Genomic DNA, 72,089 nt, shown 5'->3' on the forward strand with positions numbered 1-72,089 from the left:
AAAAGCCTATGCGCTCTGATCTCCTCTGGCCAGGGGAAATCAAGAGGTAATGCCTAAGCCTGGGACATCATGCACCCCAAAAATCTAAGGGGTGCATGGCTAGGGGTTGGTCTGGATTTCATTTTTCAGACACCTAAAACCTTTTACCAGCAATCTAGAGCTACAATCATTTTGCTTAATTCTATGTAAAAAATACATGTATTTTTCTTCATGTCTAAGTATATCTATTGAGCTGTTTGTATCCTCCTGACTGGTGTATATTTTTTTAAAGAAACAAAAATGTTTCTCTGCATCTCTGTTAAAATCTGGGTAAAAGATTGAAAGTAATGTGTGTCTTATTCAGTACATTTAGTAATTGCTACCAATCTGGATATGAGGTTTGTCCCCCCTTTGCTGCTAGAACAGCCTTCACTCTTCTGGAAAGGCTTTCCACTAGACGTTGGAACATTGCTGCGGGGACTTGCTTCCATTCAGTCACAAGAGCATTAGTGAGGTCGGGCACCAATATGGGGAGATTATGCCTGGCTCGCAGTCAGTGTTCCAATTCATCCCAAAGGTGTTCGATGAGGTTGAGGTCAGGGCTATGTGCAGGCCAGTCGAGCTCTTCCACACCGATCTCAACAAACCATTTCTGTATTGACCTTGCTTTGTGCATGGGGTCATTGGGTGGCAGCGTAGCCTAGTGGTTAGAGCCTTGGACTAGTAACCGAAAGCTTGCAAGATCGAATCCCCTGAACAAGGCAGTTAACCCACTGTTTCTAGGCCATCATTGAAAATAAGAATTTGTTGACTGACTTGCCTGGTAAAATAAAAAATTGTCATGAAACAGGAAAGGGCCTTCCCCAAACTGTTGCCACAAAGTTGGAAGCACAGAATTGTCTAATATGTCATTGTATACTGTAGATTTCCCTTCACTGGAACTAAGGGGCCTAGCCCAAACCACAAAAAACAGCCCCAGACCATTATTCCTCCTCCACAAAATGTTACAGTTGGCACTATGCATTCAGGCAGGTACCATTCTCCTGGCATCTGCCAAACCCAGATTTGTCTGTCGGACTGCCAGTCCAATGGTGGTGAGCTTAACATCACTCCAGCTAATGCTTGGCATTATGCATGGTGATAGCTTGTGTGCGGCTGCTCGGCCTTGGAAACCCATTTCATGAAGCTCCCGACAAACAGTTATTGTGCCGACTGTGAGCCCGTTCTGTGAGCTTGTGTGGCCTACCACTTTGCCGTTGTTGCACCTAGATGTTTCCACTTTACAATACAGTTGACCGGGACAGCTCTAGCAGGGCAGAAATTTGACGAACTGACTTGTTGGAAAGATGGTTCCACGTTAAAAGTCACTGAACTTTTCAGTGAGGTCATTCTACTGCCAATGTTTGTCTATGGAGATTGCATGGCTGTGTGCTCGATTGTATACACCTGTTAGCAGCTGTTGTGGCTGAAATAACTGAATCCACTAATTTAAAGGGGTATCCACATATGTTTGTATATTTGAGGTTGGGAGATTGGGGAATCTATCTGGGCTAGCTGAAGCCAACTTCATAAAATTGCTAGGTGACTAGTAGAGTTAGAGATACACTACAAAAACGCTAACTCACTTAGCTGGCATGCCTGCTGGCAATATGCAGAAAAATAAACATGTTTGAATTTTTTCAGGGTTAGTTGTCATCTCAAGAGGCGCTTAGATATGCAGAAAAATATACATATAGTTTTGTTTACATTGAATTAAGTATAATTATTAAAAATGCAAAATTCTTCCCCCCTCTGCCATCCTGTCATACTTTGTGCTTCCTCCATGTTTGGGGTACATGGCATCCCTTGACTAAATCCTGCCATCTGTCATCACAACAGAACACAACACAAACAGAATGCTCCTCCTAAAGTTTAAGAGAGTCATACAGCAGATGGCGCAAGAAGACAACGCGTCCTCGCCACTCCGAAGAGGGAGAGAGAGAGGGGCACGAGTTTTCCAGTCAGCCAAATTTTTCTCAGAACTGCAGTCACGCACCCTTGCTTCTCGACTCCCCAGCGCGAGCTGCTATGCATCTGCAGCAGCCACTCCCTATTCTCCCTTTTGGCCGAAACCCGGGAGTGCCTTAGGCACAGCTGTATGCGCGAGGAGGCAGGCATGCCCAGAAGCCGGCTCTGCTGAAGAGACCGCGCGCAGACGACTTTGAGAAAGGCGGGAATATAGGAGAATACCGCTCTTTTCGGAGAGCTTCAAAATGGGCGTGTGAGTAATAGAACAAACATGAATTTGGTATAATTATATGGACGTTAGATAAAGAGTGTATATTTTGGTCCATGTGTGAAGTTGGGATTGGTTGGACTGTGCACTGAATTCGTAGGTTACTGACCGTTGTAGGATAGATACTTTTATCCTCCCATTGGAGTAGTCTAGTACAAGGATGGAAAAGGCGACGCAGCCCCAGCTGATGGTCAATAGCGCAGAGAGTCCGACGGAGGAGCTCTCAAAGATAAGCGATGAGGAGCTGCTCAAGTGGAGCAAAGAGGAGTTGGTGCGGCGGCTACGGAGGGCAGAAGCAGTGAAGATGGGCTTTATGCTTGACCACGGGAATTTGATCCGGGAGGTGAACCGGCGGCTCCAGCAGCACCTGACCGAGATCCGGGGTTTGAAGGTGAGGCAGGTGTGATAATGCCGGGCGCGCACTGCTCTATGGATGTCTAACGGTCTCATGTTGTGTAGACTTTGTAGGCATGTTTCCAAATCAATCATGCGTTAAAAAACGCTGTAGCCTATAGTGTTACCTCTGCAAACTCCTTGAAAATAATGAAGGTAGGTGGTTCGAAGGTAGCAAGTAGCCTATATCATAATCCAACCCAAAGATCCACTTGTTGCCTTTATGCTTTTCCTATTACAGATGGAACTGCTGAGGATATTTAAACACAACCAAAAAGTACATTTAGGAAGGCCTATGATTTGTTTCAAAATCACAGTAAATCATCAATTAAATACATCACCATCACACGCACACACATGCTCCCCCTCAATACACAATTGCGTGCTCAACATTATTTATCAGAAATCCCATATGATAAATTATATAACACCTGTGTGTGTGTGTGTGTGTGTGTGTGTGTGTGTGTGTGTGTGTGTGTGTGTCCAGGATGTGAACCAGAAGCTGCAGGAGGATAACCAGGAGCTGCGGGACCTGTGCTGTTTCCTTGATGACGACCGTCAGAAGGGCAAGCGTGTGTCTCGGGAGTGGCAGCGTCTGGGTCGCTACAGCGCCGGCCTCATGAGGAAAGAGGTGGCCCTCTACCTGCAGAAACTCAAGGAGCTGGAGCAGCGCCAGGGAGAAGTGATCAGAGAGAACCTGGAGCTCAAAGAGCTGTGTATTCTACTGGACGAGGAGAGAGGGGGAGGAGCAGGGCAGAGTGCAGGGTGCAGAAGCTCCATCGACAGCCAGAGTAGTCTGTCTCAAACTGGGGGGGCTACACTGGGCTTGCTTCGAGACGTGGGGGATGGGAGCAGCACCTCGAGTGCGGGAAGCACGGATAGCCCCGACCACCCCCACCGCAAGCCCCCTCACCAGGGCTCCAGCCTGAGCTCCAACCCTGGCTCCAACCATGACAAACCAGAAGGCCCGGGCCCCGAATCTACAGGCCGCCGCCACAGCTCCACCCCGGACTACCACACCTTCCCCCAGGCCTGCAGGCCCCGCGGGGGGTCCCTCACCAGCCCTGATCCCAGGGGCCTCCGGGGGCCCTGCAGCCCAGAGAAACACGGCATATTCCCTAACCGACTGGCGGCTGAGGCCCACTCCAAACCCAACAGTGCTGGCATGCTGGCCCAGAAACCGCTTTTGGGGTCTGGGCAAGGGATAGGGCCAAACCAAGGTTCAGGCCAGTCAAGTCCTGACCTCTCACAGAGACACAGGGTTAATGCGATCGGGGTTGGGGCTGGATGTTGGACCCCTGAGCCCAAACAGGCACTGACGGGGACGCCAGAGCACCTGAGGAAGGGTCGGGTGATTGTGGGGAGCCCTGAAGTGTTACGACACCACAACCACAGCCCCAGTTCAGAGCACTGGAAGGGGAGGTACGGCAGCAGCCTCCCAGCAGGCAGGGAGTGGGGACAGATGAGGACCACTGGAGATGAGTTGTCCCCTCACCACGGCAGCATCTACAGTGGCATGAACGGTGAGTTTTTATCCAGAATAGTAATAATGCTTTATTTTTTTTTATACAGGACAATATGTAGCTGAGGTGGTTCAAGGAACTATGTTTGTGTGATGAGTCTTGAGACATTAACCCCATCTGAGACATAATACTCATGCCTAGGTTTTAGCTCAGTGTGCTTACACAGTCTTTTGGTGTGGCTATGTGGGTTAGCAGGATCAGTCACCGTGGAATCTAAGCTTGGGCGATATACAGTTTATACTATATACCGGGGTATTTTGAAATACTGACGGTATGATTTTTTTATATCGTAAAAAAAACTTGCGTGGGTGCGTGCTACGCCACTGCTTATAACTTTAAGTTAAGTTTAACTATAAGAAATTTCAAATCTGTCAATTAAATTATATCCACCTCAGGGCTCCAGCTATGCATTTGGTTTGCTAACTTGCTAGCTAAGTGGCTAGATTTCAAGATCAAGCTTGGTTCCATTCAGCCACAAGAGCTAGTGAGGTCGGGCACTGATGTTGGCCGATTAGGCCTGGCTCGCAGTTGGCGTTCCAATTCATCCCAAAGGTGTTCAATTGGTTTGAGTTTAAGGCTCTGTGCAGGCCATTTCTGTATGGACCCCACTTTTTGCACGGGAACATTGTCATGCTGAAATAGGAAAGGGCCTTCCCCAAACTATTGCAACACAAAGTTGGAAGCAGAGAATCGTCTAGAATGTCATTGTATGCTGTAGTGTTAAGATTTCCCTTCACTGGAACTAAGGGACCTAGCCCGAACCATGAAAAACAGCCCCAGAACATTATTCCTCCTCCACCAAACTTTGGCACAACAGTTGGCACTATGCATTCAGGCAGGCAGCGTTCTCCTGGCATCTGCCAAACACAGATTCATCTGTCGGACTGGCAAATGATGAAGCGTGATTTATCGCTCCAAAGAATGCGTTTACACTGCTCCAGAGTCCAATGGCGACAAGCTTTACATGACTCCAACCGACTCTTGGCTTTGCGCATTGTGATCTTAGGCTTGTGCGCGGCTGCTCGGCCATGGAAACCCATTTCATGAAGCTCCCGGGAAACATTTATTGTGCTGATGTTGCTTCCAAAGGCAGTTTGGAACTCGGAAGTGTGTGTTGAAACAGAGGACAGACGATTTTTCCACGCTACGCTTTTAAGCACTCGGCGGTCCCATTCTGTGAGCTTGTGTGGCCTACCACTTCATGGCTGAGCTGTTGTTGCTCCTTGACTTTTCCACGCCACAATAACAGCACTTACAGTTGACCGGCACAGCTCTAACAGGGCAGAAATTTGAAGGACTGACTTGTTGGAAAGGTGGCATCCTATGACGGTGCCACTTTGAAAGTCACTGAGCTCTTCAGTAAGGCCATTCTACTGCCAATGTTTGTCTATGGAGATTACATAGCGTTGTGCTCGATTTTATACACCTATCAGCAAGGGGTGTGGCGGAAATTGCTGAATCGCCGAATTTGAAGGGCTGTCCACATACTTTTGTATATATAGTGTAGTTTGTACTTAAAATGTTTTATTTGCGCCCCTTGTGTGCATTTTCAGTAATACCGTATACCCCGGTATGATACAGAAACAGTACCATCGCTAGTGGTATCACCAATGTGGTTCAGCAGTAGTTACAGTGTTAGCAAATCAGCAGTGATGTCACCGCTCTGTGGGATTCTCTCTCTGTGGAGTTGTGGTGGAGTTTGTGCGTGCATGGGTGTGTGTTCGTGTGTGTATGAGTGATTGGGGGAGGGCATATGATGTAACACTCCCCAGGGTGTCTTAAGTCAACACAGGTAACACAGTCTTGTGCGTTCAGGGCTGTGAGTCAGGCAACACACATGCACACAGCCTGCAGTTGTGCCACTAAGCACAGCAGGGTCCTGCCTCCTTGGTTAATTTTTATTATTATTATTATCAGCATCTTTTATTTATTTTTACCCACTGTTCCAGGGGCATTTGTGTGTGTGTCTAAGAGTTCAGGGAGTTATTTTGCAGGACTGTGTGTCCTGGATAAACAGAGAGAGAGAGGGAGTAGGGCTGTCCACTTAGTTAAATAAGAGGCTTTTATTTTACATTTAAATAACATTACATCAAACAGATTTAATAATAATAATAATAATAACCTAGACAAATGTTCCTCTTTTCATAGTAAAAGCCTAATTTATATGTACAAATATTGTGAGGATCGATGCTGGAGACGAGAAGTACGTGAGTGAACAGGGAGTGAACATTTAATGAAACATGAAACAGAACAGGAACAGCGTCTGGACAGGGAAAAAATAACGACATCAATGCTGACACAGGGAACCAACTGAGGAGCACACAGATATAGAGGGGGTAATCAACAAAGTCATGGAGTCCAGGTGAGTCCAATATTGCGCAGCTGTGCGTAATGATGGTGACAGGTGAGCGGGCTGGGGCGTGGGAGCCCGGCAGACCGGCTGGGGCGTGGTAGCCCGGCTGACTGACTGGGGTGTGGTAGCCCGGCTGACCGGCTCGGGCATGGGAGCCAGGCTGACCGGTTGAGGCGTGGGAGCCCGGCTGACTGGTTGAGGCGTGGGAACTGATGAACCGGTTGAGGCGTGGGAGCCTGATGGGCCGGTTGAAGCATGATGTGGGGTGGCCGTCTGCCGAGCCAACCAGGGCAAAAAGACCTCTCGAGCCAGCTAGGGCGTGGAATCCCGACGAGCTAGCTGAGGCAGCCCTGGTTCCATCGGCGACGGCACCCGGACGCTACCTCACCAACCGAAACAAAAACCCCAAACTCCTTGATGCTTCCTTTAGTGGTGTCAGCATTCTGTGAGGATCGACGCTGGAGACGAGAAGCAGGTACAGGGAATGAACATTTAATGAAACAAGGACATGAAGCAGAACAGGAACAGCGTCTGGACAGGGGAAAAATAATGACATCAATGCTGACACAGGGAACAAACTGGGGAGCAGACAGATATGGAGGGGGTAATCAACAAAGTAATGAAATCCAGGTGAGTCCAATATTGCGCAGCTGTGCGTAATGATGGTGACAGGTGTGCTTAATGAAAGGTAGCCTGGCATCCTCGAGCGCCTGAGATGGGGAGTGGAAGCAGGCATTATGCATGTTTTGGGGATAAATTATGTGATTGTGTCTTTCCTTTTAAGAATGAATGTGCACATGTTTAAATGTGTGTGAGACAGAGAGAGAAAGCAACAGAGAGAGAGAGACTGAGTAAGTGTGTGTGCGTGCGTGCAGCCCAGAGTTGGTAAAGATTACTGTAGAGTGCTGAGTGGATGCTGTTTGTAAGGCCACAGGGTTTGAGTCCTGGAGGTGAGCAGTTAGCCTGACACTGCACTTATCACCACAGAACTACACTCTCATTTACACACTACTGTCTACTCAGTAGGAAAGACACTACAATATACAGTGGGGCAAAAAAGTATTTAGTCAGCCACAAATTGTACAAGTTCTCCCACTTAAAAAGATGAGAGAGGCCTGTAATTTTCATCATAGGTACACTTCAACTATGACAGACAAAATGAGAAAAAAAATCCAGAAAATCACATTGCAGGATTTTTAATGAATTTATTTGCAAATTATGGTGGAAAATAAGTATTTGGTCAATAACAAAAGTTTCTCTCAATACTTTGTTATATACCCTTTGTTGGCAATGACAGAGGTCAAACGTTTTCTGTAAGTTTTCACAAGGTTTTCACACACTGTTGCTGGTATTTTGGCCCATTCCTCCATGCAGATCTCCTCTAGAGCAGTGATGTTTTGGGGCTGTTGCTGGGCAACACAGACTTTCAACTCCCTCCAAAGATTTTCTATTGGGTTGAGATCTGGAGACTGGCTAGGTCACTCCAGTACCTTGAAATGCTTCTTACAAAGCCACTCCTTCGTTGCCCGGGCCGTGTGTTTGGGATCATTGTCATGCTGAAAGACCCAGCCACGTTTCATCTTCAATGCTCTTGCTGATGGAAGGAGGTTTTCACTCAAAATCTCACGATACATGGCCCCATTCATTCTTTCCTTTACACAGATCAGTCGTCCTGGTCCCTTTGCATAAAAACAGCCAAAAGCATGCTGTTTTCCACCCCCATGCTTCACAGTAGGTATGGTGTTCTTTGGTTGCAACTCAGCATTCTTTGTCCTCCAAACACGACGAGTTGATTTTTTACCAAATAGTTATATTTTGGTTTCATCTGACCATATGACATTCTCCCAATCTTCTTCTGGATCATCCAAATGCTCTCTAGCAAACCTCAGATGGGCCTGGACATGTACTGGCTTAAGCAGGGGGACACGTCTGGGACTGCAGGATTTGAGTCCCTGGCGGCGTAGTGTGTTACTGATGGTAGGCTTTGTTACTTTGGTCCCAGCTCTCTGCAGGTCATTCACTAGGTCCCCCGTGTGGTTCTGGGATTTTTGCTCACCGTTCTTGTGATAATTTTGACCCCACGGGGTGAGATCTTGCGTGGAGCCCCAGATCGAGGGAGATTATCAGTGGTCTTGTATGTCTTCCATTTCCTAATAATTGCTCCCACAGTTGATTTCTTCAAACCAAGCTGCTTACCTATTGCAGATTCAGTCTTCCCAGCCTGGTGCAGGTCTATAATTTTGTTTCTGGTGTCCTTTGACAGCTCTTTGGTCTTGGCCATAGTGGAGTTTGGAGTGTAACTGTTTGAGGTTGTGGACAGGTGTCTTTTATACTGATAACAAGTTCAAACAGGTGCCATTAATACAGGTAACGAATGAGTGGAGGACAGGGGAGCCTCTTAAGAGTCTATGGGGGCGCTATTTCATTATTGGATAAAAAAGCGCAATATTTTGTCACGAAAAGATGCTCGACTATGCATATAATTGACAGCTTTGGAAAGAAAACAGTCTGACGTTTCCAAAACTGCAAAGATATTATCTGTGAGTGCCACAGAACTCATGCTACAGGCGAAACCAAGATGAAACTTTAAACAGGAAATGAGCAGAATTTCTGAAGCTCTGTTTTCTATTGTCTCCTTATATGGCTGTGAATGCACCACGAGCGAGCCTGCCCTTTCTGTCGTTTCTTAAAGATGTCTGCAGCATTGTGACGTATTTGTAGGCATATAATTGGAAGATTGGCCATAATAGACTACATTTTCCAGGGGTCCGCCCGGTGTCCTTTGTCTAAATTGGTGCGTAATCTTCAGGTGCGGGCATTTTCTCCTGGGATTCAGAACAGAAAGCACACTTCCACGAACGATATATCATCGAAGAGATATGTGAAAAACACCTTGAGGATTGGTTCTAAACAACGTTTGCCATGTTTCAGTCGATATTATGGAGTTAATTTGGAAAAAAGTTCGGCGTTTTGATGACTGGATTTTCGTTTTTTTTTTGGTAGCCAAATGTGACGCACCAAACGGAACGATTTCTCCTAAACAAATAATCTTTCAGGAAAAACTGAACATTTGCTATCTAACAGAGTCTCCTCATTGAAAACATCTGAAGTTCTTCAAAGGTAAATTATTTTATTTGAATGCTTTTCTGGTTTTTGTGAAAATGTTGCCTGATGAATGCTAATGCTAACGCTAAATGCTACGCTAGCTAGCTACTGTTACACAAATGATTGTTTTCCTATGGTTGAGAAGCATATTTTGAAAATCTGAGATGACAGTGTTGTTAACAAAAGGCTAAGCTTGAGAGCTAGCATATTTATTTCATTTCATTAGCGATTTTCATGAATAGTTAACGTTGCGTTATGGTAATGAGCTTGAGGCTGTATTCACGATCCCGATCCGGGATGGCTAAGTGCTAGAGGTTAAAGAAGAAGTTACAGGTCTGTGAGAGCCAGAAATCTTGCTTGTTTGTAGGTGACCAAATACTTATTTTCCCCCATAATTTGCAAATCAATTCATAAAAAATCTTACAATGTGATTTTCTGGATTTTTTTTTCTCATTTTGACTGTCATAGTTTTTTATTTTTTTATTTTTTTATTTCACCTTTATTTAACCAGGTAGGCAAGTTGAGAACAAGTTCTCATTTACAATTGCGACCTGGCCAAGATAAAGCAAAGCAGTTCGACACATACAACGACACAGAGTTACACATGGAGTAAAACAAACATACAGTCAATAATACAGTATAAACAAGTCTATATACGATGTGAGCAAATGAGGTGAGATAAGGGAGGTAAAGGCAAAAAGGCCATGGTGGCAAAGTAAATACAATATAGCAAGTAAAACACTGGAATGGTAGATTTTCAATGGGAGAATGTGCAAAGTAATGGGGTGCAAAGGAGCAAAATAAATAAATTAATTAAAAACAGTAGGGAAAGAGGTAGTTGTTTGGGCTAAATTATAGGTGGACTATGTACAGGTGCAGTAATCTGTGAGCTGCTCTGACAGTTGGTGCTTAAAGCTAGTGAGGGAGATAAGTGTTTCCAGTTTCAGAGATTTTTGTAGTTCGTTCCAGTCATTGGCAGCAGAGAACTGGAAGGAGAGGCGGCCAAAGAAATAATTGGTTTTGGGGGTGACTAGAGAGATATACCTGCTGGAGTGTGTGCTGCAGGTGGGAGATGCAATGGTGATCAGCGAGCTGAGATAAGGGGGGACTTTACCTAGCAGGGTCTTGTAGATGACATGGAGCCAGTGGGTTTGGCGATAGTTGAAGTGTACCTATGAAACAAATTACAGGCCTCCCTCATCTTTTTAAGTGGGAGAACTTACACAATTGGTGGCTGACTAAATACTTTTTTGCCCCACTGTATACTGAACAAAAATATAAACACAAGATGCAACAATTTCAAAGATGTTACTGAGTTACAGTTCATATAAGGAAATCAGTCAATTGAAATAAATTCAGTAGGCCTTAATCTATGGCAGTGGTGGAAAAGTACCCAATTGTCATACTTGAGTAAAAGAAAACGATACCTTCATAGAAAATGACTCAAGTAAAAGTGAAAGTCACCAAGAAAAATACTAATTAAGTAAAAGTCTAAAAGTATTTGGTTTTAAATATACTTAAGTATCAAAAGTAATGTTAAAATATACTTAAGTATCAAAAGTAAAAGTGTAAATCATTTCAAATTCCTTATATTATTAATCAAACCAAATTTTTTTAATGGATAGCCAGGAGCACCCACCAACACTCAGACATCATTTACAAATAAAGAATTTCTGTTTAGTGAGTCCGCCAGTAGGGATGACCAGTGATGTTCTCTTGATAAGCTTGTGAATTGGACCCTTTTCCTTTTCTGCTAAGCATCCAGAATGTAACGAGTACTTTTGGGTGGCAGGGAAAATGTATAGAGTAAAAAGTACATTATTTTCTTTAGGAATGTAGTGAAGTAAAAATAAATGTTGTCAAGTACTTTACACCACTGATCAATGGATTTCACATGACTGGGCAGGAATTGTGTACACATCATTGTGACATGAGCCATGCATTATCATGCTAAAACATGAGGTAATGGCGGCAGATGAATGGCATGACAATGGGCCTCAGGATCTCGTCACGGTATCTCTGTGCCTTCAAATTGCCAACATAGAGCGTTGAAGTGCAAGGCTCAACTTCTCTGCTGTTTTGGTGCCCGTGCACATGAGCAGATAATGTGTGTGAGTGACTGTGTGAGAGCGAAGTGGTGAATCTCGCTCATCTCAATATCTCCGGTGCTGCTCATGGCAATGTAATTTCACTAAGCCTAACATTAAGATCCATTTTTTATGAGAGGATTGATCATTTAGAGGCATATTGAACAGGGATTAGAGTGTAATTGAGAAGTGGGCCTGTGTTACTGTGTACACAATAGTTTATTTGCTTTGAACTCACATCCCTGTCAGAACAGGGTGTACAGTAAAGTATGAAAGGCTTGAAGTGTGTTCATATTTCTTTCTCTCTCCCTCATCCTTCGCTCTCTCTTTTTCTGTCAGCCTTTCACTCTCTCTGCTCTCTCCCTCCCTGCTGTGGAAGCGGAGTTTATTGGGAAATTAATGTCTGGTGCTCACTCATCCCTCTGACACCATGAGAAAACGATGGGAGAACAGTCTTCAGGAGCTCCGCCGCTTAACACTGCTCTCTATATCCTCCTGCCTCTCTGTTTTTATCCCTATTCTTCTTCCATCCTTCATCTTCTCACCCCATAGCCTCAAATCACCCTACCTCACTCTCTTCCTCCCAGCGCTTTCTTCTTTCTCCCCCTCTGCCTCCCCTCTTTCTATCTCCAGCCCTCTCAATGTTACAGAAGTGATTGGGCTCTCACATACTGTGTGTGGCTTGGTCTGTTGGTCTCAGGCACATAGAGGCACCAGTTACAATGGCAGAACACCAGCCAGGCTAAGTTTTTATTTTTTTGAATCTTTATTTAACAAGGCAAGTCAGTTAAGAACAAATTCTTTTTTTCAATGGCGGCCTAGGAACAGTGGGTTAACTGCCTTGTTCAGGGGCAGAATGACTCATTTTTACCCTGTCAGCTCGGGGATTCAATCTTGCAACCTTTCGGTTACTAGTCCAACTGTAACGGCTGTTTAAAGAAGAGGAGGACCAAGGTGCAGTGTGGTACGTGTTCATGATTTTTTAATGGAACAGTGAAATAACAAAAACAACAACGAGAACACAAATCATAGAATGCCCACCCAAACTCATGCCCTGACCAAACCAAAATAGAGACATAAAAAGGATCTCTAAGGTCTGGGCGTGACAGTACCCCCCCCCCCCAAAGGTGCGGATTCCGGCCGCAAATCCTAAACCTATAGGGGAGGGTCTGGGTGGGCATCTATCCGCGGTGGAGGCTCTGGTGCGGGACGTGGACCCTGCTCCACCCTAGGCTTGGCCCACTTAGGTGGCGCCTCTGGAGCGGGGACCCTCGCCGCCGACCCCGGACGGGGGCCCCGGACAGGAGGGCGACTCCGGCAGCTCCGGACAGGAGGGCGACTCTGGCAGCTCCGGACAGGAGGCAGGCACAGGACTCACCAGGCTGGGGAGACACACAGGAGACCTGGTTCTGGGAACAGGCACAGGACTCACCGGGCTGGGGAGACATACAGGAGGCCTCTTTCTTGGCCGAGGCACCGGATACACAGGGCCGTGGAGGCGCACTGGCGGTCTCGAGCGCAGAGCTGGCCCGGCCCGTTCTGGCTGGATGCCAGCTTCCACCCGGCAAATGCGGGACACTGGCACCGAGCACACCGGCCTGTGAATGCTCGGCCAAGACACAGTGCGCATCATCCCATTGCACGTGGCCTGACCAGTCACATGCTCTCCCCGGTAAGCAATGGGAGTGGGCTCAGGTCTCCAACCTGACTCCGCCACTTCCCCCAAATTTTTTGGGGGGGCTGCCTCTCGGGCTTCCTTGCCAGCCGTGTTCCCTCATACCATTGGTTTCCTTTTCCTGCTGCCTCCGCTCTCCTGGCTGCCTCCACCTGTTCCCATGGGAGGGGATCCCTTCCAGCCAGGATCTCTTCCCATGTGTAGGATCTCTTGCCGTCCAGGATGTCCTCCCATGTCCAATCCTCTCTTCCACGTTGCTTGGTCCTTTGGTGGTGGGTAGTTCTGTAACGGCTGTTTAAAGAAGAGGAGGACCAAGGTGCAGTGTGGTACGTGTTCATGATTTTTTAATGGAACACTTAAATAACAAAGACGACGAGAACGAACGAATGAATGAACGAAACCAAAACAGTTCTGTATGTTGCAGACACAAAACAACTACCTACGAAACACAGGTAGGAAAAGGCTACCTAAGTATGCTTCTCAATCAGAGACAGCGATAGAGAGCTGCCTCTGATTGAGAACCACATCCAGCCAAACACACAGAAATAGAAAACATAGAATGCCCACCCCAACTCACGCCCTGACCAAACCAAAATAGAGACATAAAAAGGATCTCTGAGGTCAGGGCGTGACACCAACGCTCTAACCACTAGGCTACTTAGCTACTTGCAGCCCCGTATGTGTCGGTGACAATCCGGTTCCCTATGTCTGTGTGCAATGTGTGTGCCTTGTGTTGTGCTCTATCAAATCGAATTCAATTGTATTGGCATTACTTTTGTCCAATATTGCCATAGTGGTAAATAACATGGTTAATCACAACAAGCAATTAATGAATGCTTCATCACATTTTTCAAAAGCCTGAAGATAACATGCTTCCTGTCTGTATGGTTTCCATGGGCTCTAGCCATGTCTGTGTGTCTGTGCTCTCTCTGGTCTCCATCTGTCCTGCCTGCTACTCCTCTGCTCTTAGATTTTTCATCTAAGGTCAGCAATGTCCTCTCTCTTCCAAATAACCAACTGTACATGTACATTCAGCATGGTATTATGTGCCATAGTCTCTGGCATGGGTAAATCTTCATTATAAAACAGAGATTTGTCGACAAGAGCCAGCACCTTAACAAATGATGGCCGTCAACACTATGGCTGTGCTGTGTTCAATAATTGAGAAGGCCAGCCTTCTGGCAATCAGTAAACATTTCCGAATGGTAAGAGTTTGTTTATGCATTGTAGTTGCTTTATGGACATCAGCTGGGCCTGTGCAGGTCAGACCAGCTCCACACACACCTCCCTGGGACTGTCCCTGGGGGGCTTTAACCTTTATCCCAGTTAGAAAAGTGCTACCGGAGTCAGGGATGTGTTTACGTGTGTGTGTGTGTTATTTTGTGTGTAACTGCACAGCGCATACCTCCTGACAGGGTCCCCTTGAATCTGCCCTCTACCCTAACATACATGCACATATGCACGCACGTAGGTACACACACACACACACACACACACACACACACACACACACACACACACACACACACACACACACACACACACACACACACACTCTCCCTAGGGGAAACTAATCCAGTGCTAGGGTGCTCATCTGAGAGGACATGGGCTGTGACCTGGACTACCTTGAATAAGCACCTTCCAAATAATTGCATTGTTTGGTCTATTACCCGTTAGAAATGCATTCATAAGCTATGTGATATTTGGCCAAGAAAATTGCTACCCACACACTGCTCCTCCTAGTGACACTTGTTTTATAAGCCCAGAAACACTTTGCGCACCCCGCAAAGCAGTCCATTCATCATCACATTTGCAGACTTACGTGAGAGCCCACTATTCGTAACGTGATGAGTAGATTGGATTGTCATAATCTAGGCTAATAATATAACTCAATAACTTTTAGCAAAAAAGACTGTTCAATACATGGCTGAGCACATATAGCTTAGGCTATAGGCTATATCAGATAGCCTACCTTTCTTCTTTCTCTGCACAGGAAATATTTGGACACATTTTATGCAATTCTACTACACTTTATATGGCTAGAGGTCGACCGATTATGATTTTTCAACACCGATACCGATATTTTTTCAATTTGGTTTAAATAATGCATAAACACAGTGTTGGAGAAGAAAGTGTAATATGTGCCGTGTAAAAAAGCTAACGTTTCAGTTCCTTGCTCAGAACATGAGAACATATGAAAGCTGGTGGTTCCTTTTAACATGAGTCTTCAATATTTCCAGTTAAGAAGTTTTAGGTTGTAGTTATTATAGAAATTCTAGGACTATTTCTCTCTATACCATTTGTATTTCATATACCTTTGACTATTTGATGTTCTAATAGGCACTATAGTTTTGCCAGCCTAATCCCGGGACTTGATAGACTTGAAGTCATAAACAGCGCAATGCTTGAAGCACAGCGAAGAACTGCTGGCAAACGCAAGAAAGTGCTGTTTGAATGAATGCTTACGAGCCTACTGCTGCCTACCACCGCTCAGTCAGACTGCTCTATCAAATATCAAATCATAGACTTAATTATAATATAATAAACACACAGGAATATAAAATCCAGAAACTTTAATTTCGAAAACAAAACGTTTATTCTTTCAGTGAAATACGGAACTGTTCTATATTTTATCTAAATAATAATAAATTCATGTTAGCAGGCAAAATTAACTAAATATGCAGGTTTAAACATGTATACTTGTGTATTGATTTTAAGAGGAATTGATGTTTATGGTTAGCACCGACAGTGCTTTTTTCATGAATGCGCATGTTAAATCATCACCATTTTGGTGAAGTAGGCTGTGATTCGATGATAAATGAACATGCACCGCATTGATTATATGCAACTCAGGACAAGCTAAATAAACTAGTAATAACACCAACCATGTGTAGTTAACTAGTGATTATGTTAAGATTGATTATTTTTTATAAGGTAAGTTTAATGCTAGCTAACAACTTACATTGGCTCCTTACTGCACTCGCGTAACAAGTGGTCAGGCTGCCACGCAGTCTCCTTGTAGAGTGCAATTTAATTGGCCATAATCGGTGTCCAAAAATGCCAATTACTGATTGTTATGAAAACTTGAAATCGGCTCTAATTAATCGGCCATGCTAGAGGCATTAGTAGAATATTCTTTTATACAACAAATTACAGGTAGTCCCCTTTGCTGACACTGACAAACATGTCAATGAAAATGACGTTGTCCACATAATAGGCCTACAAGAAGGGGAGACACAAATATAATATGAGGTTCATCTAAACTGGAGGAGGAAATTATTGCCCAAAAACAAACTTTTGGTGGCACTTACCCAACTGATAGTGAATATGCGCAGTACGCATTCACCTGGTATATAGCCGATGCTCTCCGCTGGTGTCAGTAAGATAGGCTATACTGTTCTTCGCTCACTTAATTTTATAACTAAAATACAAATTGTAGTCCTTTCATTGCCTTCTCTTTGCTGCAATTGCCATTTGCTTTCCAAAATATGTTTTCCTGCGATTGTATTTGGAAATATTGCGATATGCCTGTCTGGGCCTTTACTTTTCACTGACAGTCGCAACTCAACAATAATCTTCTCATATTGAGCACGCTGCCTTGCCTTGCAACTGTAGGCAATGCGATTTAAAACAATACACTTTATTATTTTTAAAGAAGTGAATGTTCCTCTGTAGCCAAATCATGCTTTGGTAGGCTATTTTGAATGATTTTATTTATTTCTGTATAGACGAGTAGGATAATTAGGCTATACCATTTTTGCTATTTAATTACATTTACTTTAGGGAAAGCTTAGCTTCCCCTAGCCTTATGGATGCACTGCCTATGCATGGGATTATAGGCATGTGTGTCTTCTCTAAATAAACAAATGAAATACGGCCTTGGCTACAATAGAGCACAGTAAAGCAGAACATTGATACGTTTGATTTTCATTTATTTATTATGCAGTTAATTTTTTTAATTAAGCAGTTTATTATTTTTATTAATCAATCAAGGCAGGGCCCTCCAGTTACCCACCTGGGCCCCCTACCTCCTCTCCTGCCCCCATCTGATGATTTGCAGAACGGCAACAGGCAGAGAGCAGGCTCCTGAGTCCTCCTGTAGTTGACGGTTGCAGTAAAAAAAACAAAACAACATACAATTCTACATATATACTGGATAGATAAGATATAATGTATATATTTAATCTTTTTTTTAAGTAAAAATATATATATTACATTTTTTTGCTGCCTCTATGGCACCCCACGGGCCTGGCCCCAGGGTAAGCCCCTGCATTAATCTGACACTGTTACAGTTACATGTTGAGATATTAATTTTGGACGATATTATATAGATATTTGACTCCAAGTATTGATTTGCAAAAGACAACAAGAAAAAATATGTTTTTATTTATTGCTACTGTACTGAAGGCAGTGATAGCTAAGGCTAGTCGGCAGTAACTGCGCCAAAAGTTAATTATTTTTCATCCTATAGCTTGATCTCCATCTTGTTTTTAAATAGTGAGCCAACATGTTTTCAACACTTTTATTTTCCTGACTGATCAAAATGAGTTTTCTCGTGCTCTCTCTTGTCTCTCTGTAGCAGACAAACTATAAAGTGAGCAATATGTTTGGAACATCAAATCGCAATAAAATCACAGTATCGAATCATATAGAATCATGAATATCGTGGGAATCGCAATACGTATCTTATCGGCACCTAAGTATGTAAGGTCCCTGGCAATTCCCAGCCCTACTTCCAAACACAACATCATAATAAGTGTCTCTTCTTCTTTGTCCCCTTTGATTTGCATCATGGCTCTTGCTTGTCATCCACAGTTAGTATAGTGCCATAACATTCCTATTTATTCACTAGGTATAGTGTCTGCCACAGGAGGTTGCTGAGAGGAGAACCACTCATAATAATGTAATGGAGCGAATGGTATGGCATCAAACACCTGGAAACCATCTGTTTGATGTATTTGATACCACTACGCTGATTCTTCTCAAGTCATTACCACAAGCCCGTTCTCTCGAAGTAAGGGGCCACCAACCTCCTGTGGAGTGTGGGTATAGTTTTGTTGGTGCTTGATAGCCAGTATGTCATTTCCCTATAGGTGTACACCTCAGACTAATGACATGGAAATCATATGCAGTATTGCATTGTGTCCTTTGAGATCAATAGTGTTATATTGATATAACACTATTGATCTCAAAGGACACAATGCAATACTGGGTTTATTTTGGAGTACATGATGCACTGCATATGATTTCCATTTAGTTTTTACGACGCACATCAATTCATATTGATCCACAGGTGTAATAAGGACACAATTGTATTGTTAGGCCAATGTAACAACAACATATCAATATATCGGTACAAATCAATGTTCTGCTACAGCCATACAGCCCTAGAGTAGCACTATAGATGTGTAGTCGATGTCTTTTGAGAGCACTTACTTAATATTCTGTGGGCCTTAGTGGAGGGATCTCAATCTGTCAGCCAGTCAGTCAGTGAGGCGTGGTGTCAGTTACTGTGTAAATAGGGCATCATTCTCCATGTTGTGTGCCCAGGGTAAGAGGCATTAGCATTGGAGATGTGACACCCAACATGCCTTGCTGAATGTTCAGGCTGCTTCATGATCCGTAGGTTTCCCCTCCTTTATCCTGCTCCTGTACCTCTGGGCCTGATGTGACATCACCGCACTGCTCTGGTCTGTCATATTCTTTTCTTTTCTGTTTAGGACATTTATATTGCATGATTAACTAATTGAATTTAGAGGGCTTTTGAATTGCTCTCTGGGTTTCAATGAGTGTTGGAGGGAGGGGGTGGTGGTGTAAAAGGGTACACATCGGTTGCTTTAGCATCAAGCTGTTTCTCTGCCTCTTTTGCTCTCTTGCTCCCTCCTCACTCTGAGAAAATGAGTCATTCTCTTATGTGCCCAGCTGTTGGTAAGAGGAAGCCCAGTTCTCTGAATAATCAGTCTGGTACACTGAGCAGTAGGGCCATGTTTCCGCCTTTGCTTGTTAACACCCTGACCAGTGTCTCAAAATACCTTGGGATTTTAATAAAGGTGGTCCAATGCATACAACGCTATTAGCAGTTGTCCAATAAGGATGAACATGTCTGATATCACGGTAGGGAGTCATCAGTGTGACAGGCCTATTATGGCTCATTTAAAAAGGCCAATGTTGTTATTACCAGAGTTGCATTCATATTCCATATGGAAGTGGGACTAGGGAGAGTGAAAAAGCATTGGCTGAATCACCCATAAAGCATTGCCAGGATAGCCTTTATTTTTTTGTGGTGAAATTCTGAAGAAATTTACTTTCATACACCTGAGTCTCTATTCAGAACCAAGTCCCTATTCATTCCCAGGTGTGTAAGAGAGGTAAAACAGTAGATTAGAGGAATGAGAGTCCAGCAACCTCACAATAAGGTATGCTTGAATATTTTTAGTCACATACAGTCCTTGGTCCAGGCATTCTGGCAAAATTCCTCAGTGCCATTTGTGTGTGTTCCCGTGTTACAACCCCTTCACTGCTGCTGCCCATGGATCTGTCCTGTGGTGAGTGCCAGTGGAGGGGCAGGAGGGGACAGGGAGGGCATGAGGCTTTTGCCAGATTTGAATAATGTAGTGTAAAATACATCCCAGATGGTATTACTCTAATTCTATGTTTAACTGCCCTCTTAAAGGGTAATTCCACCACGTTTTAACCTCATAATCATTATCTCCAGCACCATGCAAATGTTTACATACAGTGCCTTGCGAAAGTATTCGGCCCCCTTGAACTTTGCGACCTTTTGCCACATTTCAGGCTTCAAACATAAAGATATAAAACTGTATTTTTTTGTGAAGAATCACCAACAAGTGGGACACAATCATGAAGTGGAACGACATTTATTGGATATTTCAAACTTTTTTAACAAATCAAAAACTGAAATTGGGCGTGCAAAATTATTCAGCCCCCTTAAGTTAATACTTTGTAGCGCCACCTTTTTCTGCGATTACAGCTGTAAGTCGCTTGGGGTATGTCTCTATCAGTTTTGCACAATATTGTTGATCCATCCTCAGTTTTCTCCTACCACAACCATTAAACTAATGGTGAAACCGCAGGGCGGTTTCCTTCCTCTCCGACAACTGTGCAGTGGTTGTATGAATTTTGGATCTGTCATCCCAGAACTGTCCCAGAGTCTGTTTTTTCTCAGGGATGATGGGACGCACTTAATTTCGAGCCCTAGAGGGAATTATTTTCTAAAGACATAAAAATTATTTGGTTGTAATTATAATGTTGCAAATTTTATAGGCTACCAAGGGTGGCTAACCATCCTCTATGAGGGACCTTATAGGGGCAGTTTTGTATTATGAGATATGCAAAGAAGACAATAGTGTAGCCTACATTTCTGTCTGATTCTCTATGGTAAAAAAAGCTAGTAATGCTTTTTATTTTGTAAAGGGGTCCCTTGCATCAAAGGGGTCCCTTGTGTGTGTGTGTGTGAATTAATTAATCACAGCTTTAATTTATGCTGTCAGCCCTCAAATAGCATAATTATTTAAGTTTATTTTTATTTTGAATATGTATTTTTAGATAGTGATTGTATGGATGGGAAAGGGATGACTGATTTTATGTGGAGAAGTGTGTGTCTGTGTGTGTGTTTTGTTAAAACCAAAACACTGACATATTTTATATTTTGCTGTTTGTTTGTAGGGGTTAGAGGTCTTCACGGATGCACCTGTACTGACACCTGCACTGAGACACTGAGATGCTGTCAAGACAAGTACTACATAATCATATCGGATGATAATTATTATTTATTTATTTTAAAAAAAATGTACCCCTTTTTCTCCCCAATTTCGTGGTATCCAATTGTAGTAGCTACTATCTTGTCTCATTGCTACAACTCCCGTACGGGCTCGGGAGAGACGAAGGCTGAATGTCATGCGTCCTCCGATACACAACCAGCCGTACTGCTTCTTAACACAGCGCGCATCCAACCCGGAAGCCAGCCGCACCAATGTGTCGGAGGCTACACCGTGCACCTGGCAACCTTGGCTAGCGTGCACTGCGCCCGGCCCGCCACAGGAGTCGCTGGTGCGCGATGAGACAAGGAGATCCCTACCGACCAATCCCTCCCTAACCCGGACGACGCTAGGCCAATTCTGCATCGCCCCACGGACCTCCCGGTCGCGGCCGGTTACGACAGAGCCTGGGCGCGAACCCAGGGACTCTGATGGCACAGCTGGCGCTGCAGTACAGCGCCCTTAACCACTGCGCCACCCGGGAGGCCTATCGGATGATAAATAACCTAGCTATGGCAGCTATCAGTCTACTATAGCGCGTCTCGGCCTGGTTTGTTGCTCTCGTCTCTCCCTCCCTCCTCCCCATATCACTCACTCACACTTACAGTAGCCTACACACACCTACACACATCTCTGGTTAATAAAGTCACTTAAAAACGGACTTTTCTGCGGCTTCCCTCACTTGGACCGTATCAGACTGGGTCTGGATCCAACCAGGTCTATACTGAATGGGTCTAGTTGTCCTCGGGTCCATTCGGAATGGGTCTTTATATTTTAAAAACAAATGTATGCATAACGGGTCTGGGTGGGAAAGCCCCAGGTTAATTTCAGAACGGTACAAAAAGTGAAGGCCTCTAGTAGGGGTCAGAAGTGACGTGAGCAGCAACAGATTCTGCTCCATTTGTTTGAGCGAGAAATGTTGTGTGTGTATGTGACAGTGTGTTAGCGTGGGTGGTGTGTGTCTGTCACAGAGAATATGATTATGAACGCATGTGTCTGTGTGTACGTGCTTTACAGTGCCGTTAGTGAAAGCACTGCTGTTTGGGTCTCAGCTGGCCTAGCTCTCATTGTTTGTTCATAGGTTGAAAGAAGTGTTTGCTCTGAACAGAAGGCAACTCTTTTGTTTTTGATGAGAGGGCGCACATCACTCTGATGTCTCTGCTCTTTCACTGTGGCCATTCTAGACTTTGCATACAGTGCCTTGCGAAAGTATTCGGCCCCCTTGAACTTTGCGACCTTTTGCCACATTTCAGGCTTCAAACATAAAGATATAAAACTGTATTTTTTGGTGAAGAATCAACAACAAGTGGGACACAATCATGAAGTGGAACGACATTTATTGGATATTTCAAACTTTTTTAACAAATCAAAAACTGAAAAATTGGGCGTGCAAAATTATTCAGCCCCCTTAAGTTAATACTTTGTAGCGCCACCTTTTGCTGCGATTACAGCTGTATGTCGCTTGGGGTATGTCTCTATCAGTTTTGCACATCGAGAGACTGAATTTTTTTCCCATTCCTCCTTGCAAAACAGCTCGAGCTCAGTGAGGTTGGATGGAGAGCATTTGTGAACAGCAGTTTTCAGTTCTTTCCACAGATTCTCGATTGGATTCAGGTCTGGACTTTGACTTGGCCATTCTAACACCTGGATATGTTTATTTTTGAACCATTCCATTGTAGATTTTGCTTTATGTTTTGGATCATTGTCTTGTTGGAAGACAAATCTCCGTCCCAGTCTCAGGTCTTTTGCAGACTCCATCAGGTTTTCTTCCAGAATGGTCCTGTATTTGCCTCCATCCATCTTCCCATCAATTTTAACCATCTTCCCTGTCCCTGCTGAAGAAAAGCAGGCCCAAACCATGATGCTGCCACCACCATGTTTGACAGTGGGGATGGTGTGTTCAGCTGTGTTGCTTTTACGCCAAACATAACGTTTTGCATTGTTGCCAAAAAGTTCAATTTTGGTTTCATCTGACCAGAGCACCTTCTTCCACATGTTTGGTGTGTCTCCCAGGTGGCTTGTGGCAAACTTTAAACAACACTTTTTATGGATATCTTTAAGAAATGGCTTTCTTCTTGCCACTCTTCCATAAAGGCCAGATTTGTGCAATATACGACTGATTGTTGTCCTATGGACAGAGTCTCCCACCTCATCTGTAGATCTCTGCAGTTCATCCAGAGTGATCATGGGCCTCTTGGCTGCATCTCTGATCAGTCTTCTCCTTGTATGAGCTGAAAGTTTAGAGGGACGGCCAGGTCTTGGTAGATTTGCAGTGGTCTGATACTCCTTCCATTTCAATATTATCGCTTGCACAGTGCTCCTTGGGATGTTTAAAGCTTGGGAAATCTTTTTGTATCCAAATCAGGCTTTAAACTTCTTCACAACAGTATCTCGGACCTGCCTCGGACATGCTCTCTGCGCTTTTAACGGACCTCTGAGACTATCACAGTGCAGGTGCATTTATACAGAGACTTGATTACACACAGGTGGATTGTATTTATCATCATTAGTCATTTAGGTCAACATTGGATCATTCAGAGATCCTCACTGAACTTCTGGAGAGAGTTTGCTGCACTGAAAGTAAAGGGGCTGAATAATTTTGCACACCCAATTCTTCAGTTTTTGATTTGTTAAAAAAGTTTGAAATATCCAATAAATGTCGTTCCACTTCATGATTGTGTCCCACTTGTTGTTGATTCTTCACAAAAAAATACAGTTTTATATCTTTATGTTTGAAGCCTGAAATGTGGCAAAAGGTTGCAAAGTTCAAGGGGGCCGAATATTTTCGCAAGGCACTGTACTTGGACCATATTACATTGAAGGAAGTAGTAAAAGCATCAGGTTTGGGAGCTTTACGTAAAATACCGTTCAAAAGTTTGGGGTCACTTAGAAATGTCCTTGTTTTTGAAAGAAAAGCACATTTTATGTCCATTAAAATAACATAAAATTGATCAGAAATACAGTGTAGACATTGTTAATGTTGTAAATGACTATTGTAGCTGGAAACGGCTGATTTTTAATGGAATATCTACATAGCTGTACAGAGGCTCATTATCAGCAACCATCACTCCTGTGTTCCAATGGCACGTTGTGTCAGCTTCATTAAATAGTACCCGCAAAACACCAGTCTCAACGTCAACAGTGAAGAGGCGACTCCGGGATGCTGGCCTTCTAGGCAGAGTTGCAAAGAAAATGCCGTATCTCAGACTGGCCAATAAAAAGAAAACAATACGGTTGGGCAAAAGAACACAGACACTGGACAGAGGAACTCTGCCTAGAAGGCCAGCATCCCGGAGTCGCCTCTTCACTGTTGACTTTGAGACTGGTGTTTTGCGGGTGCTATTTAATGAAGCTTCCAGTTAAGGACTTGTGAAGTGTCTGTTTCTCAAACTAGACACTCTAATGTAATTGTCCTCTTGCCCACTCCTCTTTCTATTCTGGTTAGAGACAGTTTGCACTGTTCTGAGAAGGGAGTAGTACACAGCTTTGTATGAGATATTCAGTTTCTTTGCAATTTCACCCATGGAATAGCCTTAATTTCTGAGAACAAGAATAGACTGGCGAGTTTCAGAAGAAAGTCTTTGTTTCTGGCCATTTTGAGGCTGTAATCGAACCCACAAATGCTGATGCTCCAGATACTCAACTAGTCTAAAGAAGGCCAGTTTTATTGCTTGTTTAATCAGATCAGCAGTTTTCAGCTGTGCTAACATAATTGCAAAAGGGTTTTCTAATTATCAATTAGCCTTTTAAAATGATCAACTTGGATTAGCTAACACCTCTGTACGCCTGTAGATATGTAGATATTCCATTAAAAAACGTTTCCTGCTACTGCAATGGACTGTGTTCGCTCACTGTGAATTAATGAGTGTAGGATGCACATAGAGGGAATGATGAAGACTGAGCAGTTGTATTTGAAGTACTCTTTGTGGTCTATGCCACTGTTATGCCAAGCTGAATATCATTCTGTCTTTCAGGAGCTGGCTGTGTGCACATGAACACACACACACACACACTGCTCTAGATTCTTCTGCTACTGTTATCAGCGATATTCTTTGTTCAGGCTCTTCTTCTGAGAACTTGTTCACCCAGACAAAAAAACACAGCTGCAGAAGCCTGGCAAAGCAAAGAACACAAAGACAGGACCTTGACTCGCTGTTTTCACTGAGAGAGAACATCCACACACCCAATGGAAATTTGCACGAACCTCACCCGTTTGAATCCCAATCCTGGTAAAAGTTTCCTTTTTGCGCAAGTACTATGCACATTAATTGTCTCCCAATCTGGATGTTGGTGTCCCTATAAGAAGTATGAATTCATCCTGTGATAATAGTGTTGGTTGGCAATAGAGGTCGACCGATTCTGATTTTTCAACGCAGATTATTGGAGGACCAAAAAAAAGCCGATACCGATTAATATGCCATTTTTTTACATTTATTTGTAATAATGACAGTTACAACAATACTGAATGAACACTTATTTTAACTTAATATAATACATCAATAAAATAAATAATGAAACATGTTCAATTTGGTTTAAATAATGCAAAAACAAAGTGTTGGAGAAGTGAAAGTGCACATGTAAAAGTGCATGTGTCATGTAAAAAAGCTAACGTTTGAGTTCCTTGCTCAGAACATGAGAACATATGAAAGCTGGTGGTTCCTTTTAACATGGGACTTCAATATTCCAAGGTAAGAGGCTTTAGGTTGTAGTTAATATAGTATTTATAGGACTATTTCTCTCTATATCGTTTGTATTTCATATACCTTTGACTATTGGATGTTCTTATAGGCACTTTAGTATTGCCAGTGTAACAGAATAGCTTCCGTCCCTCTCCTCGCCCCTAGCTGGACTCGAACCAGGAACACATCCACAACAGCCACACTCGAAGCATCGTTACCCATCGCTCCACAAAAGCCGCGGCCCTTGCAGAGCAAGGGGAATAACTAATCCAAGCCAGAGCGAGTGACGTTTGAAACGCTATTAGTGCGCACGCCGCTAACTAGCTTGCCATTTCACCAGCCATTAGGCTGATAGGCTTGAAGTCATAAACAGATCTGTGCTTGCGAAGAGCTGCTGGCAAAACGCACGAAAGGGCTGTTTGAATGAATGCATACGAGCCTGCTGCTGCCTACCATCGCTCAGTCAGACTGCTCTATCAAATATCAAATCATAGACTTAATTATAACATAATAACACACAGAAATACGATCAAATGATGGAGAGGATGGACCGTTGGGAGAGGAGTGGTCTCACTACTACCCCACCTACCCTCCCACCAGCAACTCTACCATCTCCTCCGGCGGGATCCGGGTGCCAGCGCTCTGCACATCACGCCTCCGAGGGAGTACGATGGAGCGGCTTCGGTGTGCCAGCGATTCCTGTTACAACTAGAGCTCTACCTAGCCACCGTTCGGCCGGCTCCCTCGGACGAGGAGAGAGTGAGTGTCCTCGTCTCCTGCCTGACGGGTAGAGCCCTGGAGTGGGCCAATGCCGCCTGGAACGGGCCCGACTCAGCGAGGGGCAACTACCTGGAGTTCACCCGCCGTTTCCGGGCTGTGTTCGATCATCCTCCGGAGGGCCGAGCGGCAGGTGAGAGGTTGTTCCATCTCCGGCAGGGGACGAGGAGCGCACAGGACTTTGCGCTGGAATTCCGGACCTTGGCCGCTGGAGCGGGGTAGAACGACAGGGCCCTGATAGACCATTACAGGTGTAGCCTAAGAGAGGACTTCCGCAGGGAGCTGGCTTGTCGGGACGCTACGCTCAGCTTGGATGAGCTGATCGACATGTCAATCCAGCTAGACCATCTTCTGGCTGCTCGCGGATGTTCTGAAAGGGTCCTGTCAGTTCCACCTCCTGGCCCCCCCGCTCTCATCCCGATGGAGCTAGGAGGGGCTGCGTCTAGGGAGACCGGAGGAGGAGGACCCTCCTGTACCTATTGTGGCCGGAGAGGACACTTCCGATTGGTGCTGGAGGAGTCCATCTGGGAGTCGAGAGTGGAGAGTCCAGACCAGGTTTCCACCGTGCGCATTCCTGCTGAGTATGCCGATATGGCTATCACCTTCAATAAGAAGATATTACCACCCCATCGACAGGGGGATTGCGTGATAAACCTCCAGGTAAACGCTGCACTACCCAGGAGTCACGTGTATCCTTTGTCCCAGGAGGAGACGTTGGCTATGGAGACATATGTCACGGAAGCCCTGGGACAGGGGTACATTCGGCCCTCCATGTCACCCGTCTCCTCAAGTTTATTTTTCGTGAAGAAAAAGGAGGGTGGTTTGCGTCCGTGTATTGATTATCAAGGTTTAAATTCCATCACTGTGGGTTTTAGTTACCCACTACCTCTCATCGCTATGGCGGTGGAATCATTTCACGGGGCGCGATTCTTCACGAAACTGGACCTCAGGAGCGCGCGTATAATCTTGTGCGTATTCGGGAGGGAGCTGAGTGGAAAACCGTGTTTAGTACCACATCTGGCCATTATGAGTACCTCATCATGCTGTACGGGTTAAAGAATGCTCCAGCCATCTTTCAATCCTCCGTTGATGATATTCTCAGAGACCTGCACGGACAGGGTGTAGTGGTGTATATTGACGACATCTTGATCTACTCCGCTACATGCGCCGAGCATGTGTCTCTGGTGCACAAGGTTCTTGGGCGACTACTGGAGCATGACCTGTATGTGAAGGCGGAGAAATGTGAGTTTTCCAAACGAGACATTTCCTTCCTGTGTTGTCGCATTTCCACCTTGGGGGTGGTAATGGAGGGTGACCGCGTCAAGGCCATGCGTAATTGGCCGTCTCCGACCACGGTAAAGGAGGTGCAGCGGTTCTCAGGGTTTGAAAATTACTACCGGAGGTTTATCCGGGGCTTTGGCCAGGTAGCGGCTCCTATTACCTCACTGCTGAATGGGGGGCCGGTGCGTTTGCAGTGGTCAGCAGAGGCGGACGTTTCCGTCGTTTGAAGGCGCTGTTCACCGACGCGCCACTGTTGGCGCATCCGGACCCTTCTTTGGCATTCATAGTAGAGGTGGACGCAGCCGGAGCTGGGGTTGGAGCTGTGCTCTCCCAGCGCTCGGGTACGCCACCGAAGCTCCGCCCCTGTGCTTTTTTTTCGAAGAAGCACGGGCTAGCGGAGCGGAATTAGGATGTGGGGGATAGGGAGTTGTTGGCCATGGTTAAGGCCCTGAAGGTGTGGAGACACTGGCTTGAGGGGGCTAAGCACCCTTTCCTTATCTGGACTGACCACCGTAACCTGGAGTATATCCGATCAGCTAGGAGACTGAATTCTCGTCAGGCAAGGTGGGCCATGTATTTCACCCGATTTCGTTTTACGATCTCAGAACGACCAGGTTCCCTCAATGCTAAGGCCGATGCGCTGTCCCACCTATACGACACTGATGACCGGTCCATCGATCCTACTCCCATCATTCCGGATGCCAAGCTGGTAGCACCGGTAGTATGGGAGGTACCTGCGCCTCCACAGTTCCCGGAGGGTTGTAGGTACGCTCGCTGTTCGTGATCAATTGATTCGGTGGGCTCATAGTCTATCCTCGTCAGGTCAGGTTTCGAGGACGGTGCGAGGTCTTAGAGGGAAGTACTGGTGGCCTACCTTGGTGAGAGACGTGCGATTCTATGTCTCCTGCTGTTCGGTGTGCGCTCAGAGTAAGGCTCCTAGGCACTTGCCACGAGGGAAATTACAACCCCTCCCCATTCCACAACGGCCGTGGTCCCATCTATCGGTGGATTTTCTTACTGATCACCCCTGTCCCAGGGGAACACGACGATCCTGATCGTTGTGGATCTGTTCTCCAAGTCCTGCCGTCTTATCCCATTGCCCGGTCTCCCTACGGCCCTGCAGACTGCGGAGGCACTGTTCATCCATGTCTTCCGGCACTACGGGGTGCCCGAGGATATCGTTTCTGATCGGGGTCCCCAGTTTACGGCCCGAGTATGGAAGGCGTTTATGGAGCGTCTGGGGGTCTCGGTCAGCCTGACCTCAGGTTATCACCCAGAGAGTAATGGGCAGGTAGAGAGTGTGAACCAGGAAGTCGGTAGGTTTCTGCGGTCGTATTGCCAGGACCGGCCAGGGGAGTGGGCGAGATACATCCCCTGGGCAGAAATGGCCCAGAACTCACTAAGCCACTCCTCTACCAACATGTCACCATTTGAGTGTGTGTTGGGGTACCAGCCGGTTCTGGCACCATGGCATCAGAGGCAGACCGAGGCTCCTGCGGTGGAGGAGTGGGTGCAGCGCTCTAAGGAGACCTGGAGAGCCGTCCATGAGTCATTGCGTCAAGCGAGTGGACGGCAGAAGAGGAGCGCTGACCGTCCCCGCAGTGAGGCCCCCATGTTTGCACCGGGGGACAGGGTCTGGCTCTTGACCCGAAACCTGCCCCTCCGCCTGCCCAGCCGGAAGCTGTGTGTAGGGCCATTTAAAGTCCTGAGGAGAATAAACGAGGTGTGTTATCGATTGTTACTCCCTTCGTATTATCGTATTAACCACTCGTTTCATGTGTCTCTCCTCAGGCCGGTGGTAGCTGGTCCCATGCAGGAAGTTGAGGTTCCGGAGGTCCCTCCGCCCCCTCTGGACATCGAGGGGTCCCCGGCGTACACGATACGGTCCATTCTGGACTCCAGAAGCCGGGTGAGGGGCCTGCAGTACCTCGTGGAATAGGAGGGGTACGGGCCGGAGGAGAGGTGCTGGGTCCCGGTGGGGGATATATTGGATCCAGCTATACTAAGGGAGTTCCATCGCCTCCATCCGGATCGCCCTGCGCCTCGACCCCCCCCTGGGTCGTCCCCGAGGCTGGTGTCGGCGCAACTGCGGGAGCCGCGCGTCAGGCAGGGGGTACTGTCACGAATACCATCGAAGGTGGCTGCCCTTCCTGTTCGGGTGGCGCTCGGCGGTCGTCGTCGCTGGTCTACTAGCTGCCACCGATCCCTTTTTCCTTTTCGTTTGTTTTTGTCTAATTGTTTTCACCTGTTCCTTGTTGGGGTTTTGGGATTGGTGTTATTTAAGTTCGTTTAGCCCGCTGGTGTTTGTGCGGGCTTGTTGTTTTTGTTACGTTTTGTTATAGTTAAGAAAATATTCATAAAGTAAAAAATAAAATACATTTTAAAAAGTAACACAATAAAATAACAATAATGAGGCTACATACAGTGGGTACCGGTACCGAGTCAGTGTGCGGGGTAAAGGTTAGTCGATGTCATTTGTAAATGTTGGTAGGGGTAAAGTGACTATGCATAGATAATAAACCGTGAGTAGCAGCAGTGTAAAAACAAAGGGGTGGGTTTGTTAATGCAAATAGTCCAGGTGGCAATTTGATTAATTGTTCACCTGTCTTATGGCTTGGAGGCAGAAGCTGTTAAGGATCTTCTACCCCCAGACTTCGCACTCTGGTACCACTTGCCAGGTGGTAGCAGAGAGAACAGTCTATGACTTGGATGACTGGAGACTTTTTTGGGCCTTCCTCTGAAACCGCCTATTATATAGGTCCTGGATGGTAGGAAGCTTGGCCCCAGTGATGTAATGGGCTGTACGGAACTTGAATGGGGGCGTGTTTGGCCCTCCTTTTCCTGTAGTCCACGATCATCTCCTTTGTCTTGCTCACGTTAAGGGAGAGGTTGCTTTCCTGGCACCGTACTGCCAAGTCTCTGACTTCCTCCGCTGTCTAATAGTTTCTGGATGAGCATTTTCTGGTTTGTTTATGGCCTTATACAGTTTGTTGAGTTCGGTCTTAGTGCCAGCAACGGTTTGTGGCGGTAAATAGACGGCTAAGAAAAATATATGTGAGAACTCTTGGTAGATGGTGTGGTCTTCAGCTTATCATGAGGTAGTCTACCAATACCTTGAGTTTATTTAGTCAAATAATTAACATCCAATCACATTAAGCGTTACTCTCTTACGGGAATTCCACTAACGGTCCGTATGTAGCCAAACGTAGCTGCTGCTCATGTTGGTATCTGTACTGATGGTGCAAAAGCCATGACAGGGAGACATAGTGGAGTGGTAACGCTCATGCAAGCAGTTGCTCCCGACACCACTTGGGTACACTGCAGCATCCACCGAGAGGCTCTTGCTGCCAATGGACAGCTTGATCGACGTTTTGGACTCACGAGAGTCCCAGTTAGACAGCAAATGTTCATTTTGTCCCATAAAGATTATTTTTATAGCCGAAATACCTCTGTTAGTATTTCACGTTTGGTTAAAAAATCCACCGGAAACTGCGGTCACGACAACGCCGAAAAATATTCCAAATTAGATCCATAATATCGGCAGAAACATGGCAAACGTTTTTTTATAATCAATCCTCAAGGTGTTTTACAAATATCTATTCGATAATATATGAACCGGGACAGGTGGCTTCTTAGTAGGAGAGAGAGAAACAATGGTCGCATTTGTCTATTACGCACAAATCACTCTGAGAGCCTTCAGCTGACCACTGACGCAATGTTGTCGTTCAGAATCATTTTTCAAAATAAAAGCCTGAAACTATGTATTGTGACACTAGACACATTAGGGAAGCCATAGAAAAAGGAATCTGGTTGATATCATTCACAATCTGGTTGATATACCATTCACTGCTCAATAGGGACGCATAGGTACGCAGAGCTTTCTAAATAAGAGTTCCTTCCCGATTGGATTTTTCTCAGGCTTTCGCCTGCAATATCAGTTCTGTTATACTCACAGACAATATTTTTACAGTTTTGGAAACTTTAGAGTGTTTTCTATCCTAAGCTGTCAATTATATGCATATTCTAGCATCTTCCTGACAAAATAGCCTGTTTACTTTGGGAACGTTATTTTTCCAAAAATGAAAATAGTGCCCCCTAGTTTCAACAGGTTAAAGTAAGGCCCTGAACTCTCACGTATTTTCTGCACTATGCAATGATATGGGCAGCGACGATGTAATGCTTTTACATTATACAGAAGTGCCCTGGTTATCAAGGGGCAAAGTATTGACACGTTTTTTTAAATTGAGAGACGAGCTTAAAGCTTTCTTTATTGACCATCATTTTCACTTGTTTGACCGCTTGCATGATGACGAGTTTCTCAGACGACTGGCCTATCTGGGTGATGTCTTTTCTCGCCTGAATGATCTGAATCGAGGATTACTGTCACGCCCTGACCTTTGGTTTGGTCAGGGTGTGATTTGGGTGGGCATTCTGTTCCTTTTTCTATATTTTTGCATTTCTTTGTTTTGGCCGGGTATGGTTCTCAATCAGGGACAGCTGTCTATCGTTGTCTCTGATTGGGAACCATACTTAGGTAGCTTTTTCCCACAGGGTTTTTGTTGGTAGTTAATTTATGTTTAGTGTTTTGCACCTTTCAGGACTATTTTGGTTATTCGCTTTGTTATTTTGTTATAGTGTTCAGTTTTAATAAAGAAAGCATGAACACTTACCACGCTGCGCTTTGGTCCGATGATTCCTCTTCTTCAGACGACGAATACTGTTGCAATTACAGGGACTCTCCGCAACTATATTCAATGTGCGGGACAATATTGAGGCTATGATTAAGAAGTTGGAGCTCTTCTCTGTCTGCATTAACAAGGACAACACACAGGTCTTACATTCATTGTATGAATTTTTTTGTGTGCAAATGAACTCAAGCTTTCAGACAGTTTCCATAATAAATTGTGTGATAAAGTTACACACCTCCCATTCCACACTCACTCACTATCTCTCTCAATCAACTCTTGCTTTGTTGGCTGACAGACAAACTACAGTGTTCAGCAATGTTAACTGATTAGTTACGAAGCTGGGACAGTTTCCAAATTAATTGCATCGGTAAAAACTGGACAAAACAAGCAACTTGTTAGCTTTCTATGTAAACGAATATCCAGCTCATCATATGAGGTTCACTGCGCGAGCATGTACTAGCCTAACACGGCAGCTGAGCTGTCAAATGATAGGAAAACGAGGTAATGTATAGACTGTGAATATCTGCACCTAGCAAGCATGACAAACCATAACCTAAGTCCAACAGATAAAAATGAATTACTCTAGCCTTCATTTCGGGGGCTGGTTAGCTGGTTGACTAACTTATGAAAGTGACAGCTGAGGTTGACACTTCATGAGTGCAGCCCTAATTTACCACAACACCCAACTTTTCTTACCTGACAGACTAACTAGTTAGCTAGCTAGCTATAGAAAGCATATTGGGCCGTTTCCATATGTATTACCTCGGTAGAAACAAGACAAAACAACCAACAAGTTAACTGACTCTATAAAGCTAAACACTGCAACTATTTCCATGAGCTCCACCGCTGATATGCTTGCCTGTACCATCCAAGTTATTATGGCTTGACTTGCTAATCTGAGAGCTATTCCCCAAATTTCACAGCATCAAACATCGACAACACCAAACATATAGCTGCTGTTTACTTATTTCACTCACCTCGACATCATCGCTTTCAAAGTGCGTGGACGTGTCCAAATCCGTATCACCAACCAATATAGATACAGCCTCTTTCACAGTAAAAAGTATTGTCCCCTTTGGCACAATCATTGTCAGTAATTAAGTTTAAAAAATACGTAACAGGTCAAATGACAGCATCCCTGTTTCCTGTTTCTGGTTGATGACAACAGCCATGTGAATACGAGAACACGTTGTTAGCAAGTTCATTTGCTGTATTGACACAGATATTGTTAGAAAACAAGGCCATTCGCGTCCGCTATAGTAATTTAAAAAATGCCGTTGACGGCAACTATGGGTTCTAAAGGGTTAATTAACAGTAAATGACCGTGAGACCGGCAGTTATTTGCTTGTCAATCACCGGCTGCCAAAATGTCATGACCACCACAGCCCTACACCTGATCAACATGAAGTTCTAACGGGAAGTCATATAGAGTGAGCAGAAAAGCTCCTGAGGCAGACTGTCTACAGAACTGATGACATGGCTTCTTCACTCCTTCAATAAAGGGTTAACCACACCTACCTCTCCTCATGGCAGTGTGCGTGCGTGCATTCGAGCATGCATGAAAGAGAGATTGGAGTGGTGAATAGAGGAAAAACAGTGGCTGTTTATTCTCTAGGGTCTCATATAGTGTATTGTGCTTGGGCTATTTTTAGGCCTGAGATTTGAGCCCTGCTCTAGCTGTGAATAAAGACGCTGAGAAAGAGGATATGATGTCAGCATATGCTCTACATCCTGTTTTAACTGTCAATAGCATTCCTGTTGTCATGACAGGCGTGCTAACTGGGCTGCATTCACTTTAAATGATAAGCTGTGTAAACATTTCAGAATAGCATTAGTGCTGAACTCAATATAGCGTTGCACAACCCAACAGCATAGTGACAAGGAAGATGTTTTTTGTAATTGATGCATGGACTATGTCTGGTATGTATTTGATTTTATGTGTGCATGTGTTTCTGGTGTATGTAGAGCAACAATACTACTACAGTTAATGTTGGAAGTTTACATACACTTAGGTTGGAGTCATTAAAACTTGTTTTTCAATTTCTTGTAAACAAACTATAGTTTTGGCAAGTTGGTTAGGACATCTACTTTGTGCATGACACAAGTAATTTTTCCAACAATTGTTTACAGACAGATTATTTCACTTATAATTCACTGTATCACAATATCAGTGGGTCAGAAGTTTACATACACTAAGTTGACTGTGCTTTAAACAGCTTGGAACATTTCAGAAAATTATGTCATGGCTTTAGAAGCTTCTGATAGGCTAATTGGCATCATTTGAGTCAATTGGAGGTGTACCTGTGGATGTATTTCAAGGCCTACCTTCAAACTCAGTGCCTCTTTGCTTGACATCATGGGAAAATCAAAAGAAATCAGCCAAGACCTCAGAAAAAAAATTGTAGACCTCCACAAGTCTGGTTCAACCTTGTGAGCAATTTCCAAATGCCTGAAGGTACCATGTTCATCTGTACAAACAATAGTACGCAAGTATAAACACCATGGGACCACACAGCCGTCATACCGCTCAGGAAGGAGACGCGTTCTGTCTCCTAGAGATGAACATACTTTTGTGCGAAAAGTGCAAATCATTCCCAAAACAACAGCAATAGACCTTGTGAAGATGATGGAGGAAACGGGTACAAAAGTCTATATCCACAGTAAAACGAGTCCTGTATCGACATAACCTGAAAGGGTGCTCAGCAAGGAAGAAGCCACTGCTCCAAAACCGCCATAAAAAAGTCAGACTACGGTTTGCAACTGCACATGGGGACAAAGATCATACTTTCTGGAGAAATGTCCTCTGGTCTGATGAACCAAAAATAGAACTGTTTGGCCATAATGTCCGTCGTTATGTTTGGAGGAAAAAGGGGTAGGATTGCAAGCCGAAGAACACCATCCCAACCGTGAAGCACGGGGGTGGCAGCATCATGTTGTGGGGGTGCTTTGCTGCAGGAGGGACTGGTGCACTTCACAAAATAAATATCATCATGAGGTAGGAAAATTATGTGGATATATTGAAGCAACATCTCAAGACATCAGTCAGGAAGTTAAAGCTTGGGTCTTCCAAATGGACAATTACCCGAAGCATACTTCCAAAGTTGTGTCAAAATGGCTTAAGGACAACAAATTCAAGGTATTGGAGTGGCCATCACAAAGCCCTGACCTCAATCCTATAGAAAATGTGTGGCCTGAACTGAAAAAGCGTGTGCGAGCAAAGAGGCCTAGAAACCTGATTCAGTTACACCAGCTCTGTCAGGAGGAATGGGCCAAAATTCACTCAACTTATTGTGGGAAGCTTGTGGAAGGCTACCCGAAATGTTTGACCCAAGTTAAACTATTTAAAGGCAATACTACCAAATATAATTATTTTTAAAATAAAGTGGTGATTCTAACTGACCTAAGGGAATTTTTTTAGGATTAAATGTCAGGAATTGTGATAAACTGAGTTTAAATGTATTTGGCTAAGGTGTATGTATAACTTCCGACTTCAACTGTATATACCATTTGGTACCGATTCTGATTAATTCTCTGTGGTAGTATATAACGTACCAACACATGCTTTTTACCACACTACCTCTCAGTACCAGGGCAGGCAAACAGTAGCTAGACCAGGACTTTATATATTGTATTGAGTGTTCTCCAGTACCCCTGCTGTGTTTCTACTGAGAGAAGAGAAGAGTGACAACATTGCTCTGTGGTGGGTAGACGTTCTGGGTAAGCCTAATTTGCCTCCAGAGACGACACACACAGCATCAGTGTGTGAGTGTGTTTGATCATAGGGTTTTTAAATAGTAGTTTATCCTCCTAACAGCGCTGATTCCCTGACGTGCTCCAATCACTTACATTTACTCCATCTCTAGGCGCCGTCTCCTGGCTCCCGGCTGTGAGCGCTAGGAAACAAAAAACAACTACAACTGGAAAGTGTGTTTGGAAGTGTGAGAGTGTGTATGTGCTGCCACTGTTGGGTATTTTTTTGCTCTTTTGGTTGCTAGCAGGAAGGAAGTAGGCCAATAAGGTGGTAAACCCACCACAGATATTTGGTAAGAAACTCATTGTGTTGACCTGGGGTGCTGTTGGATTATGGGATGTTGGAGGAGGTCAGGGGAGGTCCATGGGACTGTGAGGCAAGAGCCAGTGCCAGCAATCATTCTTCTTTGTGTCTGTCTTTGTTATCAGATTACCGATTCTTTTGAAAAACTAGATGATTACTTCGAGGATTACTTTTAAATTCAGAAAGGATGTTTGCGGAAAAAAAACTATTTTGACACTTTTCTGTTTTCTTAATGACATTCAAATCAACATTGAAAAAAGGAGCAAGTTTAAGTTTGTTCGACCTGAGCGAGTCTGACCAGATGTCAGCGACCAATATGATGACACACCAAATGTGTTTGATGGTTTGTGGGAAAAGATGAGGAACAGGCTTTTGTAGGCTACAATCTAAGCTATGTCTTCCAATGGTGCGGCTGCTGTAGGCATCCAAAGATTATCCAATTTGAATGAACGCTTGGAGGTAAGGATGACAGTAGTGGTGTAGTCTTCAGCGATACGGATAGCACTTATTATTGATATCTACATAGCGCATTGATGTGAATCACACTGCTACTCTATCATTTAGCTATTTGCTGCTTACGGATTGTGGCTGTTGTTTTATGGCTGTTCACAAATCTAAATGTGTATTTGAACCCAGTAATGGTTGAATTCAAGAAGTTTAAACTGCCTATCAATCATTATTTTTGAAACCGGTGGACAGCCAGTGAAAAATGCGCTCTTGCAACAGCTGCATAGTGCGGATCCAAGTTTATGGAATAAAAGTGGGGCCTTTTTTGCTCAATCTAATTCATGCTGAAAATCCATAGGCCTAATGGACACATGCTCAAACTTGCACACTTTTGATAGACTTAAAGGGGCAATCTGTATTTACTACATCCATGTTTTGATGTATAAATTATACATACAGTACCAGTCAATTTTGGACACACCTACTCATTAAAGGGTTTTTCTTTATTTTTGTAGAGTAATAGAGAAGACATCAAAACTATGAAATAACACATAAGGAATAATGTAGTAACCAAAAAAAGTGTTCAACAAATCAAAATATATTTTAGATTTTAGATTCTTCAAAGTAGCCAGCCTTTTCCTTGATGGTAGCTTTGCACACTCTTGGCAGAGCACGTAATTCCATGAGCGCAACATTTATTTTTAAACTCGAATCAATGAGCCCAATCGGTCCTCCATGACAACAAAATAATAAACAGAGTAGGGCTGGCCAATAAGTCCTTAGTTTTGGGGTCATGCTCAGGTAAAACAATTTGGCTTATCCATACTTCCATATTTCCAAGTCTTATTCTTGAAGATCAAGGGGAATAACATTTATTGGAGTAGTAGAAAGCGATGGGTTAGAAGACGCCTACATAACCAATCCATAAAGTAAAATTTAACATCCATATATGGCCAGCTAGGTACACTTTAACACTGATTTATCCTGAAATAGATGTTTTTCAATTGATGTCGTTCAATTGCCAAGGGAGCAGTAACTCTTCCTGGGGTCCAGGAAAATTAAGGCAGTTAAATACAATTTTAAAAACATTACAATGCATTTTACAAATGACTTCAAAACACATTGTGTGACCTCAGGCCACTATTCTACTACCATATACACTATATATACAAAAGTATGTGGATATCCCTTCAAATTAGTGGATTCAGCTATTTTCTGCCACACCCGTTGCTGAAAGGTGTATAAAATCGAGCATACGGCCATGCAATCTCCATTGACAAACATTGGCAGTAGAATGGCCTTACTGAAGAGCTCAATGACTTTCAATGTGGCACCGTCAGTTCGTCAAATGTATGCCCTTCTAGGGCTGCTATGGTCAACTGTAAGTGCTGTTATTGTGAAGTGGAAATGTCAAGGTGCAACAACGGTTCAACCATGAAGTGGTAGGCCACACAAGCTCACGGTACGGGACCGCCGAGTGCTGAAACGCGCAACGCGTAAAAATGGTCAGTCCTTGGTTGTAACACTCACTACCGGGTTCCAAACTGCCTCTGGAAGCAACGTTAGCGCAATAACTGTTTGTCGGGAGCTTCATGAAATGGGTTTCCATGGCCCAGCAGTCGCACACAAGCCTAATATCATCATACGCAATGCCAAGCATTGGCTTGCGTAAAGCTTGCCGCCATTGGACTCTGGAGCAGTGGAAACACGTTCCCTGTAGTGATGAATCCTGCTTCACCATCAGGCAGTCCAACGGACGAATACGGGTTTGACGAATGCCAGGAGAACGCTACTTGCCCAAATGCATAGTGGCAACTGTAAAGTACAACGACACTTTAGACGATTCTGTGCTTCTAACTTTGTGTCAACAGTTTGTGGAAGGCCCTTTCCTGTTTCAGCATGACAATGTCCACATACTTTTGGCAATGCAGTGTAGCCACAATACCTCGTCCAGTGTGTATGTGTGTGTGATAGTGATCATAGGTCCTCTACTGGGGACAGCTCCTAATCTAGGCCAACAGCTGCTTCCCTGGCTTCTCATTTACATTTCCACTTTGAAGCATTTTCTTCTGAAGAGGAATATTTGACATATTAATTGCTTACGTGTGAAGTTAACCCACCCACACACACACTTTCATGAGCAGATCCATGTACTCACGTACACATGCATACATGCGAATATCTGTCTGTGCATGCACGCACGCGCACACACACACACATGTCCCAAGTTGGGCAATGGTTTGGGATGCAGGTAGCCTAGCGGTAAGAACATTGGGCCAGTAACCTAAAGGTCACTAGTTTGAATCTCTGAGGGTGTCTCAGGGGTAGTTAGGATATGCAAAAAAAAAATGAATTGCACGTGTATAATACACACTTGTGTAAATTGGACAAATATAAGCACCCATCAAATTATTATTATTATAATATACACTCCCCTATCCACGTCAGCTGACTGTTCCTAGTGTACACTGTGTTATGTAATCAAATAGATGCACTGTTTATTTGCTAGTGTAAGCAACACTTAGGGGTTGTTCCCGGTGCTTTGAGTTTTTTGGCCGCCCACAAGGGAAATAGCCTAATGCAGGGGTTCAGATTCAGAACAGACCTTCACTGACACTGTGTCTGTTGGCTGCCATGGAGGTATTCAGGAACATAATGAATATTGTTGATGTGGTGTGTGTTGTTTTGCGTGTGGGTCGGTGTGTGTGTCTTCACCTTGGTATGTGTGTTTGTCTGTGTGTGTGTGTGTTTACTCTTGGAAATCTTCATAGAAGCACGGTGCTGTTGATCAAAGAGTCACTTCTTTCTATGCTCCCTTCTATCTTCCCCTCACAATGAGGCTATGCCTCAGAGGACCCTAACAAAGGAGAGCCAAAACACACCCTCTCACACACACACACACACACACACACACACACACACACACACACACACACACACACACACACACACACACACACACACACACAGGTGCAGCAAGGCAGAGCAGACAGCTGTGGACTAGCCGGAGGTCTTTGTCCCCGTCTCTGGCTGGACCAATGGGAGTGCAGGAGGAAGCAGGTCAATAGGGGCAGAGAGGGGCCAGAGGACCAGGGTCTCTCTGCTCAAAAGGGATGTATTTAGTAAACGCAGACTCATATGCACGCTCACACACACAAACACACTCCATGTGTATGACAGATGATGAATGACCGTGGTCCCTCGTCAACTCTTCTTTCTTCCTGCCTCTCCTTCTGAACACCTGTTCTGCCACATGCTCACTGGAAGTTTGATCTGGTCCTGCATGAATAACCAAGATGGCTGAGGGCTCTGAATGGTACAAATTTACTGCCTAATATCGACAACACATTACATTTACATTTTAGTCATTTAGCAGACTGTCGCGATCGTTTGAATGAATGGACCAAGGCACATCTTTAATAAATATGAAACTCACCAAAAACAATACAGAAGAAAACGAAACGTGATATTCTGGGCTGCTCACAGGCAGCTACACAAAAACAAGATCCCACAAACAACAGGTGGGAAAAGCTGCCTAAATATGATCCCCAATCAGAGACAACGATAGACAGCTGCCTCTGATAGGGAACCATACCAGGCCAACAAGGAAATATAAAACATAGATTTCCCACCCTAGTCACACCCTGACCTAACCAAATAGAGAATTAAAAGGATCTCTAAGGTCAGGGCGTGACACAGACGCTCTTATCCTGAGCGACTTACAGCTAGTGCATTCATTTCAAAATATCTAGGTGGGACAACCACATATCTCAGTCATAGTAAATACATTTTCACTCAATAAAGTAGTTATCAGCAAAGTCAGTGCTAGTAGGGACAAAAAAGGGGGTGGGTGCTGTGTGATTATTTAAGATACTCGTTGAAGAGGTAGGGTTTCAGACGTTTTCAGGAACATAGGCAGGGTCTCTGCTGTCCTAGTGTCAGGGGGAAGCTTGTTCCAACATTGGGTGCCAGGACAGAGAAGAGCTTGGACTGGGCTGAGCGCGAGCTGCCCTCCCTTAGAGAGTGATGCTTAGGGCCAAGAGGCCAGAGGTGGCAGAACAGAGTAGTCGGGTTGGGGTGTAGGGTTTGAGCATAGCCTTCAGGTAGGGAAGGGCAGTTCCCCTTGCTGCTCAGTATGCAAGTACCATGGTGTTGTAGTGGAATTTGAGTGGATGTGACAATACACATGCTGAAGTAATAGTGCTTTAAGGAGTTATTTTGACCATTGATACCCAGGTATTGGGTTTTTAAGTACCTAGCTCCACATAGAGAGTCAGTGTAGTGGTATGTGTGTTGATAATTGCTTTCAAAGCAGTGCCTTGCCTTTATCTCTGCCCCTTCCCAAGGACATTCATATGTAGTCTTGTCATTGGTAGACAATCAGTTTAGCTCAAAGCCAAAGTGTGACCATGGCAACTGATACTCAATAATGGTAATTTCTAGTTAAAGAGGCCTAGGGTCACAGTTAAAATGTGTAAGTGATTTATGGCTAAATGGAATGCTATTTGTCGCTATGCGTGTGTAGGCTGTGTGTGTGTGTTTGTGTGCCTGCATGTGTGCCTGATCTAGTGTGACTGAACATACAACCGATATCTCAGTCCTAACAGAATAACACCTTTATTATGGCGAGAGAGAGAGAGAAAGATAGGGAGACAGAGATGAAAGAGAGAGTGAGTGAGTGGGGGTGAGTGGGGGTGAGTGAGTGAGTGAGTGAGTGAGTGAGTGAGTGAGTGAGTGAGTGAGTGAGTGAGTGAGTGAGTGAGTGAGTGAGAAAGAAGGATAGACAGGTGGAGCTAGATTCACATACAAGAAGACAGAGTGAAGGAAATAGATGTGATGTGTGAGGAACAGACAGAAAAGCCAAAAAGGATGACATCTCTCTCAAATCAAATCAAATGCAGTAGATGGTATAGAGTACAGTATATACATATGAGATGAGTAATGTAGGGTATGTAAACATAAAAGTGGCATTGTTTAACCTCTCTGCGCACAGAACCCGTTAGTGGGATGAAATTCAACAACATACGGTGGTCGCTACATAAATAGTCATATTAAACATTCATAAAAATACAAGTGTCTCACATGTTTCGAAAGCCTAGAATCTTGCTGATCCAAATGCGTTGTCAGATTCGAAAAGGATTTATTGCGAAAGAATACGATGCGATTATCTGAGGATAGAGCCCCATAAAAAACAACTATTTCAACCAGCACAGGCGTAACAAAATCACAAACTGCAGTAAAATAAATCGTTTACCTTTGACTGTTTGTCTTCCTCTGTTTGCAATCCCAATGCTCATTGTTACACAATGAATGGTCTTTTGTTTGATAAAATCAATTTTTATAGCCTAACACAAAACATTTTGTGAACCGCTTGTGTCGTGAATTCCGTCTCATTCCATTTTCGATGACACATTCGATGTAAATACACACACGAAACATGACTTTTCCAGGCATGTTTGGTTTCATTGCAATCAACTGGTTTGTTTTTAAAGTGGCTAGTGATACATGTATTACATAAAGATGGCAAGATGTAGTAGATGGTATAGGGTACAGTATATACATATGAGAGGAGTAATGTAGGGTATGTAAACATTATATAAAGTGGCATTGTTTAAAGTGGCTAGTGATACATTTTTCCATACATTTTTCCATTATTAGAGTGGCTGGAGTTGAGTCAGTATGTGGGCAGCAGCCACTCAATGTTAGTGGTTGCTGTTTAACAGTCTGATGGCCTTGAGATAGAAGCTGTTTTTCAGTCTCTCGGTCCCTGCTTTGATGCACCTGTACTGACCTCATCTTCTGGATGATAGCGGGGTGAACAGGCAGTGGCTAGGGTGGTTGTTGTCCTTGATGGTCTTTATGGCCTTCCTGTGACATCGGGTGGTGTAGGTGTCCTGGAGGGCAGGTAGTTTTCCCCCGGTGATGCGTTGTGCAGACCTCACTACCCTCTGGAGAGCCTTACGGTTGTGGGCGGAGCAGTTGCCGTACCAGGTGGTGATATAGCCCGACATGATTCTCTCGATTGTGCATCTGTAAAAGTTTGTGAGTGCTTTTGATGACAAGCTGAATTTCTTCAGCCTCCTGAGGTTGAAGAGGTGCTGCTGTGCCTTCTTCACCATGCTGTCTGTGTTGGTGGACCAATTCAGTTAGTCCGTGATGTGTACGCTGAGGAACTTAAAACGTACTACCCTCTCCACTACTGTCCCGTCGATGTGGATAGGGGGGTGCTCCCTCTGCTGTTTCCTGAAGTCCACGATCATCTCCTTAGTTTTGTTGATGTTGAGTGTTATCTTCCTGACATCACACTCCGAGGGCCCTCACCTCCTCCCTGTAGGCCGTCTCGTCGTTGTTGGTAATCAAGCCTACCGCTGTAGTGTCGTCTGCAAACTTGATGATTGAGTTGGAGGCGTGCATGGCCACGCAGTCGTGGGTGAACAGGGAGTACAGGAGAGGGCTCAGAACGCACCCTCGTGGGGCCCCAGTATTGAGGATCAGCGGGGTGGAGATGTTGTTACCTACCCTCACCACCTGGGGGCGGCCCGTCAGGAAGTCCAGTACCCAGTTGCACAGGGCGGGGTCGAGACCCAGGATCTCGAGCTTGATGATGAGTTTGGAGGGTACTATGGTGTGAAATGTTGAGCTGTCGTCGATGAACAGCATTTTCACGTAGGTATTCCTCTTGTCCAGATGGGTTAGGGCAGTGTACAGTGTGGTTGCGATTGCGTCGTCTGTGGACCTATTGGGGCGGTAAGGAAATTGGAGTGGGTCTAGGGTGTCAGGTAGGGTGGAGATGATATGGTCCTTGGCTAGTCTCTCAAAGCACTTCATGATGACGAAAGTGAGTGCTACTGATCGGTAGTCGTTTAGCTCAGTTACCTTAGCTTTCTTTGGAACAGGAACAATGGTGGGCCTCTTGAAACATGTGGGAAAGGCAGACTGGGATAAGGATTGATTGAATATGTCCGTAAACACACCAGCCAGCTGGTCTGCGCATGCTCTGAGGACACTCCTGGGGATGCCGTCTGGGCCTGCAGCCTTGCGAGGGTTAACACGTTTAAATGTTTTACTCACGTAGGCTGCAGTGAAGGAGAATCCACAGGTTTTGGTAGTGGGCCGTGTCAGTGGCACTGTATTGTCCTCAAAGCGAGCAAAGAAGTTGTTTAGTCTGTCTGGGAGCAAAACATCCTGGTCCGCGATGGGGCTGGTTTTCTTTTTGTAATCCATGATTGACTGTAGACCCTGCCACATACCTCTTGTGTCTGAGCCATTGAATTGCGACTCTACACTGACGCTTAGCTTGTTTGATTGCCTTGCGGAGGGAATAGCTACACTGTTTGTATTCGGTCATGTTTCCGTTCACCTTGCCCTGGTTAAAAGCCGTAGTTCGCGCTTTCAGTTTCGCACGAATGCTGCCATCAATCCACGGTTTCTGGTTTGGGAAGTTGCTGTGGGTAGTTGCTGTGGGTACGACATCGCTGATGCACTTGCTAATAAACTCGCTCACCGAATCAGCGTTTTCGTCAATGTTGTTGTTTGACGCAGTGCGGAACATATCCCAATCCAAATCCGCGTGATCGAAGCAATAGAAGCAATCTTGGAATCAGATCGGTCGGACCAGCGTTGAACAGACCTGAGCACGGGAGCTTCCTGTTTTAGTCTCTGTCTATAGGCTGGGAGCAACAAAAATGAAGTCGTGGTCAACTTTTCCAAAAGGAGGGTGGGGGAGGACCTTATATGCGTCGCGGAACTTTGAATGACAATGATCCAGGGTTTTACCAGCCCTGGTAGCACAATCAATGTGCTGATAGAATTTAGGGAGTCTTGTTTTCAGATTAGCCTTGTTAAAATCCCCAGTTTCAATGAATGCAGCCTCAGGATATGTGGTTTCCAGTTTACATAGAGTCAAATAAAGTTTGTTCAGGGCCGTCGATGTGTCTACTTGTGGGGGAATATATGCGGCTGTGATTATAATCGAAGAGAATTCTCTTGGTAGAATATGCGGTCAACATTTGATTGTGAGGAATTCTAAGTCAGGTGAACAGAAGGACTTGAGTTCCTGTATGTTGTTATGATAACACCATGCCTCGTTAATCATAAGGCATACCCCCCCTTACCTCTTCTTACCAGAAAGATGCTTGTTTCTGTTGGCGCGATGCGTGAAGAAATCAGCTGGCTGTACCGACTCCAATAGCGTGTCTCGAGTGAGCCATGTTTCCGTGAAGCAAATAACGTTACAGTCTCTTATGTCTCTCTGGAATGCTACCCTTGCTCGGATTTCATCAACCTTGTTGTCAATAGACTGGACATTTGCTAGTAGTATGCTCGGCAGCGGTGCGCGATGTACCCGTCTCCGGAGCCTGACCAGAAGACCGCTTCGTCTCTTACTCCCAGGCAGATACACAGTGCTATGTTGACAGACACTGAAGCAGAGGGTGATGGGCAACAGGAAGTGGCGCCCAGAGGTTGGGGTCATCCATGCTGTAACAGACATTAAGAGAGATCTGAGAGTAACATCACTCTCATACATCCACTTAATTTATGCCCCAACCACACATCTGAGCCTTTCACTGTGGGTCTTCACACCTTTGTGTATCAGAGGGCACTGTGTGTGTGTGTGTGTGTCTGTCTGTGTGTTCTTCTTACTCAGTATATCGAACATAATTAAGATTATCATTATAAGCTAATTAAACCAGCAGACCCTCTCATTGTAAGTGATGGTGCTATATTACAAAACACTTGGTTGGTTTCCACCTAATGACTGTCATTACTACAATGACTCACTGTTATAGCCACATAACACACACATACACACACACACACACACACACACACACACGGATATACTGTGGGAATCAAGACTCCCCATTGTCTTGTACCGTAACAATTTAGTCATTTAACAGACACACTATTACAACAATACTCTTTTCAATATTTTCTATTCTATTATTTGCTTGTATTATTGTCATCAGGATGTTGTGCTTGTCCTTGGTCATATAAATTATGTATCATATTTATTGATGTTGTTTGCAGCTCTCATATCTGCTGGCTGCTGCACCAACACCTGTAGGAGTGTGAAGCTTTGGGACAGGTAAGGCATATACACAGGTATGCACACCAGTGGAGGTTGGTGGGAGGAGCTTTAGGAGGGCGGGCTCATTGTAATGGCTGGAATGGAATGAATGGAATGGTATCAAACACATCAAACATATGGAAACCACGTTTGACTCTGTTGCATTTATTCCATTCCTGCCATTTGAAATAGCCCATACTCCTATAGCTCCTCCCACCAGCCACCACTGATGCACACACACAAACACATGCTCGCTCACAGGCATACTGCACAAATATTTTCGGGAAAGAGATTGATGACAATGGACTCTTTCATGTGTCTTGAGTGTGTGTGTGTGTGTGTGTGTACGTGTAGTCGTCTACTGTATGCTTACGTGTCTGCATGTGTGTGTGCGTGTGTGTGCTTGTATTTGGGCTCCCTCTGCTCTGACCCCAGTCTTAATGTGCTGCCTGTAGGGTGAGTGATGGGCTGGGTTAATATTTAATGATGAAGCACTTTTAATGGCCGAATATATCAGCCCTCAGGTTACCTAGAGAGGTTAACTCTCCTCATTCTGCTGAGCACAGGCTCACACACACATGCACACAAACACAAACACACGCATGGACACTGGCACGTGCACATGCATACACAGTAATGGTAATACCCATTTTCCATTCTTGTCTTTCAGCTTTGATGCCTCCTGACCACCACAAGCCTCAGTCATACATGCTGCTGTGACCAGAGTCTCTAAAGGGAAGGGGGAGAGAGAGAGAGAAACAGTATAAAGACAGTTGCAGTAGAGAAAGTTCAAGATAAATAAAGAGAGAGAAAGAAAGACGGGCAGAAAGATACAAAGAAAGAATGAAAGACAATGTCTTGACGAGGGTGACTCTCTGACTTCAGCCATGATCCTTCTTGACTTCAAATAGAGGAAACATTATGGTTTTAGAGGCAAAGCCAAACACTCCATGATTGCCAAATGAATATTGCTGTCAGTGAGATATGATAATCTGTCTGTTGCCAACAGAATAGTCCTACCTCCTTTGAGAAAGAAACCTGATGAAAGAGAAAGGAACAAGACTTGTAGGCCATGGGCCCTTTACAGACCAACACATGCTCCCCATAATACAGTGCAATACTCTGTTCCCCTTTCAGCTTTGTGTGAAGTTCCAACCAGTGTTACAGTACAGTACATAAACCTTGTGTCAAAGTTCAACTGAGAAGATTGCATCATATTGACCCATATTATACATTTTGAAATTCACAAACGTTGGTTTCAACCTGCTCATATGACAATGGCTGTGAAGCAAACATATCAAAATCCTATCCTCAATTCATGTGATATGTGCGGGGCCACACACACATACACAAACGCGCGTGCGAACATACACACATTTCATTACTACCGACGGACTGCTGTATAATCTCCCCTCCCTGTGACTTGATACATTTGTGGTGATAGAACTAAGATAGAAATAAGATAAGTCAAGAGTAGTGTATATCATCTTAGTTTTCTATATATATATATATATATATAGATATATATATAAAACAATGAAAGTTATTATTTTTGATGTACTGGTGTTATATCTATAAATATCATATCAGGAGATGTATGCATAAGATAATAAAGTGTCTTTATGTAAAATACCTAATCTGGAGAGTCTTCTGTTTGGTCCCACACACACCATACACTGGCACTATATTTGTGTTTGTGTGTAGGAGTGCATGGATTCATGTTAAGGATAGAGCGAGCGACTATTTCACCTCAGCAGAAGGAACCACAACAGAGGTATTCAGCACTTATGCACTTAACCCATTGATCCAGGACCAACACAGCTACACAGAGCAGATAAGAGCTTATGATGATCAATCTCACCTCTCTGCTTGACCGAGGATGATATGATTTTCAGAGGCTTATCTGATCAATATCTCTCTATGGTCAACTTGTTTGTGTGTGTGTTTTCATAACACACTATATGATACAGCTTGCTACAATGGGTAATGGGCTCACATTATTTATTTACTCAGATGGCATCGGATCAAATAAATTCAAATAAAACCACCCACCCACCCACGCACACTGACACTCACTCAATCACTCACTCACTCACTCACTCACTCACTCACTCACTCACTCACTCACTCACTCACTCACTCACAGTTAGAAACACACATACACCTCTACACTCTCCAACCCAACACACACAAAGGACATCACACAAAGGATTTTTTTTTTTCATCACACAATTATTTGTACTCGCAAAAACGCAAACCTGTGGGTGGCGTAGGCGAGGGGAGTGTTGTGTTGTGTTGTGCTTATTGCCACTATCTCTGTCAGCAGGGCCGAACTGCCTGCCTACTGCAATGGTCCTACTGCAATGCACCAGTAGTGGGCCCTACTGGGATTGCCTTCACTACTGCCTGCAAGCTGTGTCTCTGTCAGCCTACCTGACTACCATACACACCGTGTCTATCTGTCTATCCTGTACTTACATAGACATCAACAGGCTGGGAGGCCGAAGAGGATGGCATAGATTTCATAACTGCACTATTGTTCAAAGAAAATAAGACAATTCCTATAGACTGCGATTGTCTACGTTGCAACATGCCTTCGTTAGCACTTTCATACCTGGTTTGTTTGTGTGCGTGTGTGACTGTGTGTGTGTGTCTGTTTTTGTGCGTCGGTGTGTGTGTGTGTGTCTACCTGGTACTAAAGAGGGTTCTTCAAAGGGTTTCTCCTATTGGGACAGCCACAGAACCCTTTTAGGTTCTATATAGCACCTTTTTTTTTCTAAGAGTGTATGTTTGCACCTGTTTGGTGGATGTGGCAATTTGTGGCCTGATCAATATGGGTGTGACCATTTGAAATCGCAAATTTATCAAAGTGCAGCACACCCTACACAATCACCCTCTAGGCCACCATAATCACAATGTCTTTCAACTGGTCATCCACTAGGCCTACAGGACCGTTTTGTTTCTGTCTAATTAAGCATTTCACACCGTTCAGTCATACTGAACACGCCGCTGGCCTATGTCTTAGGGGGGCTGCTTGCAAAAATATAATGCAAGACCCCAGCGCATATATACAATGTATTGGATTTGATCACTTACAGTAGCTATCACAATGCGAGGATAACCAATTTGATCAAATGGATTCTGGGTTAAGTTTGATACATTACCACCACCATCTAAATATTTTCTTATACATTTGAAACCAGTTAAATACAGTACCACATCCAGACTTGTGAATGAATCATAAAAATAAAAAGGATTGCAAATGTACCATGGATTTACAGTATGTATCAAACCCTCATTGAGTCAGTATGTACTGAAAGGTTGTGTTTGATAGCTGCATGAAGTCGTGAAAAGTGCTGTGTGCACACTTAACGGGCAACTGTGGGGAGTCGACAATAAGGCAGATTGACAGGCCAAATATGGACATATATCTTAAACACATTTAGCACCCTACATCAATTATAATCCTAATTCATCTCTACTGTTAGGTCACATGAATGCTCACACACACAAACACACAAGTTTCTCTTTCCACTGCTTTGCCTTGCACCATGTTGCCTATGTTGTATTCAACCCCCATCCCCACCACTTACATAACACTGCCCTGTTGTGTACAACCATGGGAGACATGACCTCATCACCATGGAAACAAACCTAAACGTTCAGACGCTATTATGATTATCTAGGTTTCCACAGTTACTGTGTGTTATACTGTGTGTTTCAGTGAGTGTGTCTGTCTAACTCAGCGACCTAACTATGAGCAACCAGTCATTTTTAATGTAAGGATGACACAAAGAGACACACAGCAATGGCAGGGCACATGGCAATGGTCAGTGATGAGAGGGCAAGCGACTAGAGTCGAAAACACGCTATGAATGTGACACGACATTACGTCATACATCCAGGGTCATCCCTAATCTTTTGAATGGGCTTGACAATTATATCATAACATTTGTGGAAACGCTGTCATGAAGTATAGTGCATTCGGAAAGTATTCAGACCCCTTCACTTTTTCCAAACGTTGTTACGTTACCGCCTTATTCTAAAATGGATAACATTTATTTTTTCCCTCATCAATCTACACAAATGTCCCATAATGACAAAACGAAAAAAACTAGTTTTTACAAATATTTTCAAATGTATTAAAAATAAACTGAAATACCTTATTCATAAGTATTCAGACCCTTTGCTCTGAGACTCAAAATTGAGCTCAGGTGCATCCTGTTTCCATTGATCATCCTTGAGATGTTTCTACAACTTGATTGGATTTTTGATGAACATTTTTGTTAAGGAAAACACTGTTCACTTCTGGTCCAAACATATGTGATGAAGTGGATGATTATAATAATGCATTTAAACGTTGTAGATGTAAGTGTAGACCAAACGTCTATGTAATATAGCCTATAGTACTAATGATTATTTGTGTCGGACTCAAACAAGAAGCTCCTTATTAAATGTATTCATAATCTTCAGTTACAACATGCTAACACAATAAACGTAATTCTACATTTCAAAGGAAAATAACTACAGTTGAAGTCGGAAGTTTACATACACCTTAGCCAAATACATTTAAACTCAGTTTTTCAAAATTCCTGACATTTAATCCCAGGAAGGATTCCCTGTCTCAGGTCAGTTAGGATCCCCACTTTATTTTAAGAACATGAAATGTCAGACTAATAATAGAGAGAATGATTTATTTCAGCTTTTATTTCTTTCATCACATTCCCAGTGGGTCAGAAGTTTACATACGCTCAATTAGTATTAGGTAGCATTGCCTTTAAATTGTTAACTTGGGTCAAACGTTTCGGGTAGCCTTCCAAAAGCTTCCCACAATAAATTGGGTGAATTTTGACCCATTCCTCCTGACAGAGCTGGTGTAACTGAGCCAGGTTTGTAGGCCTCCTTGCTCACACACGTTTTTTCAGTTCTGCCCAAAAATGTTCTATTGGATAGAGGTCAGGGCTTTGCCATGGCCACTCCAAAACCTTGACTTTGTTGTCCTTAAGCCATTTTGCCACAACTTTGGAAGTATGCTTGGGGTCATTGTCCATTTGGAAGACCCATTTGTGACCAAGCTTTAACTTCCTGACTGATGTCTTGAGATGTTGCTTCAATATATCCACATAATTTATACATATATACATGAGATGAGTAATGTAGGATATGTAAACATGATTAAAGTGGCGTTATTTAAAGTGACTAGTGATACCTCCCTGTTTGGGATAGGGGAGTAAGCATTTCCACGTTTGGATGAAAAGCGTGCCCAGAGTAAACTGCCTGCTACTCAGTCCTAGTTGCTAATATATGCATATTATTAGTAGATTTGGATAGAAAACACGCTGAAGTTTCTAAAACTGTTTGAATGATGTCTGTGAGTATAACAGATTTCATAAGGCAGGCGAAAACCTGAGAAAAATCCAACCAGGAACTGGGAAATCTGAGGTTTGTAGTTTTTCAAAGCTTGGCCTATCAAAAACACAGTGTCTATGGGGTCAAATTGCACTTCCTAAGGCTTCCACTAGATGTCAACAGTCTTTAGAAACTTGTTTGAGGCTTCTACTGTGAAGGAAGGACTCATAAGGGCTCTTGAGTCAGTGGTCTGGCAGAGTGCCACAAGCTCGTGATGCTCGTTCACGTGAGAGGTAGCTTTTCTATAGACAAAGGAATTCTCCGGTTGGAACATTATTGAAGATTAATGTTAAAAAGATCCTAAAGATTGATTCTATACATCGTTTGACATGTTTCTACGGACTGTAACGGAACTTTGACTTTTCGTCTGGACCTAGTGCTCGCGCCTCATGAAGATGGATTACTGGGCTGAACGCGCTAACAATAAGGAGGAATTTTGACATAAATGATAAACTTTATCGAACAAATCAAACATTTATTGTGGAACTGGGATTCCTGGGAGTGCATTCTGATGAAGATCATCAAAGGTAAGTAAATATTTATAATGCTATTTCTGACTAATGTTGACTCCACAACATGGCGGATATTTCTTTGGCTGGTTTGGTCTCTGAGCACCGTACTCAGATTATTGCATGGTGTGCTTTTTCCATAAACGTTTTTTGAAATCTGACACAGCGGTTGCATTAAGGAGAAGTCTATCTTTAATTCTGTGAAGAACACTTGTAGCTTTTATCAATGTTTATTATGAGTATTTTGTTAAATTGATGTGGCTCTCTGCAAAATCACCGGATGTTTTGGAAGCAAAACATTACTGAACGTAATGTGCCAATGTAAACTGAGATTTTTGGATATAAATATGCACTTTATCGAACAAAACATACATGTATTGTGTAACATGATGTCCTATGAGTTTCGTCTGATGAAGATCATCAAAGGATAGTGATTCATTTTATTTATATTTCTGTTTTTTGTGACTCCTATCTTTGGCTGGAAAAATGGCTGTGTGTGTTTTTGTGACTTGGCTCTGACCTAACATATATGCACATATGTTGTGCTTTCGCTGTAAAGCCTTTTTGAAATCGGACATGATGGTTAGATTAACAAGAAGTTTATCTTTCATTTGGTGTATTGCACTTGTTAATATGTGAAAGTTACATATTTCTAAATAATATGTTTGAATTTCGCGCACTGCCTTTTCAGCAGAATGTTGTCGAGGGGTGCCGCTAGCGGAACCCCTAGCCACAAGAAGTTTTAAGTAAGTTTATTTACGCGGCCAAAGATTTGAGTCTGTATGTTGGCAGCAGCCTCTCTATGTTAGTGATGGCTGTTTAACAGTCTGATGGCCTTGATATAGATGCTGTTTTTCCATCTCTCGGTCACATCTTCGATGCACCTGTACTGACCTCGCCTTCTGGATGATAGCGGGGTGAACAGGTAGTGGCTCAGGTGGTTGTTGTCCTTGATGATCTTTTTGGCATTCCTGTGACATCGGATGCTGTAGGTGTCCTGGAGGAAAGGTAGTTTGCCCCCTGTGATGCGTTGTGCAGACCGCACTACCCTCTGGAGAGCCTTGCGGTTGATGGCGGTGCAATTGCCATACCAGGCAATCCCCGACAGGATGCTCTCGCAGGCGCATCTGTAAATGTTTGAGAGTGTTTGATACATCCCCGACAGGATGCTCTCGATTGCGCATCTGTAGAAGTTTGAGAGTGTTTTAGATGACAAGCCAAATTTCTCTCACCTGCTGTCTGTGTCTCTCATTATTAACTGTACACAGCAAGACCCTGCTAAAGTCCAGTCAGTGTGCACTAAACCAGAGCATTCAGAAAGCTGGAGCAAATAAGAAAGTATGTTTTTCTTGGGGAACTGCACTTAAATCGAGTTTGAATGTATCCAATGTGCACTTATCAGGATTCGACTGTACTTCATTCCTTAATGTTTTGAAGTCAAAATAATCTCTGCATTATGTCTCAAACTCAAATTATCTGTCTATGCCTGTCACTTGAAGCATTTAGTCATGAATAAGGCACTGATCCTTCAAACCTGTCTCTGACTCCTGTAAAGACACATGAAAGCTCATTGAAAATATTTGGAGAACAGAGACAGGATGGCACCTTCAGAAATACACCAGTAGCCACACACACACACACACACACACACACACACACACACACACACACACACACACACACACACACACACACACACACACACACACACACACACACACACACACACACACACACCACACACACACACACACACACACACACACACACACACAAAATTCTCCATGACCTGCTAATTGAAAGATTAGCATTAGCTAATGCTAGTCTTCATTATACCAGTACAAGGCTACAATAGAAGACAGCTCAATACAACCCAGCGCAGCTCAGCTACAATATACTCATTATTATGACTGGGGACAGCAATTACAGAGAGAGAACATCTTAGGGGCTACAGATGCAGGATCTTAATTTGAGTCAGGTTGCTACAGCAGGAAAATAATCCTGTAGCAACAGGAAATGTTAATTATAATGTGTATTATAATTAATTGACGTCTTTGTAGGGGTTGATACATTGTTTGTAAGGGGAAATCAAGCCTGAAATTGTAAAGTGGAAACAAACTTCTGAAGCCTTTTTAAACCTAAAATACACTACAAGTTTTACATTTCCTGGAAAGTTCTCCTGCAACAGGGTGATCAAATTAACATCTTACATATGTATGGAAATGTACAAGCACCTAACTGACCATAATATGAAGGGGAATTCCCCCCCCCCCTGTTTTTTCTCGGGCTCTCTTTTCCTCTCACTTCCTCACCTTGTCGTTTGGAAACTGTAAGAATGACCAAGGATAAAAAAATACTGTAACATTGGATCATGCATGCAGTTAAGATTCCCCAATCACATGCACACACACACACCCAGGCTCGTCAATCACCAGCAATTATCATCTGGATTAAACACATTTAAAACGCCACTTAAAACACACTGTCTTCTCACTGATTACCAGTGTATCTCCCCTTTCCTGGCTCTGTGCTATCCCTCCCTCTCTCTCCCAGTTGTCACTTTTTGATTAGATCAGGGGTGCACCTCAGTTGATGTGGTGGGGGTGGTATGTGTGTGTGTGTGTGTGTGTGTGTGTGTGTGTGTGTGTGTGTGTGTGTGTGTGTGTGCGTGCGTGCGTGCGTGCGTGCGTGCGTGCGTGCGTGCGTGCGTGCGTGTGTGCAGCTTTATTGCTTTCTCATCCCTCAGCGTCAACAGTGCCGCCACTATCTTTCAATTTTCCAGTTTGTCTCCCAGGTCTGTGTATGTGTGTGTATGTGTGAATGTGTGGCTTCTAGGAAGATATATCAGATCGGAGTCTCATAAATATCCCTCTGCTATAGTCTGAGACAGTGGCGTGTATTACCTAATTGTTTCCAATAAAAAAATTACAATTGTAAAATAATTATCTATGTGTTTTCATACTTTTCCGTCAATTCACAAGTGTATGTATCTGATGCTGTCTGGACCAAAAGAGCAAGCAAAAAGCAAAGCGTAATTTTCAGAAAAACGTGTCTGTTTCTGGTCTGCTTGTGTTGATGTCTCACAATAGCTAGCTTGCTAAATAATACCCAAAAAACACCAGTCTCAACGTCAACAGTGAAGAGGCGACTCCGGGATGTTGACCTTCTAGGCAGGGTTGCAAAGAAAAATACATATCTCAGACAATAAAAAGAAAAGATTAAGATGGGCAACAGAACACAGACACTGGACAGAGGAACTCAGCCTAGAAGGCCGCCATACCGGAGTAGCCTCTTCACTGTTGACGTTGAGACTGGTGTTTTGCGGGTACTATTTAATGAAGCTGCCAGTTGCGTACTTATGAGGTGTCTGTTTCTTAAACTAGACACTGTAATGTACTTGTCCTCTTGCTCAGTTGTGCACCGGGACCTCCCACTCTTCTTTCTATTCTGGATAGAGACAGTTTGCACTGTTCTGTGAGGGGAGTAATACACAGCGTTGTACGAGATGTTAAGTTTCTTGGCAATTTCTCGCATGGAATAGCCTTCATTTCTCAGAACAAGAATAGACTGACGAGTTTCAGAAGAAAGGTCTTCAGCTGTATTCAGTATTCAACAGTATTCAGCTGTGCTAACATAATTGCAAAAGGATTTTCTAATGATCAATTAGCCTTTTAAAATTATAAACTTGGATTAGCTAACACAACGTGCCATTGGAACACAGGAGTGATGGTTGCTGATAATGGGCTTCTGTACACCTTTGTACACTTGAAGTCGGAAGTTTACAGACACTTATGTTGGAGTCATTAAAACTCATTTTTTAACCACTCCACAAATTTCTTGTTAACAAACTACAGTTTTGGCAAGTTGGTAAGGACATCTACTTTGTGCACGACACAAGTAATTGTTTACAGACAGATTATTTCACTTATAATTCACTGTATTACAATTCCAGTGGGTCAGAAGTTTACATACACTAAATTGACTCTGCATTAAAACAGCTTGGAATATTCCCAAAAATTATGTCATGACTTTAGAACTCAGAAAAAAATTGTAGACCTCCACAAGTCTGATTCATACTTGGGAGAAATTTACAAACACCTCAAGGTACCACGTTCATCTGTACAAACAATAGTACGCAAGTATAAACACCACAGGACCACACACACGTCATACCGCTCAGGAAGGAGATGCATTCTGTCTCCTAGAGACGAACGTACTTTGGTGCGAAAAGTGCAAATCAATCCCAGAACAACAGCAAAGGACCTTGTGAAGATGCTGGAGGAAACAGGTACAAGTATTTATATCCACAGTAAAACGGGTCCTATATCAACATAACCTGAAAGGCCGCACAGCAAGGAAGAAACCACTGCTCCAAAACCGCCATAGAAAAGCCAGACTATCGTTTGCAACTGCACATGGGGACAAAGATCGTAATTTTTGGAGAAATGTCCTCTGGTCTGATGAAACAAAAATTAAACTGTTTGGCCATAATGACCGTCGTTATGTTTGGAGGAAAAAAGTAGGCGCTTGCAAGCCGAAGAACACCATCCCAACCGTGAAGCACCGGGGTTGCAGCATCATGTTGTGGGGGTGCTTTGCTGCAGGAGGGACTGGTGCACTTCACAAAATAGATGATGTCATGAGGAAGGAAAATTATGTGGATATATTGAAGCAACATCTCAGGACATCAGTCAGGAAGTTAAAGCTTGGTCGCAAATGGGTCTTCCAAATGGACAATGACCCCAAGCATATTTCCAAAGTTGTGGCACAATGGCTTAAGGACAACAAAGTCAAGGTATTGGAGTGGCCATCACAAATTCCTGACCTCAATCCTATAAAACATTTGTGGGCAGAACTGAAAAAACGTGTGTGAGCAAGGAGGCCTACAAACCTGACTCAGTTACACCAGCTCTGTCAGGAGGAATGGGCCAAAATTCCCCCAACTTATTGTGGGAAGCTTGTGGAAGGCTTCCCGAAACGTTTGACCCAAGTTAAACAGTTTAAAGGCAATAATACCAAATACCATTTGAGTGTATATAAACTTCTGACCCACTGGGAATGTGATGAAAGAAATAAAAGCTGAAATAAATAATTCTCTCTACTATTTTTACTTGGATTAAATGTCAGGAATTGTGAAAAACTGAGTTTAAATGTAAAACGTATTTGGCTAACGTGTATGTAAACTTCCGACTTCAACTGTCGATATTCCGTCACAAATCAGCCGTTTCCAGCTACAATAGTCATTTACAACATTAACAATGTCTACACTGTATTTCTGATTCATTGATGTTATTTTAATGGACAAAAAAAATGCTTTTCTTTCAAAAACAAGGACATCATCGAATTTATTCAGCCACTGTGTGACTTGTCTTTTTGCTTTCTTTTTGTTTTCATGGCCTGAAGGACATGCACATTCTTGACCATCCATTGAATGACCTGCTCCCTCCAAAAAGAGGTAACTGCACCACTAGGCTCCTGAGAAATAGCCACAAACTGTCCTGTTAAACTGCCCGTACAAATCACCTGCGAAACACCACTCTATCCACAGCTATCAGATTGTATAATAACTCTAGCTCTTAAATGGTTCACCCCAAAATTATATATTTTTTAAATTACATTTTAATATTTAAATTTCCATCTGTAACGCTCAATGAGTGAATGGGTGTGGAGTCAGGCGCAGAGAGCAAAGGATGCGGGGAAAAAACACGCTTAATTGTCCAAAAATTCACAGGAACAAAATAGTATACCCAACACTGGTGTAACTATAAAACAAAAAATAGTACCATAATGAAAATACCAGGACAGCGAGAAAACCCAACAAAACACTAACACCTCTCACAAATACAGAAGAACAAGCCCGCACAAACAGAAGCGGGCTAAACAAACTTAAATAACCCCACCCTAACAACCAAACAATGAACAGGTGAAACCAATTAGACAAAACCAAACGAACAAAGGATCAGTGGCAGCTAGTAGACCGGCGACGACGACCGCCGAGCGCCACCCGAACAAGAAGGGGAGCCACCTTCGGTAATATTCGTGACACCATCATTAAAATGTCCTGTTTTTTCAATTGTTCAATATTCTATTTATGTCACGTATTATGTGTTGTGTATTTTAAAATGATTGTTTTTCAACTATTAGTAATGTAATTTCAGCATTTCTTCAGTTTTATCTGTGAGCAAGAGTAAATAAACTCAAACTTATTGTAAATCACGGTGACTCACGGTGACTAATTGGTTATTGAGCAAACAAGTCAATTATCACAACATAGGTTGTAAAATGTCTTTTTTACTGTCTTGGCTTCCTCAGTGATTTTACCCACGCAGCCTACTGGTCTGACATAGAGTGAGAGAGAGTACAGAGAAACCATGAGGAAAAATGTGGCTTCGAGTTTTTTTTGAATGATTTAGTTATTATTGAGTTTCCCTCTACGTTTTTTAGGATAATGTTGGTTGAGTGTTAGTTCAACAGAACTAGAATTGACTTCCAAAAAGATAGTAGCTGCTTTTACAAACCTCTAGGCTAATCAAGAAAAACAACAGTTATCAAATAACATATATTTTTGAATTATAATGAAATTGTTTCATATTACAGTATAAAACAAAGCAAACATGAAAGAAAGAATCGCGAAAGAATCAAATAATCTTTGTACGCAAGAATCCTCGTTAATTCATTATGTTCATGAAACATTACAGATGGCTTCTACTGCAAGTCCAACTGCAGCTTTGGGGTTGGTTGGCTGATTCATCATGGTAATATTTCCTTTAGAGATCTACTGTAGTAAAAGTACACTTAACTCCACTCTCAAGAGCCCTTCCTATTCTTCAACAGCTTTATAACAACCCCCTACTTTTAACTTTAAGGTAACATCATTTGTCTACGAGGTACTTTTAATGTGATTTTCAGGCTCTGAGAAGCCTTGTAAAACACGACCCCTAGTTGTCGGGGGTGTGTGTTAACAGTCTAAAACAACACGTTTGGAGTATTTGGCTTGTTTGGCTGAAAAACAAGACATTGGCTCGTTTTACCAACTGTATGTGCAACTTCAGAATTTATGTTTTGTTATTATTCATCCATCATTACTTGACACTATAGGACAGTGTCGTCGGAATAAGTTGCATTGTACCCTACAAACCTTTGAAAACAGGACGAAGGAGACGACAGAAGACCAAGGAGATGTCATACCCTATTAGTACGGTATTTGCTTGTACAGTATATGGAGGAGTTTGTGTTTTCAAACTGTGTGTGTGTATTTGTCTCTCTGGATCTCCAGTGTGTTGCTATTATTCACATATCTCTATCTCCCACCCTGAAATCTCCTGTCTGTGGCGCGGCTGCATAATTCATTCAACTTCTATTTCAATCCTTTTAAGCAATTAGGGGTGCGCCGCCCTCTGGAAAATTCTTGGGAAATTATGATATCAGTATATTTTCAGCAGGAAGACACGTTTGCTCAGCTCTTTCATTTTGTTCTGTGATGTGTCTACAAGGCGGAGCATGACACAGATCATGTGTACAGAGCTTTTCAAAAATGCACTCTAAATGGTCATTTACAGATGACATAATGTATTTCAGATGGGCTATTTCTTCAATAAACAACACTGTTACTAGCAATAGAAGTGTGCAGATTTCTCTTCTCTTCTAAGATGAGCTACTTCTGAAATTAACATTAAATAGCATCTTTAGCAGATAAACTAAGCATTTGTGATAACAGAGAGCAAATGTTGTGTCTGTTCAGTTATGCAGATGAGATGTGAGCTCTCGTGTTGAACACCCACGCTATTTACTAAACAGAAGACGGATGGTCTGACATTTTTCCCACCTCTCCTGGAGTATTGGCAAGACAACGGTGATTGGGAACATTGTTCATTTGCATCGGACAAAGAGCGGAAATTAGATTCCTGTGATGATGGATTGGCTTTGTCTTAGTCAGACTTAAACAGACTGAGTGGAATTCCAGACCGGAATTCTCAGAGTCACAGTTTCCCATTTTACACATCCTCCCTCCAAATGTATTTCATCCTGACGTTGTCTGAATGAGAATTTAATATAAGGTGAAATGATGGTTGTTCTCAACCACGCTAATGCTCATCACGATAGCCCATATGAATATAGTGAAATTGGATTTCTACGTGACAAAGACAATTACTGATTTGCTCATATGAAACAGCTGCTCCATTTTGGCTCTATTTTAACCCATCAAGTTTACTTGCCAATGAAGAAATGCTGAAACCACAAAGCCAACCTGTTGCGTAATTTATGTACGTTCAAGATTGTGTTTCTGCTGTTTGGAAGCATTATTTACATGACAGATTTCTTCTGACAGGAGAATGTAAAACATCCTGTTAAAATCATAATAAACATGTGCAGCCTCCTGACAGGAATACCTGGTACATGTATCAACCTCGTTCACTCAGGTCATTCATTCACAGAATCCTTCATTTTCTGTTGATGTGATTTGCCACTTTGCTGTGAATAACCAACATGGCCATACTCCAGGATGACTCAGCTATGCCAGTATCAGCATGACAGTGGAAGAGCAGGTGGGACACACTGTCTGCTGACTCAGAGAGGCTGAAGGACATCCGCATGCACTGCCAAATCCTCACACACAGTTTCAAATTTAACAACTATTTGGTGTGTTGAAAATGTTTTGTGGAACCAATTTTCAAACCATATGGGGGTTCCCAGGTTAACCTATGGGACTTACCTGATTTGCAAGAGTTTACTTAGCCAATTACACTCCTTTCATTTGAACCTTGCACACAACACACATGACCACTATTTCAACTTCAGGGAGGCCTGCAAAGCATAAACAAATGGTATTAAGGCTGAGCGTTTCCATCAATAGCACAGTAAACAGAGGCTACAGTCATTTCTAGCTATAATCAATAGCATGAGCCCAGTGTGAATGGCGGTGTGGTGACCACTGTAATTATATTCTTACACTGTGTGCACAAGACAGGAACACAATGAATGGACGGATTCACCAACCAACAAGAAATCAACACTCTGTATTAAATGACAATACTATTGCTCTACAGCACACCAGTCAATCATAGGGTTCACAAAGGAGCTTCCTCTGCACACACCAGTGTTCTCCCCAGCTGTTTGTTACAACCAGTTATCTTTGTTCCTGTAACAACACAATTGCATTGTTTTTAGCAGACAAATATAATGGGGTTCTAAGCGACACAGAATGGAGTAAGCATTCTTTTAAAGCCATCGCTGTTAGAAAGACAACCAATTATGGCATGCTTATGCGATAGAACATGAACACATAGTTACAGGAAGCCATATTACCATCTCCACAAATTGCCCCACGGGTTCCATCATTATTTTCTATGATAGAAGGTAAGCAGAAGAAGAGATTGTGGTGAGAGGGAAACTTCATCTGAGGCAGCTAATGAGTAAACAGTGTGGTTTCTTAATTGGCTCTATATTGTTGCAGTAGCTGAGAGTTATTGGTTTTATTGGTTTATTCTGAACCCTATTAGCTTTTGCAGAAGCGGCAGCTACTCTTCCTGGGGAGTGGGGGTGGGGGGGTTCACACAAAAACATAAAACATGGCAAGTAACAAAACACTGATAAACTGACAGACAAGAGCAGCTACACAAATGTAAAACACGACGATATACAAACAATACAACTGAAGAATGACGTGTGTGTAGATTGTGTTAGTGTTTGTGTGTGTCATTTCACAGGCCCTACTGTGCCATACACACATTGCCTCCCAACTCTCTCTCTTTCTACTCACAGACATGCTCGCACATACGCACGTATTCATGCGCGCGTGCGCACACACCTCACACACATGCACGCACACACACACACACAAACACTATACTGTAGATACTAGAAGCTGGTAATGAGATTGATTTAGAGAAACACACAGAGAGAATGTTAGATATTTTTTTACAGTTTTACGAGTAAGCAATCCCCTTAATCTTAGGCAATTGACAAGAGAAATGCTTGTTTCACAACAGAAATATAACATCTTTGTACAACAGTATTTGTCATCACCCATTGAGTAAATACCATGTACTGTACGTACACTAGTTTTTCATGTTTTATTTCAAAGCCTTTATGTATTATGTCAGCACAAACACATCAGCAAATAATCTCTTAGTTTTACACATTCATTAATGGTTATATCCTTCCTGTTTGGCCCTGTCCGGGGGTGTCATCGAATGGGGCCACAGTGTCTCCTGACCCCTCCTGTCTCAGCCTCCAGTATTTATGCTGCAGTAGTTTATGTGTTGGGGGGCTAGGGTCAGTTTGTTATATCTGGTGTACCTCTCCTGTCCTATCCGGTGTCCTGTGAGAATTTAAGTATGCTCTCTCTAATTCTCTCTTTCTCTCTTTCTTTCTCTCTCTCGGAGGACCTGAGCCCTAGGACCATGCCTCAGGACTACCTGACATAATGACTCCTTGCTGTCCCCAGTCCACCTGGCCGTGCTGCTGCTCCAGTTTCAACTGTTCTGCCTGTGATTATTATTATTTGACCATGCTGGTAATTTATGAACATTTGAACACCTTGGCCATGTTCTGTTATAATCTCCACCCGGCACAGCCAGAAGAGGACTGGCCACCCCACATAGCCTGGTTCCTCTCTAGGTTTCTTCCTAGGTTTTGGCCTTTCTGGGGAGCTTTTCCTAGCCACCGTGTTTCTACACCTGCATTGCTTGCTGTTTGGGGTTTTAGGCTGGGTTTCTGTACAGCACTTTGAGATATCAGCTGATGTACGAAGGGCTATATAAATACATTTGATTTGATTTGATTAAAGGTACTGGAGAGTAAGTCTGGCACTAAGCTAGGAGGCAGAGTGAGGAAGAGTGGTTTGTTCGCTTTAGAGTCTAAACTTACAGCTCTATACCAGAGGACACCTCTGCTTTTGGGCGGTTCCTCCTAGTTGTGCAAACTGCAATTACGATTACCATCCAGGACAGTGCCACACAGAGCCCTATGCCACTGATTTGCAACTAATTGATGTTGTTGCTACCTGAATGAGAGGGCTTTGGACGACTTTGAACATCAATAGGTTGTTTTGGGGCAGTGATGATTGTCCCGACAGGATCCATAGTACCACCTGAGACCTTAAAAGTGAGGTAGACAAATTAAGAGTTTATTTCCAAAATGCTACTTCCACCAATTTTTTACATTGGTATTTTACCCCCAGAAATGATTGGTTACGTTTCTAGGATGCTTTATATCTGTCTCTGGTGTGGACACGGATATGTTGGGAACAGACAGATTGCATCCTCTCCAAGATGTGCTTCACCCTCTGTAAGGCATTGTCGGCTACGTAGACTCCAATATCCTCAGCGCTGATGCTACAAACGTGTATAGAGCAGTAAGCCCCCACTCTCAGTCTCTCACTGCATTCCTTTTCTCAATTTTTAAATACCTTCTCAATGGCAGTGTGAGACCCAGTTCTGCTGTAGAGCCAAACTGTAGAGGAGCAGTCAGAGTGGACCACATTGGCACACGGCAGACTGACATCATCCCCCACACTAGAGTACAGAGAGAAGGGAACCTCCACTGACACCTGGATAGACGAAACAGGTATCTAACAAAAACATACATTTTGAACACAATTTGTTGAAAAACGAGAATTACAACAAAGTCCGTATTTATGAATTAATGTAATTTATGTTCCAAGCCCCCTGCTCCCCATAACATGGGCTACAGTACTGGCCAAGAGAAGAGCAGTACTGATCATGAGATCCATCAGAAGTCCATGGTGTGTAACCACAGCCATTCTCTCTGTGTCCTGTGTTCTGTGTGTGCTGTAGTCCTGGTCTCTATATAAAACACCCTGATATCTATTAGTTTGAGGTTGATTGATTGGACAATTATGTGACTTCTTGTTTTTTTTGACCAGCCCCGGGACATCAGCCAACAACATTGCCTCTATGTATTTGTTCCCCCAGTAACAGTACAGTTTCTACGGATGATGAGTAGCAAATTCGGACTATTTGGAAATAATATATTTTATAAATTGACATGAAGGCTCTGTGAAGGCCAGTCAAGTTCTTCCACACCGATCTCGACAAAGCATTTCTGTAGGGTTCAAAAAATTGTCTGCAGCATTGAAGGTCCCCAAGAACACAGTCGCCTCCATCATTCTTAAATGGAAGAAGTTTGGAACAACCAAGATTCTTCTTAGAGCTGGCTGCCCAGTCAAATTGAGCAATTGGGAGAGAAGGACCTTGGTCAGGGAGGTGACCAAGAACCCGATGGTCACTCTGACAGAGCTCCAGAGTTCCTCTGTCGAGATGGGCGACCCTTCCAGTAGGACAACCATCTGTGCAGCACTCCACCAATCAGGCTTTTATGGTAGAGTGGCCAGTCGGAAGCCACTCCTTAGTAAAATGCACAAGAAAGCCTGCTTGGAGTTAGCCAAAACGCACCTAAAGGACTCTCAGACCATGAGAAACAAGATACTCTGGTGTGACGAAACAAAGATTGAACTCTTTGACCTACAGAAAAAGTATTTAGTCAGCCACCAATTGTGCAAGTTCTCCCACTTAAAAAGATGAGTGAGGCCTGTAATTTTCAACATATGACAGACAAAATGAGAAAAAAAATTCCAGAAATTCACATTGTAGGATTTTTTATTAATTTATTTGCAAATTATGGTGGAAAATAAGTATTTGGTCACCTACAAACAAGCAAGATTTCTGGCTCTCACAGACCTGTAACTTCTTCTTTAAGAGGCTACTCTGTCCTCCACTCGTTACCTGTATTAATGGCACCTGTTTGAACTTGTTATCAGTATAAAAGACACCTGTCCACAACCTCAAACAGTCACACTCCAAACTCCACTATGGCCAAGACCAAAGAGCTGTCAAAGGACACCAGAAACAAAATTGTAGACCTGCACCAGGCTGGGAAGACTGAATCTGCAATATATAAGCAGCTTGGTTTGAAGAAATCAACTATGGGAGCAATTATTAGGAAATGGAAGACATACAAGACCACTGATAATCTCCCTCGATCTGGGGCTCCACGCAAGATCTCACCCCGTGGGGTCAAAATGATCACAAGAACGGTGAGCAAAAATCCCAGAACCACACGGGGGGACCTAGTGAATGACCTGCAGAGAGCTGGGACCAAAGTAATAAAGCCTACCATCAGTAACACACTACGCCGGCAGGGACTCAAATCCTGCAGTGCCAGACGTATCCCCCTGCTTAAGCCAGTACATGTCCAGGCCCGTCTGAAGTTTGCTAGAGAGCATTTGGATGATCCAGAAGAAGATTGGGAGAATGTCATATGGTCAGATGAAACCAAAATATAACTTTTTGGTAAAAACTCAACTCGTCGTGTTTGGAGGACAAAGAATGCTGAGTTGCATCCAAAGAACACCATGCCTACTGTGAAGCATGGGGGTGGAAATATCATGCTTTGGGGCTGTTTTTCTGCAAAGGGACCAGGACGACTGATCCATGTAAAGGAAAGAATGAATGGGGCCATGTATCGTGAGATTTTGAGTGAAAACCTCTTTCCATCAGCAAGGGCATTGAAGATGAAATGTGGCTGGGTCTTTCAGCATGACAATGATCCCAAACACACCGCCCGGGCAACGGAGGAGTGGCTTCGTAAAAAGCATTTCAAGGTCCTGGAGTGGCCTAGCCAGTCTCCAGATCTCAACCCCATAGAAAATCTTTGGAGGGAGTTGAAAGTCCGTGTTGCCCAGCAACAGCCCCAAAACATCACTGTTCTAGAGGATATCTACACGGAGTAATGGGCCAAAATACCAGCAACAGTGTGTGAAAACCTAGTGAAGACTTACAGAAAACGTTAGACCTCTGTCATTGCCAACAAAGGGTATATAACAAAGTATTGAGATAAACTTTTGTTATTGACCAAATACTTATTTTCCACCATAATTTGCAAATAAATTCATTAAAAATCCTACAACGTGATTTTCTGGATTTTTTTTTCTCATTTTGTCTGTCATAGTTGAAGTGTACCTATGATGGAAATTACAGGCCTCTCTCATCTTTTTAAGTGGGAGAACTTGCACAACTGGTGGCTGACTAAATACTTTTTTGCCCCACTGTAAATGTCAAGCATTACATCTGGAGGAAACGTGCCACCATCCCTACGGAGAAGCACGGTGGTGGCAGCATCATACTCTGGGGATATTTTCCAGCGGCAGGGACTGGGAGACTAGTCAGGATCGAAGAAAAGAGAAACAGGAGCAAAGTACAGAGAGATCCTTGATGAAAACCTGCTCCATCGCGCTAAGGACCTCAGACTGGGACGAAGGTTTATCTTCCAACAGGACAACAACCCTAAGCTCACAGCCAAGACAACGCAGGAGTGGCATCGGGACAAGTCTGTGAATGTCCTTGAGTTGCCCATTCAGAGCCCGGACTTGAACGTGGTCGAGTATCTCTGGAGAGACCTGAAAATAGCTGTGCAGCGACGCTCCCCATCCAACCTGACAGAGCTTGAGTGGAGAAGAGAATGCACTATATATAGTGTCTTTTCCTCAAATACCTTGCGCATCTGCACATTGATCTGGTGCTGGTACTCGTAGCTCCAGTCTTGTGTATTTTATTTAATTCCTCTTGTTACTATTTTAAACTCTGCATTGTTGGGAAGGGCTCGTAGGCAAGCATTTCATGGTAAAGTCTACACCAGTGGTATTCAGCGCGTGTGACAAATAAAATTTGATTTGAGGGTCCAAGTCCTTAATTACTCTCAAATTAGTGTGTGTGAATACGTATGTTTGTGTGTGTGTGTATGATTCTTGAATTTGCATCAATATTCCAGTCATTTCTCTTTTGAGGTCATATTTCAGGAACCATCAGACCATAGTTTGATATGTAATCCAAATCGACCATATTTAGATAGTAGCTATTGTAAATATCAAGAGCGAAAGTAGTGTCTCACCTCGGATGTAATTAACAGATACAATCTTGGTCAGCACAAAAAGGACAACACATGAGGTTATGGGTTGCTGACAATTATGGAAATTCATTTTTGTTTAGTTTCTAACACTGCTAATCTAGCCACACCAATGAGTGGAGAGGAAGAGGAGAGAGATTCTGATTGTTTATTTCAATTGCTTTGGCACGTGTTTCCCATGCCAATAAAGCCCCTTTGAATTGATTTGAGAAAGAGAGAGCGCTATGACATTGCATTTTTACTCATCATCAGAAATCTAGGTGCCTAAATTGTCAGGGGCCTTTCCCTGTCTGTGATCTTACTACTGTTGTTTTACTGTAGTAAGGCATTCTCCCTGCCTCTACCACTAATGACAGGATTAGTATCAGAACATCCCCATACTACGTGTGGTATAAATATTGAAAGCCTACTTTTGAGATCTTCTGTGAATAAAGTGATGAGGAAGGGCAAAAAAGCATCTAACGATTCACTTTGGCGAATGGACTGGATCACTCGTAGATGCGCGAAGTGTTTTAAGAGCCACGTTACTAACGAAGGCTTTGGGAAATACCTCAGCTACTAATGATGATCTTAACGCTACGAAGGCTCTGGGAAACTAGGCCCTGACCACTATTTTCAGGGCACTCACAAGAGACAACACCTACTGTAATTGGAATTCTATGGATTAATGCATTTATGGCATTTTCTTTTGAGGTTGCCTTGCCTTACTTCTATGGAGTAGGTATTTAGGTAGAGACTTGAGGTAAATCTGCTGTTCCAAAATCATTAGGGCTAGAGAAAAGCAGTGAAATTAAGAACAGCCCAACTGTGGCACATGCAAATCAACATACTAATTGTCTTGTGTCTGTGACAACAATCTACACTAACTCTATATTATGATAATCTCAAAATGAGGTGCCATAAATGATTTACGGCTTCACATTTTGGCTCACACCTCTCTCTGTATCTGAGTGATTGGCAGTTATGTGAATATTGTATTGTATTGTATTGTGTTGTATATTGCATTGGTCATGCATTGCAGGTTAATCTTGGTTAACTCAGAACTGAAATCTTGCATGAATTGGTTAGGTGCATGAATAAGTTCTGGGTCTATATGTAATAGAAATTGATAGTCCCCGTTTGCAAAGTCTCCACTTTTGCAAAAGGAAAGTCTTTCCCAGTACAACATAGCAGCAGCATATTGCTCCTGGGATATCGATGTTCCCAACTTTTCTGGATCTTTCAGTAAAATGGCAAACATTTGGGTCTAGGAGTTTTCATACAATCCAACATGACAGGTAGAGTATGCCATGGGCTGTTCTCATAAAATCTTCTTCTTCTTCTACCCCAATGTCTGCTTGACATATACAGTTTTTGGTAGGTGGTATCTCTTTATTGTCTCTTTGTTGTCTGTCTCATTTTCATCCGTGTGGTTTAAACATACTGTATCTACTAAACTGAGAGTGCTGTTAGGGAGAGCTGATTTAGCTGTCTCATTCCTCTGCCTAGCCGGAGGGCAGGGCTTTTATGACAGATGTGATTTGCTGCAGCCAGTCTGATACAGACACATATGCACACATAATCTCTTTCTCTGTCATGATTATTCATATGCTGCATGTTTCGTCACAATATTGTTTTGAACATTCGTTTTAGGACTGATGCCCAACTAAGTGTTCTATTCAGTTCATTGTAAATTGAAGCGGATGAAGACGTAATCAAAAGTGCATTACAGTCACTGCACCAAATAGGTTAAATTTGTACTTGCAATCATTAGTACCCGCTGGGCACACTCTGGTTAAATCAACATTGTTTCCACTTCATTGTCAATGAAATTACGTTGAACCAAAGTGGAACAAATGTTGAATTGATGTCTGTGCCCAATGGGTAATTATCTTGTTGCTTCCTGACTACTCTGAGGATTTAAATCAAAATCAAATCAAAATCAAATGTTATTTGTCACATACACATGGTTAGCAGATGTTAATGCGCGTGGAGCGAAATGCTTGTGCTTCTAGTTCTGACCATGCAGTAATATCTAACAAGTAATCTAACAATTTCACAACAACTACCTTATACACACAAGTGTAAAGGAATGAATAAGAATATGTACATAAAAATATATGGATGATCGATGGCCGAACGGATGGTATAGAGTACAGTATATACATATGAGATGAGTAATGTAGGGTATGTAAACATTATATAAAGTGGCTTTGTTTAAAGTGGCTAGTGATTCTTTTATTACATCCAATTTTTAATTATTAAAGTGGCTAGAGATTTGAGTCAGTATGTTGGCAGCAGCCACTCCGTGTTAGTGATGGCTGTTTTACAGTTTGATGGCCTTGAGATAGAAGCTGCACCTGTACTGACCTCGCCTTTTGTATGATAGCTGGGAGAACAGGCAGTGGCTCGGGTGGTTGTTGTCCTTGATGATCTTTTTGGCCTTCCTGTGTCATCCATCGGGTGGTGTAGGTGTCCTGGAGGGAAGGTAGTTTGCCCCCGGTGATGCATTGTGCAGACCTCACTACCTTCTGGAGAGCCTTACGGTTGAGGGCGGAGCAGTTTCCGTACCAGGCGGTGATACAGCCCAACAGGATGCACTCGATTGTGCATCTGTAAAAGTTTGTGAGTGTTTTTGGTGACAAGCCAATTTCTTCAGCCTCCTGAGGTTGAAGAGGCGCTGCTTCTTCACCACTCTGTCTGTGTGGGTGGACCATTTCAGTTTGTCTGTGATGTCTATGCCGAGGAACTTAAAACGTTCCACCTTCTCCACTACTGTCCCGTCGATGTGGATAGGGGGCTGCTCCCTCTGCTGTTTCCTGAAGTCCACAATCATCTCTTTTGTTTTGTTGACATGGAGTGTGAGGTTATTTTCCTGACACCACACTCCGAGGGGCCTCACCTCCTCCCTGTAAGCCATCTCGTCATTGTTGGTAATCAAGCCTACCACTGTAGTGTCGTCTCTAACTTGATGTTTGAGTTGGAGGCGTGCATGGCCACGCAGTCATGGGTGAACAGGGAGTACAGGAGAGGGCTGAGAACGCACCCTTGTTGATTCCTATCATCACCACCTGGGGGCGGCCCGTCAGGAGGTCCAGAACCCAGGTGCACAGGGCGGGGTCGAGACCCAGGGTCTCGAGCTTGATGATGAGTTTGGTGTTAAATGCTGAGCTGTAGTCGATGAACAGCATTCTTACATAGGTATTCCTCTGGTCCAGATGGGTTAGGGCAGTGTACAGTGTGATTGTGATTGCATCGTCTGTTGACCTATTGGGTCGGTAAGCAAATTGGATTGGGTCTAGGATGTCAGGTAGGGTGGAGGTGATATGGTCCTTGACTCATCTCTCAAAGCACTTCATGATGACGGAAGTGAGTGCTAAGGGGTGATAGTCATTTAGCTCAGTTACCTTAGCTTTCTTGGGAACAGGAACAATGGTGGCCTTCTTGAAGCATGTGGGAACAGCAGACTGGGATAAGGATGATTGAATATGTCCGTAAACACACCAGCCAGCTGGTCTGCGCATGCTCTGAGGAAGCGGCTAGGGATGCCGTCTGGGCCGGCAGCCTTGCGAGGGTTAACACATTTAAATGTTTTACTCACGTTGGCTGCAGTGAAGGAGAACCCACAGGTTTTGGTTGCTGGCCGTGTCGGTGGCACTGTATTGTTCTCAAAGCGAGCAAAGAAGTTGTTTAGTTTGTCTGGGAGCAAGACATCGTGGTCCACGACGGGGCTGGTTTTCCTTTTGTAGTCCGTGATTGACTGTAGACCCTATCACATACCTCTCGTGTCTGAGCCGTTGAATTGCAACTCTGCTTTGTCAGTAAACTGATGCTTAGCTTGTTTGATTTCCTTGCCGAGGAAATAGCTACTCTGTTTTTAAAATCGGTCATGTTTCCGGTCGCCTCGCCCTGATTAAAAGCAGTGGTTCGCGCTTTCAGTTTTGCGTGAATGCTGCCATCAATCCACGATTTCTGGTTGGGGAAGGTTTTAATAGTTACCGATGCACATGCCAGTAAACTCGCTCACCGAATCAGCGTATTCATCAATGCTACTGTCCGACGCTATGCGGAACATATCCTAGTCCACGTGATCAAAGCAATTTTGTTGCGTTGAATCCAATTGGTCGGACCAGCATTGAACAGACCTGAGCACGGGCGTATTCTGTTTTAATTTCTGTCTATAGGCTGGGAGCAACAGAATGAAGTTGTGGTCAGATTTTCTGAATGGGGGGCGGGGGAGGACTTTCTATGCGTCGCGGAAGTTAGAGTAACAATGATCCAGGGTTTTGCCAGCCCAGGTAGCGCATTTGATATGCTGATAAAATTTAGGGAGCCTTGTTTTCAGATTAGCCTTGTTAAAATCCCCAGCTACAATAAATATGTGGTTTCCAGTTTACATAGAGTCCAATTAAGTTCTTTCAGGGCCGTCGATGTGTCTGCTTGGGGGGATATACACGACTGTGATTATAATCTAAGAGAATTCTCTTGGTAGATAATCCGGTCGGCATTTGATTGTAAGGAATTCTAGGTCAGGTGAACAAAAGGACTTGAGTTCCTGTATGTTGTTATGATCACACCACGTCTCGTTAATCATAAGGCATACACCCCCGCCCTTCTTCTTACCAGAAAGATGTTTGTTTCTGTCGGCGCAATGCGTGAAGAAACCAGGTGGCTGTACCGACTCTGATAACGTATCCCGACTGAGCCATGTTTCCGTGAAACAAAGAACGTTACAATCTCTTATGTCTCTCTGGAAGGCAACCCTTGCTTGGATTTCGTTTACCTTGTTGCCAAGAGACTGGACATTGGCGAGTAGTATACTCTGGAGAGGTGCGCGATGTGCCCTTCTACGGAGTCTGACCAGAAGAACGCGCCGTCTGCCCCTTCTGCGGCGCCATTGTTTTGGGTCGCCGGCTGGGATCTGATCCATTGTCCTGGGTGGTGGACCAAACAGAGGATCCGCTTTGGGAAAGTCGTATTCCTGGTTGTAATGTTGGTAAGTTGACGTTGCTCTTATATCCAATAGTTCCTCCCGGCTGTATATAATAAAACTTAAGTTTTCATGGGGTAACAATGTAGAAATAATATATAAAAAAACTAAAT

At 43.5% G+C, this 72,089-nt stretch overlaps 1 protein-coding gene across 1 annotated transcript; it reads left to right on the top strand.

The window, feature by feature from the left end:
- The first annotated feature begins 1,977 nt into the window (after positions 1 to 1,977).
- On the top strand, positions 1,978 to 47,801 carry LOC110502453 (uncharacterized). The gene is made up of 4 exons (XM_021580478.3): positions 1,978 to 2,645; positions 3,135 to 4,170; positions 46,125 to 46,182; positions 46,835 to 47,801. Exons 1-4 carry the CDS (start codon positions 2,415 to 2,417, stop codon positions 46,848 to 46,850), a joined length of 1,341 nt encoding a protein of 446 aa, XP_021436153.3. The 5' UTR covers positions 1,978 to 2,414; the 3' UTR covers positions 46,851 to 47,801.
- The last annotated feature ends 24,288 nt before the right edge of the window (positions 47,802 to 72,089 follow it).

This window comes from Oncorhynchus mykiss, chromosome 23 (genome assembly GCF_057628025.1).
Source record: "Oncorhynchus mykiss isolate SJ-2025 chromosome 23, ASM5762802v1, whole genome shotgun sequence".
Lineage (NCBI taxonomy): Eukaryota > Metazoa > Chordata > Actinopteri > Salmoniformes > Salmonidae > Oncorhynchus > Oncorhynchus mykiss.

Excerpts from the sequence above, each read along its gene's own strand:
- LOC110502453 (XM_021580478.3), top strand. The coding sequence starts at position 2,415 with ATGGAAAAGGCGACGCAGCCCCAGCTGATGGTCAATAGCGCAGAGAGT. Across the intron at positions 2,646-3,134 it reads CCGAGATCCGGGGTTTGAAG|GATGTGAACCAGAAGCTGCA; the intron begins GTGAGGCAGGTG and ends GTGTGTGTCCAG. Across the intron at positions 4,171-46,124 it reads CATCTACAGTGGCATGAACG|CTCTCATATCTGCTGGCTGC; the intron begins GTGAGTTTTTAT and ends TGTTGTTTGCAG.